Source organism: Triticum aestivum, chromosome 2A, assembly GCF_018294505.1.
Source record: "Triticum aestivum cultivar Chinese Spring chromosome 2A, IWGSC CS RefSeq v2.1, whole genome shotgun sequence".
NCBI classification, from domain to species: Eukaryota; Viridiplantae; Streptophyta; class Magnoliopsida; order Poales; family Poaceae; genus Triticum; species Triticum aestivum.
The window spans coordinates 103,020,539-103,092,627 of record NC_057797.1 but is presented as its reverse complement, the minus strand read 5'-3'; the positions used below and the strand labels follow the sequence as shown (position 1 = coordinate 103,092,627).

Here is a 72,089-nt window from a genome sequence, read left to right as displayed (position 1 = left end):
CAAAAGAATTCACCCAAAACTTGAAAACTTCACAACACAAAACTCAAAATAGAAAACTCGTGAGCTCCGTTAGCGAAAGAAAACAAAAGACCACTTCAAGGTACTGTAATGAACTCATTATTTATTATATAGATGTTAAACCTACTGTATTCCAACTTCTCTATGGATTATAAACTAATTTACTAGCCATAGATTCATCAAAATAAGCAAACAACACACGAAAAACAGAATCTGTCAAAAACAGAACAGTCTGTAGTAATCTGTAGCTAGCGCAAGATCTGGAACCCCAAAAATTCTAAAATAAATTGATGGACGTGAGGAATTTATATATTAATCATATTCAAAAAGAATTAACTAAATATCACTCTTCAAATAAAAATTACAGCAGTTCTCGTGAGAGCTAAAGTTTCTGTTTTTTACAGCAAGTTCAACAAGACTTTCCCCAAGTCTTCCCAACGGTTCTACTTGGAACCCACACTAATTAAACAAAAAAACACAACCAAAACATAGGCTAAATAATTTGTTTATTACTAATCAGGAGCAAAAAGCAAGGAATAAAAATAAAATTGGGTTGCCTCCCAACAAGCGCTATCGTTTAACACCCCTAGCTAGGCATAAAAGCGAGGATAGATCTAGGTATTGCCATTCTTGGTTTTACAGAGAAAAAGAGCAAAGTTGTTATCTATGGAATTAATATTTCTATTTTGAAAAAGTACATGTCCATTAATGGTAGAAGAAAGATTAAGAATGTTGCGGAAATTGGCAGCTAGGCTAGCTTTTATCTCTTTAATAGATTCATTTTGGTAAGAAAGCAAGAGATATGTGATTTCAGCTTTCTCATTAATGGGGTGCCCAAATATAGTTTTCATCCTCTCATAGGTATCTATGGGGTCCCCTTCAAGGAAACCTCCTTCGAAAATAGAATCTAAAACTTGTTTGAACGAAGCGGGTAGCCCAACATAAAAGCTTTTTAAGTAAACCTCAATTTGATATTGGGGTACATAGCTAGCCCGGATCCTTAACAGCCTATCCCAAGCATCTTTCAAAGATTCATCAAGTAAGTAACGAAAAATTCCAGAATCATCTTCATCAAAATTACTAAGGTTCTCATTGATAACTCCGGCAAGTTGTTCTATAGCATTCCTATTTATGAGTTTAGATAAGATAGCAGGATTGTCTAAAGCACTAGAACTTGGGAGAGAACCCCCAACTCTTTTTGGTTATGACATGGCGAGGGAAAAGAGGCAAATAGAGAGGAAGGACAGAGAGAGAGAGAGAGAGAGAGGGTGAATAAAACGTCAACGGTGAAGTAGGGGAGAGGAAAACGAGAGGCAAATGGCAAATAATGTAATGCGAGAGATAGGGATTGTGATGGGTACTTGGTATGTTGACTTTTGCGTAGACTCCCCGGCAACGGCGCCAGAAATCCTTCTTGCTATGTCTTGAGCTTGCGTTGGTTTTCCCCGAAGAGGAAGGGATGATGCAACAGAGTAGCGTAAGTATTTCCCTCGGTTTTTGAGAACCAAGGTATCAATCCATTAGGAGGCCACGCTCAAGTCCCTCGTACCTGCACAAAGCGATAGCTACTCGCAACCAACGTGATTAGGGGTTGTCAATCCCTTCACGGTCACTTACGAGAGTGAGATCTGATAGATATAATATTTTTGGTATTTTTGGTATAAAGATGCAAAGTAAAAAGTAAAAGCAAAGTAAAAAATCAAAGCAAGATTAAAGTGATGGAGATTGATATGATGAGAATAGACCCGGGGCCATAGGTTTCACTAGTGGCTTCTCTCAAGAGCATAAGTATTCTACGGTGGGTGAACAAATTACTGTTGAGCAATTGACAGAATTGAGCATAGTGTAGGATCGAAAGTATGTCTAGAGGGGGGTGATTAGACTACTTGACCAAATAAAAGCTTAACCTTTTCCCAATTTTAGTTCTTGGCAGATTTTAGCTATCTTAGGAAAAGTCAAGCAATCATCACATAATTCAAGCAAGCATGCAAAGAGTATATTGGCAGCGGAAAGTAAAGCATGCAACTTGCAAGAATGTAAAGGGAAGGGTTTGGAGAATTCAAACGCAATTGGAGACACGGATGTTTTTCCCGTGGTTCGGATAGGTGGTGCTATCCTACATCCACGTTGATGGAGACTTCAACCCAAAAAGGGTAACGGTTGCGAGAGTCCACACAGGGATCCACCCACAAAGGGTAATGGTTGCGCGAGTCCACACAGGGCTCCACCCACGAAGGGTCCACGAAGAAGCAACCACCCACAAAGGGTCCACAAAGAAGCAACCTTGTCTATCCCACCATGGTCATCGCCCACACAGGACTTGCCTCACTAGCGGTAGATCTTCATGAAGTAGGCGATCTCCTTGCCCTTACAAACTCCTTGGTTCAACTCCACAATCTTGTCGGAGGCTCCCAAGTGACACCTAGCCAATCTAGGAGACACCACTCTCCAAGAAGTAACAAATGGTGTGTAGGTAATGAACTCCTTGCTCTTGTGCTTCAAATGATAGTCTCCCCAACACTCAACTCTCTCTCATAGGATTTGGATTTGGTGGAAAGAAGATTTGAGTGGAAAGCAACTTGGGAAGGCTAGAGATCAAGATTCATATGGTAGGAATGGAATATCTTGGTCTCAACACATGAGTAGGTGGTTCTCTCGCAGAACATACGAGTTGGAATGGTGTATGTGTTCTAATGGCTCTCTCTTCGAATGAAGAGGAGGTGGAGGGGTATATATAGCCTCCACACAAAATCCAACCATTACACACAGTTTTTCAATCTCGGTGGGACCGAATCAACAAACTCGGTCGGACCAAAAATGTAAACCTAGTGACCGTTAGAGATTTTCGGTGGGACTGACATGCAACTCGGTAGGACCGATATGGTTAGGGTTTGGGCATAACGTAATCTCGGTGAGACCGATTACACAAACTCAGTGAGACCGAATTTGGTAATTAGCTAACTAGAGAGTTGGTCAGGCAAACTCGGTGGGACCGATTTGCTCTTTCAGTGAGACCGAAAAGTTACAAAGGGGAAACACTGAATTTACATTGCAATCTCGGTGGGACCGATTCGCTCTTTCGGTGAGAGCGAAAAGTTACGAAAGCGAAACAGAGAGTTTGTAATCCCATCTCGGTGAGACCGAGATCCCTATTGGTAGAACCGAATTGCTAGGGTTTGGCAGTGGCTAATGACAAGTGAAACTCGGTGGCGCCGGATAGGAAGAATCGGTAGGACCGAGTTTGGCTTAGGGTTTAGGTCATATGTGGATATGGGAAAGTAGTTGAGGGTTTTTGGAGCATATCACTAAGCACATGAAGCAAGAGGCTCATTAAGCAACACATCATCCCTTCTTGATAGTATTGGCTTTTCCTAAAGACTCAATGTGATCTTGGATCACTAAAATATAAAATGAAGAGTCTTGAGCTTTTGAGCTTGAGCCAATCCTTTTTCCTTAGCATTTTGAGGGTTCCACTTTCACATCCATGCCATGCCAATCATTGAGCTTTCCTAAAATAATCATCTTGGAATAGCATTAGCTCAATGAGCTATATGTTGTTATGAATTACCAAAACCACCTAGGGATAGTTGCACTTTCAATCTCCCCCTTTTTGGTAATTGATGACAACATATAGATCAAAGCTTCGACAAATGATAATAAGCATGAAATATATCGTCGCTTTGAGAAGTATGTGATAAGTAAGAGCTCCCCCTAAATTTGTGCATATTTAAAATTTGCTTTGGACTGCAAATGCACAAGGAGTTAGAGTCATGGGTTACTCTTCCATGTCACATACATCTTGGTGGAGCGCTTAAAATGATAAGAATGAAATACATGCACTCATCACCAAGAATAGTGAAAGATCACATAAGATAGATAAGAATAGCATTAAGCAAGCATTAAGTGTAGCTTATGATCAAACACATGATCATCAATGTCTCACAAATAATGACGTAGTATCTCAAGCACTCAAAAGCAAACAAGTTTGAAAAACCACCAAATAAAGCAAGAGAGAAAAGCAACACTCTCTCTCTCTCGAAGCCTATGATCTATACATTTTTTCTCCCCCTTTGGCAACAAGTTACCAAAAAGTTCCTAGAAAATGCATAGTACTAGATCGACGCTCAGGCTAGATCTTCTGGTGGTGGTGGAGTCCGGATCACTCCAAGGACGAAGGCTTCTATAGACGCTAAAGTAGACGCTGGAGTTGGAGCTGAAGTAGATGCTGGAGATGGTGGAACTGAGGCTGTAGCTGGTGCTGAGGTGGTGGCTCTTGTGTCAGCAACTGGCACGGCAGACGACCTCGAACCTCGTGGCACCCTGGCAAAGGCATGAGTGGTAGTCCTGCCTCTCCTCTCCTGCATATCATCTTGGAGCTGCTCCACTGCAGTCTGAATCTCCGTTACCTTGACATCCAAGTCACAGAACTTTTGTTCCATGATTCTCTCTAGGCTTGCCTGGTTTTGAGTTAGGGTGGCTAGTCCTTGCTCAATCCGCAGGGTGGATGCAATCAGGTAACCAAGCTGCTCTTGTTTGGTCTTCAAGAAATACTCAGATGCCTCCTCTTGAGTTGGCATCTTGGCAGCTTTCTCCTTCCTTGCCTTCTCCTTCTTTGTGTATGCTTGGGCAGATGATGGCTCGTTCTCAGTCATGACAACTTGATTGTCCTCAAAGTCTGGATGGATGGGCAGGTGTTCCTTGTCCAATAAATATATGCCCGTGCGCATCTTGGAGTTAATGAGCTCCTGGATCTGAGGGGCATATCCGCAACTCCTCTTCTGATCTGCTGCAGTCCTTTTGATAGTTTCCACTATGAGGCTCATCACCTTAAACTTTTGAGGCACATCAAATACATGTAGCAAGTTGATAGCATGGCCTCTGATCATCTTGTGATCTCCAGACTTGGGCAAGAGAGTGTGCCTCAATATCCAATTGATTGTCGGCAGCCCTGACAGAAGATAGTGCACAGACCCAAATTTGAAGGTGTCAAGAGCTTCATTGGGAATTTCCTTGTACATGTTGGACATAGAGTTATGGTCCATCTTATTCTTGGCATATATGTCCAAGTCATCATCATGCTCCTCTGGGGCATTAATGATCTGTGCCCACTCAGCAACTGTGGATTGGTACCTTGTACCCTCAGACATCCATGTGATCCTCCCATCTGAATAAAAATGTGTTGTGGAGTAGAACTGCATTATAAGCTCCTCATTCCACTTTGTGAGCTTCTGCCCAACAAAGTCAGCTACTCCACAAGCTATGAAGCTGTCTTGCACTCCAGGATAGTGCTCCTCATTGTCCTTGATGTACTGCCAGTCAACCCATCTCATATCACAGACTATTGGCTTCTTATCAAGCAGTACTGTCTCATAGAAGTCCTGTCGTTCCTTAGTGTGGAACCTGTAGTCAACAGCAGTCCTCCTCCATGAAGCATACGGGTCTGCTTCTCTCCACTTCCTCAGCCCTGAATCTCTCCTGAGCTTCATGTCCTCAGCCACAGGATGCGCATCGTTGTGGTCTGGGATCTTGGACTTGAGCTTTCTCAGAACTTGCTCTTCATCCTCTTCTTCAGCAACAGTCTTAGGCACTGGGGCCTTGTTCTTCTCAGCTGCAGGAATGCTCCTTATATTCCTCTTTGGTTTTGGCTTGGAGGCAGCTTTGGGCTTAGATGCAGTAGCCCCTGATCTTATGGCATCACCCATCAGCTTGGGTGGCTTGGGTGCTGGTGCAGCTACCTCTTCTTCCTCTTACTCTTCCATGATGGAAGCCTTTCCTAGCACTCTGGCTACGGTCTTCTTGACCCTTTCCTTTCTTTTCTTTCCCTCAGCAGCAACTGGCTCTTTGGGTTCAGGCTTTTCAGTTGAGGCTCTTGTCTTTGACATGGGCTGCCTGCCTGCTGGCCTTTTGATTTTCAGCCCTGGCTTTGTGCCTTGAGCTGGCTCAACTCTCTTTGATGTGGCCTCTTCCTCTGCCACATAATCTTCATCTTTGGAATCAGAAGTTCTCTTCTTCCTCTGTCTGGTGGCAGCTTTTGGCAAGTTGCTAGGGGTGCTCCTGCTACCCTCATCTGAAGAGCTGGAGGGACTAGTGCCCTCACTCATGTGCACCTGCTGCTCTGACATGTTCTGGCTGTCGCTTTGATCAGACATGCTGCAAGCTCTGACTGCTGACCCTGTGAATAGGTTATAGATGAGGTAGAAAAGATGAGCATCACAAAATGCAGAGATTTTTGCAAGAGAATGATCCAAAAACTTAGTTTTAGTTTCCCACTGAAATCATCTCGGATCTACCGATTTTCAAACTCGGTGATACCGAAGCAGTTTTGGAACCTAAACTAGTGAACTCGGTAGGACCGAGTCACAGTTTGGTGGCACCGAGACTGCTAGGGTTTCACAGAGTTCCAAAATCGGTCACACCGATAAGTAATTCTCGGTCAGACCGAGTCTCACTTGTGCAATGGCATAAGCCAAATCGGTGGGACCGAGTTTTTCAACTCGGTGGGTCCGAGATGGTTTCGGCGGAAACCTAACCCTAAAATTTTCGAATCAAAGCTAATCTACGGGCGTATTGACTAGATGGGAGTGTTTCAATCGTGGCAAGAATCATGAAGAACACAATGTGCTAGGAATCGGATGGGGAATAGCACTGCGATCGAGTCCATACCCTAGTTCGGCGGAGACTCGCTACGGCGGCAACGGCGGGGCAGAATTCCCATTGATGGCGACGGAGACCAGCGACTAGAGGCGGCTGGCAACGAGAAGACGATCCGGAGACCACGTTGGCAGAGCAGGCTATCGCGCGGGTGAAGGGGTTCAGAGAAATTGCCCGTGACTATATATAGCCCGACCCTGTCGGTGTGACCGAGTGGAACAACTCGGTGACACCAAGATTCATAACTGCGTGCAGTTACTGAAACTCGGTGTGACCGAAATGTTCAAATCGGTTGCACCGAGATCGAAAACCTAGATCAACTTAATGATCTTGGTAGGACCGAAAGTGGGGGATCGGTCAGACCGAGAATCATAAAGAGGTTTTGGAAGTTTAAGTCTATGACGAATCGGGGACTCCGAGCGCTCCTCACACAGAGTGGTTCGAATCTGACTTGATCAAATTTTGTGATGCAGCATGAATAGAGTTTGAGACGAGAAAATCATAGATAGCTAGAGGAGGTACTTAGGCATTCTTGTCCATCCACTTGGCAAAAAGAAAATAAAACCAAACAATCAAAACAACAAGTGGATGTCCTCGAATGAGTAAAATATGCAACCAGCATGCTCACACAATAAGATGGCAAATCAAATATGTGAAAATGCATGCACAACCAATTCTAGCATCTATCAAGCAATTTGCGATGACAAGGTCATCTATATATGAGTATATTGACTTAGGAGTCAAGTGAGAGCACTTGATCATAGGTCATACTCATCGTTTAAGCTCAAGTGGGGTTACCACTTTTACATAAAGCATTGTTGTGTTCACATCTTTAGAGTTGCTTTAGCTCAAGTCTTAGAGTAAAGCTCCCCCTAGATGTGATATCCCCCCTAAGAGGGATGAACTAACCTTGGGTTTTGTCGATGATGACTTCATGTAGATGTTGAAGATGTGGATGCTCAATGTTGATGTAGATCACTTGGAGCTATCCATTTGAGTGAATTGCACTTTCAATACCTACATGGGTTAGTCCCACAAGGAACAAACAAGGATATCCATAGACATAGAGTGATGCACACAAAATATGATGTCCACGAAAACTTTTAGGTTACCTTGTCCCTTTTCTTACCAACAAGAGGGTTTGTGACTCCTTGAACTAGTGCAAGATGTGGAAGTTGATTGCACTTGTTCTTGCCAAAATGATAAGAGTGAAGTATGTTGGCGGAGTCACCCTCAAGAACTCTCTAGTTCTTCTTCTTTTGGATCCACACCATCTTGATGGGAATCCTTGGAGTTGTAGTCGTACTTGATGAAGTGGAACTTGAAGTAGTCTTGGGAATCCACTTTACTAAGGTCTTAGGAGCTTCTTCAAATGCGTCAATTTCCTCTTGAAGCTTGTCCTTGCCTTTTTCCTTGTAGTCTTGTGGTGGAAGATCATCTTGAGCTTGTGTCCCCTTGAAAGAAGTATCATACTTCTCTTGTTGAGAAACAAACTTTGTCTTGGGGTATTGATCTTCTTCCCACTCAACTCCATTTGCATTGAACTTTCGTTCAAAACCAACACCTTGATTCTTCCGGTGCATTCCTTGCTTGCGCACAATTTCCTTGAATTGCTTACTCCCGGCAAGGCTTTTGTACACTCCTTTCTCTATAATTCCCTTCAATAAACTATTTTCTTGCTCAAGTGTAACTTGGCTAAGAGAATTATTAGTGGAATCAAGAGAACTACTAGAAGCAACAATATTGGATTTAGCATGATCATTGTTACTGCTAGAGGAAGAATCTTTCTTGTTCTTGTTACTAGACTTGACTTGAGGCATGTAAGTGGATAAGAGTAAACGCTTGGCAATGTAAGAAGAGCTTTTCTTGCGGAGATAATCATTGATTGCTTTTAAGAACTCATGCTCTTGCTCAAGATTGAGCTTTTCAAAGCGTAATTTCTCATGAGCTCTTAAAAGTTCTCGATGATCTTCGAAGATAGTTTCATGAGCTAACTTAAGAGTGTTTAGTTCTTTAGTTAGAGCCTCAATCTTCTCCTTATCATTGTCATTCGTTTTATCTTGATTAGCATGTTTAATTGACGTTTCATCATAGTATTCATCACTAGAGTTGTCAACAAGCAAATCATCACCTAACAAGTCATCTTCATCACTATTGAAATCAACATACTCGGGGTGTGTTACCTTAGGACCTTTGGCCATGAAGCATCTTCCAATTCCTTCATTTGGTGAGTCAAATATGTCGTAGGAGTTGGTTGACACAAGTGCTAGACCGGCAACGCCTTCATCTTGAGTATCTTCGGAGTCGGAGTGATATCTTCTCTCGGAGTGGCTGTCGGAGTCGGAGCCGGATACCCATTCACCAACATGAGCTTGATGTCTTCGTCTTGTGTAGCTCCTTGATGATTTTTCCTTCCTTTCTGAATCCTTGCTTCTCCGTGAGTATCTTCGTTCATAACGATCATCTCTACTCCTCCTCTCTCTTGGTGGTGATTCTTTGCTTCTTATTTTTGGAGAATCTTCTCTTCTCTTGTAGGGAGCCATACACTCATTGGAATAGTGTCCGGGTCTTCCACAACTGTAGCAGTTTCGCTCTCGACTAGAAGATCTTTTGTCATTGTAGGACCTTGACTTGAAGCTTCTATCTTTGCTTCTACTCTTGTAGAACTTGTTGAAGTTCTTCACCATTAAGCTCAATTCTTCATTGAAGTCTTGTTTCTCACTTGATGATGTAGGGGCTTCACATGAGGCTTTATAGGCACCACTTGATTTGTTGTGAAGTTCCTCTTTATCCTTAAGTGACATCTCATGAGCAACAATTCTTCCAATCACCTCCGTTGGCTTGAGATCTTTGTAATTGGGCATCATTTGGATCAATGTGCACACGGTATCATATTTTCCATCCAAGGCTCAATCTGTCGGTCATCTCTTCACTTCCTAAGCCGGCAATCTCATTTGTGATGAGAGCAAGCCTAGAGTACATTTCAGCGACACCTTCACCATCCTTCATCTTGAACTTGTCAAGTTGTCTTTGAAGCACATCCAACTTGGATTCCTTGACGGAGTCGGTACCTTCGTGCATATCAATCAAAGTGTCCCAAATTTCCTTCGCATTCTCAAGACGGCTGATTTTGTTGAATTCTTCGGGGCACAATCCGTTGAAGAGAATATCACAAGCTTGAGCATTGTATTGCAACATCTTCAACTCATCCGCGGTAGCTTCACAGTTTGGTTCTCTCCCATCAAAGAAGTCACCTTGCAAACCAACACACACAATAGCCCAAACGGCGGGGTTATGTCCAAGAATATGCATTTTCATTTTATGCTTCCAACTAGCAAAATTAGTACCATCAAAGTAGGGACCTCTACGGTGGTAATTTCCCTCGCTAGACGCCATACTCTCCTAGGTTGTGAAACCAAGGCTATGACCACCAAAGCTATGGAGATCAAAGAAAATGGAGACCAAAGCTCTGATACCACTTGTAGGATCGAAAGTATGTCTAGAGGGGGCGATTAGACTACTTGACCAAATAAAAGCTTAACCTTTTCCCAATTTTAGTTCTTGGCAGATTTTAGCTATCTTAGGACAAGTCAAGCAATCATCACATAATTCAAGCAAGCATGCAAAGAGTATATTGGCAGTGGAAGTAAAGCATGCAACTTGCAAAAATGTAAAGGGAAGGGTTTGGAGAATTCAAACGCAATTGGAGACACGGATGTTTTTCCCGTGGTTCGGATAGGTGGTGCTATCCTACATCCACGTTGGTGGAGACTTCAACCCACAAAGGGTAACGGTTGCGAGAGTCCACACGGGGCTCCACCCACAAAGGGTAATGGTTGCGCGAGTCCACACAGGGCTCCACCCATGAAGGGTCCACGAAGAAGCAACCACCCACAAAGGGTCCACAAAGAAGCAACCTTGTTTATCCCACCATGGCCATCGCCCACACAGGACTTGCCTCACTAGCGGTAGATCTTCACGAAGTAGGCGATCTCCTTGCCCTTACAAACTCCTTGGTTCAACTCCACAATCTTGTCGGAGGCTCCCAAGTGACACCTAGCCAATCTAGGAGACACCACTCTCCAAGAAGTAACAAATGGTGTGTAGGTAATGAACTCCTTGCTCTTGTGCTTCAAATGATAGTCTCCCCAACACTCAACTCTCTCTCATAGGATTTGGATTTGGTGGAAAGAAGATTTGAGTGGAAAGCAACTTGGGAAGGCTAGAGATCAAGATTCATATGGTAGGAATGGAATATCATGGTCTCAACACATGAGTAGGTGGTTCTCTCTCAGAACATACGAGTTGGAATGGTGTATGTGTTCTGATGGCTCTCTCTTCGAATGAAGAGGAGGTGGAGGGGTATATATAGCCTCCACACAAAATCCAACCGTTACACACAATTTTCCAATCTCGTGGGACCGAATCAACAAACTCGATCGGACCGAAAATGTAAACCTAGTGACCGTTAGAGATTTTCGGTGGGACTGACATGCAACTCGGTAGGACCGATATGGTTAGGGTTTGGGCATAACGTAATCTCGGTGAGACCGATTACACAAACTCGGTGAGACCGAATTTGGTAATTAGCTAACCAGAGAGTTGGTCAGGCAAACTCGATGGGACTGATTTGCTCTTTCGGTGAGACCGAAAAGTTACGAAAGGGAAACAGAGAGTTTGCAATCCCATCTCGGTGAGACCGAGATCCCTATCGGTAGAACCGAATTGCTAGGGTTTGGCAGTGGCTAATGACAAGTGAAACTCGGTGGCGCCGGATAGGAAGAATTGGTAGGACCGAGTTTGGCTTAGGGTTTAGGTCATATGTGGATATGGGAAAGTAGTTGAGGGTTTTTGGAGCATATCACTAAGCACATGAAGCAAGAGGCTCATTAAGCAACACCTCATCCCTCCTTGATAGTATTGGCTTTTCCTAAAGACTCAATGTGATCTTGGATCACTAAAATATAAAATGAAGAGTCTTGAGCTTTTGAGCTTGAGCCAATCCTTTTTCCTTAGCATTTTGAGGGTTCCACTTTCACATCCATGCCATGCCAATCATTGAGCTTTCCTGAAATAATCATCTTGGAATAGCATTAGCTCAATGAGCTATATGTTGTTATGAATTACCAAAACCACCTAGGGATAGTTGCACTTTCACATAGTTATGAGAATATCTAGGCATGATCATGTATATAGGCATCACGTCCGTGACAAGTAGACCAAAACGATTCTGCATCTACTACTATTACTCCACTCATCGACCACTATCCAGCATGCATCTAGAGTATTAAGTTAAAAATAGAGTAACGCCTTAACCAAGATGACATGATGTAGAGAGATACATTCATGCAATATGAAATAAACCCCATCTTGTTATCCTCGAGGCAACGATGCAATACGTGACTTGTTGCCCCTTCTGTCACTGGGAAAGGACACCGCAAGATTGAACCCAAAGCTAAGCACTTCTCCCATGGCAAGAACTACCAATCTAGTTGGCCAAACCAAACGTATAATTCGAAGAGACTTGCAAAGATAACCAATCATACATAAAAGAATTCAGAGAATATTCAAATATTATTCATAGATAGACTTGATCATAAACCCACAATTCATCGGTCTCAACAAACACACAAAGAAGATTACATCGAATAGATCTCCACAAGAGAGGGGGAGAACTTTGTATTGAGATCCAAAAAGAGAGAAGAAGCCATCTAGCTACTAACTATGGACCCGAAGGTCTGAGGTAAACTACTCACACTTCATCGGAGAGGCTATGATGATGTAGAAGCCCTCCATGATGATGGTCCTCTTCCGGCGGAGCTCCGGAACAGGCCCCAAGATGGGATCTCGTGGATACAGAAAGTTGCGGTGGTGGAATTAGGTTTTTGGCTCCTGTTCTGATTGTTTGGGAGTACGTGTGTATATATAGGAGGGAGGAGTACGCCGGAGGAGCACCGAGGGGCCCATGAGGCAGGGGGGGCGCCCTAGGGGTGGCGCCCCCACCCTCGTGACCGCCTCTTTTGTTCCTTGGAGCAGGGTCCAAGTCTCCTGGATCAAGTTCGGTGAGAAAATCACGTTCCCAAAGGTTTTATTCCGTTTGGACTCCGTTTGATATTCCGTTTCTTCGAAACACTGAAATAGGCAAAAAACAGCAATTCTGGGCTGGGCCTCCGGTTAATAGGTTAGTCCCAAAAATAATATAAAAGTGGAAAATAAAGCCTAATATAGTCCAAAACAGTAGATAATATAGCATGGAGCAATCAAAAATTATAGATACGTTGGAGACGTATCAGTCCTTGCCTCGTGTCTCTCATACGGTCAGACCCACGTGTAAACTCTCGCCCCTCTTTTCATCGATCTCACAACGGCACACTCCTCCCCCTATCTAGCTAGTAGTTGGGCCTCTCGCACCACCTCCTAGCTCCATTCTCTCTATCTATCCGTCTCGCTGGACCTTATTTGCCTCTAACAAATGGACGTACACCGACCGATCTCTCGCTATACATATAGCTAGCTAGGTCCTTATAACTCGTTTTTACCCACACGTCAATCGATCTACCTCATTAGTTGTGTCTCTCCCTTCCTCCGACAAACAACAATTGATCTACCGATCTAGTTAGGTTTTCTTACCAAACACATGGTTCCCCTTCATCATCCATGGATGCGTCCCGACAGATCTATCACGCACAGGCACACACAGAAACACATCCCCACTCTTATTGATAACATTGTAGTTCCACCCTCAGTTTGTCTAGTAGGCCTCTCCCGCCATCTTTGAGAAGCAACTCCATCACCCATCCAGCACTCTACCCCTCTCCCTCCCTCTCCCTCCCTCTCTCTATCCTCTCTCTCTCTCTCTTTCTCTCTCTCTCTCTCTGTCTGTCCCATCACATTTCCCGTCCTTCAGTTATGTATGGATGTTGACTGATCTCCCTCAAGACATAGCTGGGTCTCTCCTTCTCAACACATATATGATTCATTGTACCTCTATAGTTAGGCCTCTGCCTACCCCTCCCCCCACCCCCGTCCCCCCCCCCACACACACACACCGATACATCGAGCGCTCTAGTCATGTCTCCCTGCCACACACAAACTTGACATGTGCCCTCTAACGTTCTAGTAGGCCAGTCGCCCTATATCTTTGACTTGCACACACACACAATTTCGATGGCTCTCTTCATCGATCTCGCACCCACCCACTTGATCCTCTCTTTGACTCTATCGATAGCTATGACCCCTCCCTCTCTTCTCGTGGATTGCCCGACCCTCTATGTATGATATGGATAGGCCTCCATTTCACACACATTGCATGCAAAATTTTGTTTGAAATGTCATCGACACATATTCCCACAAATAATTCACGAAATCAACCCCCCCACCCCACCCCCACCCCAAAACAAAAAACACTCATGAACGCGGTTTGTATCTCTCACACACACCCACGTAGGTGGGGGACGTGCAGGAAGAGAAGAGGTGCATGCACGGCGCACGTACTCCCATATCTTTCCCAACCACACCCGCGTGGGTACACGGTGGAGCTCATTTCTATACGAAAAAAGCAGCCCACGTGGTAATTTGGCACGTGTACTGGTTGTCCACTTGGTGGAGGGAGGATCGTCTACCACGGGTGAACAAACAAATTGCGACTTGACGTGTTATGTTAAAAAATGAGGCAAACCAAGTGGGGCCTACCTTAGAGGCAAGGCTCTATACACTGGAGTACTTTTGATGTGTCCCGTCAACTCGCAGAACGAGGAGAAGCTTGCTTAGTATGCCGTCTCCCCCGTTCCTAAATATAAGTCTTTGTAGAGATTTCACCATGAACCACATGCGGATGTATATAGATGCATTTTAAGTGTAGATTCATTCATTTTGTTCCGTATGTAGTGGAATCTCTACAAAGACTTATCTACTAGTAATAGCTAGCCCCCACTACTAGGAATTCTCTATCCTCTCCTTGAGCCACATCATCAAAATTGATGTAGTCATTAGATGAAGTAAATCAGTCCATAATAGCCATCTGATCTAGACGTTGAGAGGCTCTGCACTAAGCCACATGCAAGCATGCAGAAATACCGTGGCACATGCATGTGAGTGGGTTTTAAATCACATCAACATGTCTGCATGCAAGCATGCACCGGTAGCTGATACGTCTCCAAGGTATCTATAATTTTTGATTGTTCCATGCTATTATATTATCAACCTTGGATGTTTTATATGCATTTATATGCTATTTTATATGATTTTTGGGACTAACCTATTAACCCAGAGCCCAGTGCCAGTTTCTGTTTTTTCCTTGTTTTAGAATATCGCAGAAAAGGAAAAATCAAACGGAGTCCAATTGACCTGAAACTTCACGGAACTTATTTTTGGAAGGAAAGAAGCCCAGAAGACTTGAAGTGCGCGTAAGGGAAGCTTTGAAGAGGCCACAAGGTAGGGGGGCGCGCCCTCCACCCTCGTGGGCCCCTCATGGCCCCCCTGGCATACTTATTCCGCCTATATATCTCCATATACCCTAAAACATCCGAGAGCACAATAGATCGGGAGTTCCGCTGCCAGAAACCTCTGTAGCCACCGAAAGCCAATCTAGACCCGTTTCGGCACCCTGCCGGAGGGGGAATCCCTCTCCGGTGGCCATCTTCATCATCCCGGTGCTCTCCATGACGAGGAGGGAGTAGTTCTCCCTCGGGGCTGAGGGTATGTACCAGTAGCTATGTGTTTGATCTCTCTCTCTCTCTCTCGTGTTCTTGAGGTGATACGATCTTGATGTATCGCGAGCTTTGCTATTATAGTTGGATCTTATGTTTCTCCTCCCCCTCTACTCTCTTGTAATGAATTGAGTTTCCCCTTTCAAGTTATCTTATCGGATTGAGTCTTTAAAGATTTTGAGAACACTTGATGTATGTCTTCCCATGCGTATCTGTGGTGACAATGGGATACCACGTGATTCACTTGATGTATGTTTTGGTGATCAACTTGCGGGTTCCGCCCATGAACCTATGCATAGGGGTTGGCACACGTTTTCGTCGTGATTCTCCGGTAGAACTTTGGGGCACTCTTTGAGGTCCTTTGTGTTGGTTGAATAGATGAATCCGAGATTGTGTGATGCACATCGTATAATCATACCCACAGATACTTGAGGTGACATTGGAGTATCTAGTTGACATTACGGTTTTGGTTGATTTGTGTCTTAAGGTGTTATTCTAGTACGAACTCTAGGGCTGTTTGTGACACTTATAGGAATAGCCCAACGGATTGATTGGAAAGAATAACTTTGAGGTGGTTTCGTACCCTACCATAATCTCTTCGTTCGTTCTCCGCTATTAGTGACTTTGGAGTGACTCTTTGTTGCATGTTGAGGGATAGTTATGTGATCCAATTATGTTAGTATGGTTGAGGGAACTTGCACTAGCAAAAGTATGAACCCTAGGCCTTGTTTCAACGCATTGCAATACCGTTTACGCTCACTTTTATCATTAGTTACCTTGCTGTTATTATAATTTCAGATTACAAAACCTTTATCTACTATACATATACCACTTGTATCACCATCTCTTCGCCGAACTAGTGCACCTATACAATTTACCATTGTATTGGGTGTGTTGGGGACACAGGAGACTCTTTGTTATTTGGTTGTAGGGTTGCTTGAGAGAGACCATCTTCATCCTACGCCTCCTACGGATTGATAAACCTTAGGTCATCCACTTGAGGGAAATTTTCTACTGTCCTACAAGCCTCTGCACTTGGAGGCCCAACAACGTCTACAAGAAGAAGGTTGTGTAATAGACATGAGTAGCATGCATGCAAGAAGAAGGTTGTGTAGTAGACATCAAGCTCTTTTCTGGCGCCGTTGCCGGGGAGGTGAGTGCTTGAAGGTATATCTTTAGAGCTTGCAATTGAATCTTTTTGTTTCTTGTTTTAGCACTAGTTTAGTTTATAAAAGAAAACTAAAAAATGGAATTGAGTTTGTCTCATACGCTTCACCTTTTTATATCTTTCGTGAGTATGATGGAAAGGATAATTGTGCTCAAGTGCTAGAAGAAGAAATCTATAAAATGTTTGGCACTAAATATTTGAATGATGAGCATTATTGCAATGTTGTTAGTATGAATTCCTTGAATATCCATGATGCTAATGATTTTCAAAGCCACAAGCTTGGGGAAGCTATGTTTGATGAAGATGATATTTTTGTCCCCCAAGTTTTGATGAGCAAATTTATTATGATGAAAGCATGCCTCCTATCTATGATGATTATTGTGATGACACGTATGCTTTAAAGAATAATGATAACCATGAAACTTGTCATCTTGATCTTAATTTTCAATCACATGATAGTTATTTTGTTGAGTTTGCTCCCACTATTATTCATGGGAAGAATTTTGCTTGTGTGGAGAGTAGTAAATTTTCTATGCTTGTAGATCATGAAAAGAATGCTTTAGGTGCTGGTTATATTGTTGAATTCATTCATGATGCTACTGAAAATTATTATGAGGGAGGAATATATGCTTGTAGGAATTGTAATAATATCATGTTTCCTCTCTATGTGCTTAAAATTTTGAAGTTATGCTTGTTTTACCTTCCTATGCAAGTTGATTGTTGTTCCCATAAGTTGTTTGCTCACAAAACCCCTATGCATAGGAAGAGGGTTAGACTTAAATGTGCTAGTCATATTATTCAAGATGCTCTCTTTATGTTACAATTCTTATCTTTTATGTGAGCATCGTTGAAATCATCATGCCTAGCTAGGGGCGTTAAACGATAGCGCTTGTTGGGAGGCAACCCAACTTTACTTTTGTTCCTTGATTTTTGCTCCTGTTTAGTAATAAATAATTCATCTAGACTCTGTTTAGATGTGGTTTTATGCTTTTAATTAGTGTTTGTGCCAAGTATAACCTTTGGGAAGACTTGGGGAAAGTCTTGTTGATCATGCTGTAAAAAAAACAGAAACTTTAGCGCTCACGAGAATTGCTGCCATTTTTATTTGGAGAGTGATATTTAGTTAATTCTTTTTTAATATGATTAATAGATAAATTCCTCACGTCCATCAATTTATTTGAGAATTTTATGAGTTCCAGAAGTATACGTTTGATCCAGATTACTACAGACTGTTCTGCTTTTGACAGATTCTGTTTTCATGTGTTGTTTGCTTATTTTGATGAATCTATGAGTAGTATCGGAGGGTATGAACCATAGATAAGTTGGAATACAGTAGATATTACACCAATATGAATTTAGAATGAGTTCACAACAGTACCTAAGTGGTGATTTATTTTCTTATACTAACGAGCTTACGAGTTTTCTGTTAAGTTTTGTGTTGTGAAGTTTTCAAGTTTTGGGTAAGGATTCGATGGACTATGGAATAAGGAGTGGCAAGAGCCTAAGATTGGGGATGACCAAGGAACCCCAAGGTAATATTCAAGGATAGCCAAGAGCCTAAGCTTGGGGATGCCCCGAAAGGCATCCCCTCTTTCGTCTTCGTTCATCGGTAACTTTACTTGGAGCTATATTTTTATTTACCACATGATATGTGTTTTGCTTGGAGCGTCAATTTATTTTGTTAGGATTTGCTTGCTGTTATTTATAACATTGTTTTGCATCTTTTATTTTAATAAAAGTGGCATTGATAGCCTTTACTATGCCTATTTTACAAGTCTTCATGTTGCTGTTTGAAAACAGAAAGTTTACCGATGTTGCAATAATTCCCTAGAAAAGTCAGAATGTGATAAAATGTCGAAACATTTTGCATATTAAGATATGATAAATTTACTACATTGGGAATTTTCTTTCATAATTTTTGGAGCTAGGGAAGTATGGATGTTGCTGCATTCTTTACAGACTGTCCTGTTTAGGCAGATTGTTGTTATGTTTGCATTGTTTGCATATGTTTGCTTCTTTAATCATTCTATTTGAGGATAGGACTATTAAATATGCATAGGCATTTAGTATGCAATGTTGAATAATAATTTTATAGATTTGCTACAGTAGAGTATGATAAGGTTTTTGCAATGGTTTATACTAACTTATCTCACGAGTCCTTGTTGAGTTTTGTGTGGGTGAAGCTTTTGAGATTTAGGGAGACCGTGATATGAGAGGAATTAAGGAGACACAAAAGCTCAAGCTTGGGGATGCCCAAGGCACCCCAAGTTAATATTTCAAGAAGTCTCAAGCATCTAATCTTGGGGATGCTTGGTTGGCATCCCACCTTTCTTCTTCAACAACTATCGGTTAGTATCGGTTGATCCTAAGTTTTTGCTTCTTCACATGATGTTTGATATTATTAGATGTTATTTTATTTATTTTTGCTTTCTGTTTGAATAAAATACCAAGATCTGAAATTATTAAATGTTAGAGAGTCTTCATATAGTTGCATAATTATTCGACTACTCATTGGTCTTGACTTATATCTTTCGGAGTAGTTTGCCGTTTGCTCTAGTGCTTCACTTATATCTTTTTAGAGCACGGTGGTGGTTTTATTTTGAAGAAATAGATGAACTCTCATGCTTCGCTTATATTATTTTGAGAGTCCTCTAGAACAGCATGGTAGTTTGCTTTGGTTATGAAACTAGTCCTAATATGATGGGCATCCAAGAGGGATATAATAAAAACTTTCATATAAAGTGCATTGAATACTATGAGAAGTTTGATACTTGATGATTGTTTTGAGATATGAAGATGGTGATATTAGAGTCATGCTAGTTGAGCAGTTGTGAATTTGATAAACTTGTGTTGAAGTTTGTGATTCCTGTAGCATGCACGTATGGTGAACCGTTATGTGATGAAGTCGGAGCATGATTTATTTATTGATTGTCTTCCTTATGAGTGGCGGTCGGGGATGAGCGATGGTCTTTTCCTACCAATCTATCCCCCTAGGAGCATGCGCGTAGTACTTTGTTTCGATAACTAATAGATTTTTGCAATAAGTATATGAGTTCTTTATGACTAATGTTGAGTCCATGGATTATACGCACTCTCACCCTTCCATCATTGCTAGCCTCTCTAATACCGCGCACCTTTCGGCGGTATCATAAACCCACCATATACCTTCCTCAAAACAGCCACCATATCTACCTATTATGGCATTTCCATAGCCATTCCGAGATATATTGCCATGCAACTTTCCACCGTTCTGTTTACTATGACACGCTCCATCATTGTCATATTGCTTTGCATGATCATTTAGTTGACATCGTATTTGTGGCAAAGCCACCGTTCATAATTCTTTCATACATGTCACTCATGAGTCATTGCACATCCCGGTACACCGCCGGAGGCATTCATATAGAGTCATATCTTGTTCTAAGTATCGAGTTGTAATTCTTGAGTTGTAAGTAAATAAAAGTGTGATGATCATCATTATTAGAGCATTGTCCCAGTGAGGAAAGGATGATGGAGACTATGATTCCCCCCAAGTCGGGATGAGACTCAGGACGAAAAAAAAGAGGCCAAAGAAGCCCAAATTAAAAAAGAGGCCATAAAAAAAGAGAAGGCCCGGATAAAAAAATAAAATATAAAAATATATAAAAATATATAAAAAATGAGAGAAAAAGAGAGAAGGGGCAATGCTACTATCCTTTTACCACACTTGTGCTTCAAAGTAGCACCATGATCTTCATGATAGAGAGTCTCCTATGTTGTCACTTTCATATACTAGTGGGAATCTTTCATTATAGAACTTGGCTTGTATATTCCAATGATGGGCTTCCTCAAAATGCCCTAGGTCTTCATGAGCAAGCAAGTTGGATGCACACCCACTAGTTTCTTTTGTTGAGCTTTCATACATTTATAGCTCTAGTGCATCCGTTGCATGGCAATCCCTACTCACTCACATTGATATCTATTGATGTGCATCTCCATAGCCCGTTGATATGCCTAGTTGGTGTGAGACTATCTTCTCCCTTTTTGACTTCTCCACAACCACCATTCTATTCCACCTATAGTGCTATATCCATGGCTCACGCTCATGTATTGCGTGAAGATTGAAAAAGTTTGAGAACATCAAAAGTATGAAACAATTGCTTGGCTTGTCATCGGGGTTGTGCATGATTTAAATATTTTGTGTGGTGAAGATGGAGCATAGCCAGACTATATGATTTTGTAGGGATAGCTTTCTTTGGCCATGTTATTTTGAGAAGACATGATTGCTTTGTTAGTATGCTTGAAGTATTATTATTTTTATGTCAATAATAAACTTTTGTCTTGAATCTTATGGATCTGAATATTCTTGCCACAATAAAGAGAACTACATGGATAAATATGTTAGGTAGCATTCCACATCAAAAATTCTGTTTTTATCATTTACCTACTCGAGGACGAGCGGGAATTAAGCTTGGGGATGCTGATACGTCTCCAACGTATCTATAATTTTTGATTGTTCCATGCTATTATATTATCAACCTTTGATATTTTATATGATTTTTGGGACTAACCTATTAACCCAGAGCCGAGTGCCAGTTTCTGTTTTTTCCTTATTTTAGAATATCGCAGAAAAGGAAAATCAAACGGAGTCCAATTGACCTGAAACTTCACGGAACTTATTTTTGGAAGGAAAGAAGCCCAGAAGACTTGAAGTGCACATAAGGGAAGCTTCGAGGAGGCCACGAGGTAGGGGGTACGCCCACCCCCCTGGGCGTGCCTCCACCCTCGTGGGCCCCTCGTGGTCCCCCTAACATACTTCTTTTGCCTATATATCTCCATATACCCTAAAAACATCCGAGAGCACAATAGATCGGGAGTTCCGCCGCCAGAAGCCTCCGTAGCCACAAAAGCCAATCTAGACCCGTTCCAGCACCCTGCCGGAGGGGGAATCCCTCTTCGGTGGCCATCTTCATCATCCTTGTGCTCTCCATGACAAGGAGGGAGTAGTTCTCCCTCGGCGCTGAGGGTATGTACCAGTAGCTATGTGTTTGATCTCTCTCTCTCTCTCTCTCTCTCGTGTTCTTGAGGTGATACGATCTTGATGTATCGCGAGCTTTGCTATTATAGTTGGATCTTATGTTTCTCCTCCCCCTCTACTCTCTTGTAATGAATTGAGTTTCCCCTTTCAAGTTATCTTATCGGACTGAGTCTTTAAAGATTTGAGAACACTTGATGTATGTCTTCCCATGCGTATCTGTGGTGACAATGGGATACCACGTGATTCACTTGATGTATGTTTTGGTGATCAACTTGCGGGTTCCGCCCATGAACCTATGCATAGGGGTTGGCACACGTTTTCGTCGTGATTCTCCGGTAGAACTTTGGGGCACTCTTTGAGGTCCTTTGTGTTGGTTGAATAGATGAATCTGAGATTGTGTGATGCATATCGTATAATCATACCCACGGATACTTGAGGTGACATTGGAGTATCTAGGTGACATTAGGGTTTTGGTTGATTTGTGTCTTAAGGTGTTATTCTAGTACGAACTCTAGGGCTGTTTGTGACACTTATAGGAATAGCCCAATGGATTGATTGGAAAGAATAACTTTGAGGTGGTTTCGTACCCTACCATAATGTCTTCGTTCGTTCTCCACTATTAGTGACTTTGGAGTGACTCTTTGTTGCATGTTGAGGGATAGTTATGTGATCCAATTATGTTAGTATTGTTGAGGGAACTTGCACTGGCAAAAGTATGAACCCTAGGCCTTGTTTCAATGCATTGCAATACCGTTTACGCTCACTTTTATCATTAGTTACCTTGCTGTTTTTATAATTTCAGATTACAAAAACCTTTATCTACTATCCATATACCACTTGTATCACCATCTCTTCGCCGAACTAGTGCACCATACAATTTACCATTGTATTGGGTGTGTTGGGGACACAAGAGACTCTTTGTTATTTGGTTGTAGGGTTGCTTGAAAGAGACCATCTTCATCCTACGCCTCCTACGGATTGATAAACCTTAGGTCATCCACTTGAGGGAAATTTGCTACTGTCCTACAAACCTCTGCACTTGGAGGCCCAACAACGTCTACAAGAAGAAAGATGTGTAGTAGACATCAGTAGCATGCATGCAAGTGAGCTTTTAAGTCCCATTAACATGTCAAAAAGAAAAATATAATCCCATTATGCAATAGGAGTTGTCTGATCTTTTTTCCTTACGTGGGATGATCTAAATGATGATGGGACTTTATTTAGTTTGGCTACCACATTTGTCATGCGGCTATAGAGTTTTTTTTAGTTCTATGAAATCGATAATTTTGCGCAGAGAGATATATCGCTGTTCCGCGGCAACACGCGGGGACTCATCTAGTAATATTTAGGAACGGGGGGAGTACTATGTAAAGAGTTAGGTGTCGCACGATGATAGTGTGAGGTGGGCCATGTAATCACTGAGCCTGCGTGTTTTCACTGCTCTTGCATGCCTCCGCTGTAAGAATGGAGAAAATTGTAGTCTAGTAGTAGTACCTCCTTTCGCCGAAAGCGTGGGACATCCAGCAGTCCTACCACCTCAGTAATAAAGACCAATGAGCCGTCAAATCACATAGACCCAGCAGTAAGTTGGACGGACGAAGCAACCATAACTCTTGCGCTAGTGAGAGGTCGCGTCCGCTCTGCCCGGGCATGAATACGGCACCGATTCTTTGGAGCGGTGCTGACCGTTTCGAGCGGGAAGCGTGCGCGGGCAATGGAGGGGTTTTGGGTGGGCCAGGCTGGTCAGGAGCGGGCATGGCAGCTGTCCGCATGTCCCTACCGGACACGCCCGGAAACGAGAGGATGCACTGACTCTCGCAGCTAAAATCGTACACTACACAACATCTCTCTGTAGGAGTAGGTCGATCTGTCGCTCTCTCTAACACACACATGCTGTTAAACACACACACACACACACACACACACACGCACCTTGGTCCCGTTGCACCTTCTAACGTGACTTATTACACCTAGACGGAGGGAGTAGTAAGTATACGAGATATGGTGGCACACTGACTTAAGTCGAATACAAGTGCCCAAAATTTGTGTGCATGTTATAATAAGGATTCACTTAAAATAGTACATGAGCGAACAAAGGGATCAATTGGATAGTGTTCCTGAGCAGTAGCGAGATGTGTGAGGTAAGAAACACCGTTGGCGCTTTTAATTTTTCTTATTAATTTGTTTGTTTCACCCTCTGACTGGTGGGACCCAACGTACTACGTGGAGAGAGGTAAGGTGACTAAGGCTGCAATATTTCTGCACCATTGTGGATAGTCTTACCACCAAAGCCACATGACACGATTATGATTGAAATCGCAATGACTCCCACACACACACACACAAAAACACAGCATGCTTGTCACACGAATGCAGGAATGTATAAAAGGTTATTTCCCTCTCGTTGAACATAACGGGAGGGTTGTGTAGCTGGTTAGCCTGTTCACTCATCAAACTTGAGGTCTCGGGTTCGATAACTACACTTGAGCATAATTTGTGCCAGGAGGATTCTTTGACTGGTCAAAATGTTTTCTAGGGTTTGCACGCTTCACACTCCCTCTCCAGTATATATATACACGCTGGAGCCTCAGCGCTTGTAGTTGCTCTCTTCACACTCTCTCGCCCTCTCCCGCTGGAGCCTCAGCGCTTGTAGTTGCTCTTTTCACACTCTCTCGCCCTCTCCAGATCTAAACAAGACTTTGTTAGCCTCTCTCTCCCCTCACTGCTGCTCAAAGAGCCGGCAGGATCCGTCTGCTGGGAAGGGAAGGAGGCTTAACGTTGTCGCCATCGGCGAGGGACTACCGGCGCAGCTGTTCACTTTCCACCCAGCAGCGGCGCGGGAGGGCCTCCGACCCCTTCTTCTTCGCCGCCGTCCCGTCGCCCACCGAACCATGCCCCAAGAACCTTAAGGTATAATTTATTTACTCCACATGCATTGCTCTAGCTGCATGTATACCATGAATCTAGGACGTGGTTCAAAGAGGAAAGGAGTGGGGGAAAGTAGTGGGAAAAGTTGTATATAGCATGAATCTAGGATGTGGTTCAAGGAGGAAATGAAGGGGGAAAGTTGTATAGCATGAATCTAGGACGTGGTTCAAAGAGGAAAGGAATGGGGGGAAGTAGTGGGGAAAGTTGTATCGCATAAATCTAGGACGTGGTTCAAAGAGGAAAGGAAGGGGCGAAAGTACTAGTTCAAAAAGGAAAGGAAGGGACAAGGTTGTAGAGTTTGAGCAGGACTAGATTTGCTGCGCTCACATAGGGAAAGGTGTCTAAAGATAACAAAACTGGGACCAACACAAATATGCTCCTTGGTTATTTGTTCTTTGTTGCAACAGACTATGCATGACCACAGTACATCGGTAGATGCACATGGTGCTGGTGCGTCCACTGTCCCGTGCAACTCATTAGTTGTTGTTAATCTAAGGCCCTGTTTGGTTAAAAACTCCCTAGTCCCTACCTGCTTGGTTCCAGGGACTAAACATGGACTGGAGGTTATTAATGATATGCTAAAAGACCATGTTACCCCTAGTAATGAACTAATAGAGACAAGGTGCGATGCGTGGCAGGGGCAACTGTTGGAAAAAGTCCCAAAAAGACTCCCTCGGGGTCTTCTTTCTTTAGTCCCAAATGCCCACTTTTAGTCCCTAAAAGTCCCTCCTGTTTGGTTTAGATGGGACTGACACGGAGTTTTTTTAGTCCCTACACCAAATTGTCCCTGTAAACAAACACCCTCTAATAATGCCGCTGGAAAATTGATGCAATGCCACAGTTAAAAGCAAATTACATGTTTAACGAATTTTCTTGTTAATATGATGATCTCTATGTTAATATTAATCAATGCCACCATTTGAGAAATGCTACTGTCTTGCTTTCTTTCCCATTTAGATAAGGTAGATGCTTCTTTTTGTTGGCTTCTGTGTCATCCACCGTTATTGACCACTAATTGTTTCCTTTGCACCTCTGTGTAAACAGGGTTATCTACTTCACCTCGTTGCCATTGTGACCTTTTGTTGCGCTACACAAACACTTTTGCCGCGCGATGGAGTAGGCCCTGTGCCATCCATCGTTCCGAGCAACATGGGGAAAGTCTGACGTTGACTCCTATAATGGACGTCGTCGACGGACCCTGGCACCAGCGGCGGCGGCAAGACTTCGATTGATTGATTGACCACTTCTTCGACATGCACGAACACTCGATACAGGTACATCCCTAACATGGTCCGCGGCAGCCTTGGTGGCGACGAATAGTACAACCACTGTTCCTGCACCGGTATCTCAACACCAATCACCTTCGGTATGGTGCTGTTTTAAGAGTGTTTTGTGCAGTTCAACCAAAATGTCACACTGGCAACGTTGCTTGATTGCTTGATCTTAGTGGAACTGCACAAAAGGAGATCTTAATTCCTATCCGTTAAGGCGAATTTGGTTCAGATCTTCTTCTTGTGAGTTGTTTGAATTCCGCATCATGAGAGGTCAGTACTAGCCTTCTTTCACATGATTCTGCAGTGTGCTTTCATATGTTGTGCTACTTGTATGATAATGTTGCTTGATTTTAGTGAACTGCACAAATGGAGACAAGACTTCCAATCTGTATGTGCACCGTAATATCCCATTGAGGTAAGATAAGGATATTTCACAACTGCTGGCCTGTATTTTGCCACTTTCATTAGAAAATTAAGTTTAGTACTATACTTGTGCTCCCTAATTGACATGCCAAATCTTACATTGAAGGCGAAGCTTGTCTGTTATTGAACCAAGTGATGAAGAGGAAGAACAAGCGGAAGAAAAACAAAAATCAACTCCCGGTGCTGTAATGAAGCACTGGAACTGTGATGACACAAGTAATGATATAGTTTTGCATCTTAATTTATTGCTATGGCTGGAACGAGCAATTGTTTTGCCACTGATTTGATGCCACTCTTAATGTAATATGTAATTATCTCTACTGCAAACAGGGATCTTCTTTGAAGATACCATATATTTTAGTGGAACTGCACAAGAAGATGTTGGAAACATTAAACTAATCGAGGAGTATATAGTAAGCATGGCCACCACTGTAGATAGCAACAGATGGTTCCGGAGAAGTGCTTCATCTGTATGCTCTACACAATAAGCCTCCTGACAAAGGTTGGTACTCGCCCACTGATTTCATCCATATGATTGAGCTTTGTCATCTCTATTGGTGTTGTGCTACTGTTTAGATACTTTCATGAAAAAGTGGTATTGTCCTTGAGAAGTGCTTCATCTGTGATGTTTTAAATATTTCCTTTCCTTTTTTCGAGCAAACAGGGATGCTAGCATTTAGTAGTCCTCTTGTCTTTGCACAACAGGATCATCTTCCTCTGAAGAAGAATATGGAGTACGTGAAGTGACTAGTTCTGATTATGCCAGGATGAAGAAGCCCTGTCTATCTTCTCATCAGAAGGAGCAGTTGAAGGATGGTTACATTACTCCCCACAAGACCAAACTAATTTCAGCTCAGAAGGACTAACAAATCTCCATTTTTTTGCTGTGATGCGCGAGTACAATGTTGTTCTAGGATTCTTTCTGGTGAGTTCCATTTTTCTAAAAGTGTGCTCTACATGGACCATGTATGTGTCTGTTGAAACTGTCAATTCATAGTACAGTTTGCTTTATACTAATCACTTTTTTGTATTTGTGCAAATAGGGGTGCTCATCTTGATTTCAATGGGAACTGCACAAAATGTTCATGAATACATCGAATCATTCATTTCCACTACAAGAAAGGAGGTGCCAATAAGTTCAAGGCGTTGCAACATATAAGGGCGAAATCATACAAGCTACGCGCAAATTTGGTTGATTTTGGTGGAACTGCACAAAAAGAACAGCTAGTTTATTTAGCACGAGGTGCCATGTCAATGTCCGAACTGATGGCAAACCCTGCCCATTTCATAATCGTAGGCATTTGATATTTTGGAATGGGACAACCTTGTCAAATTTTGCTCATTGATTTTAGCAAGACATGCATTTGATATTTTTGAATGGGACGCCCTTTGCTGTCAGCAGCGTCGATCAATTTTTTCTTTATTCTTTAGTTGTGAAGTAAATATTGCCTCTGATATGTGAGTCGCTGAGATGCATAATCATCGATTGTTTTGAATGTTCTCTATGAATTGCCAGGCTTGTGTGTTTGATTGCAATGTACAGAAATGCTAAAAAGTTGCTCAAACTCTTTATACTCCTTCTGTTCCTTTTTTACTTTGCACATTGTGAAAGTGCATACTTTTTTGTATAAGATTGGTCAAAGTAGAGATACTTTGACTGCAGAAAAACTTGTATGCAGACTAGAAAGGACCGGAGGGAGTACATGTGAAACTGCTGCAAACGAGGTGATCACCCTGGGAATAATGCTAGTACGTATTGTTTTGCATGTTCATCCAATGTCAGTGATACAGGAATTCGAACTAATCGAAATAAATTCATTCATACACGGTCGGATTTCATATAAACATGCCGGATTTCATTACATTTCATACATTCTTCAACTAAAAAGGGGTGCGCTGGAGGTATAATTAATTAACCGAAGCTACCCACCTGTGTCGCGCTGAGCCGAACAGAAGCTTCAGTGACTTAACTGCAGGTGCAGTTGCGTAACTGACATGTGGCCTGTTGGGCCCACATGTCAGTCAGCCAACTGCACCATCAGTTAAGTAGAAGCACCGTTCTTCTCCAGCGCAGCTCTCCGACTCCACGTCGCCGCCAAGAAGCTAACCGACCGTCAATGGTCAACCCGCCTAGCTTGGCTTCAATCGGAGGGTAGCAGCGGTGGCCTTACTTGGACCCGAGCGGCGGGGACCTACCGTGTTCTACTCTTCCTTGTTTTCTGTGTGGCGCGGCCTCGTTGGCAGCGGGGCGGGGCCTCGGCGATGTCCTCTGTCTCGTTGCCGGCGGGCGGCGCCTCAGCGGAGCAATGGAAATCCTCCCCCACGTTGCCGGCAGGGTGGGGCCTCGGCTGAGCCGGCGATGTCCTCTACCTCGTTGTTGGCAGGGCGGGGCCTCGGCAGAGCCGGCGGTGTCCTCTGCCTCGTTATTGGCGCCGCGGGGCCTCGGCAGAGCAGGGCCTCGTCGATGCCAGTGGAGCGGGGACTCATCGGAGCCGGCGATGTCCTCTGCCTCGTTGTTGGTGCCGCGGGGCCTCGGCAGAGCAGGGCCTCGTCGATGCCAGCGGAGCGGGGACTCCTCGGAGCCGGCATTGTCCTCTGCCTCGTCCTCGGTCTCGCCAAACAGCGCCTCGCCCGCTTCATCACCCTCTTTGCTAGCCTCTTTGTAGGCGGCCGCAATCTCCGCCACCTGCATGCGATACCGCTAGCGCTCGAAGCGGCCCTTGCAGGCGGAGCGGTACGAGTCGAGCAGTGCCTCCTGCTCCGCCCGCTCCGCGGCGATCTGCTCCTCCGCCTGCAGGTGCTCCTGTAGGAGATGGTGGTTGTAGGCGGCGTCGGCCTGCGCCTCCCGGAACTGCTCCTCACGCATCTGCCTCACCCTGTCCATATATTGGGCACGGGCCTCACCGATGGTCATGGTGCAATGCACCGACGAGGATGGCGCGGATGAGGGGGTTGGCGCCGGATCGTCGACTATCATATTCTCCATTGGGACGTCGTCGTCCTCCGGCTGCCTGCCGGCCAGCCAGTCGGCAGCAATGGCTGCCATCTCCTTGTGGTCCGTCATCCGCCCGTCCCAAAGAGCACTGGAGCGCGAGGAAGCCATGGTGGGCAGTAGTGGTGTGGACAGGAGAAAGGGAATTAATGTGGATGACTGCGGCTATGGCCGGTGCAGCAGTTTATATAGCAATGGTGGGCGGGCGGAGGGACGGACGTGTGGCGCCGGAGTTGCCGCCTCGGCAACCGCGTATCATTAATGTGGGCGGCAGATGGACGGACGGATGGCACTTGTGTCGTTTGAAGGCGGAGCAATCACCTGCACCGGGAAGCGGGGCGGGCGACGCTGACTGTTTCGGGCGGAAAGCGCGCGCGGGCGAGAAGATGACTTTACTTGGAAAGGATGACAATGGGGACCCACCAGGTTCATAGCCTCACGTACGCAAGTGCCTTCTTATTATATATATATATATATATATATATATCCCTAATATATATATATATATAATAATAATATAATAATAATAAAGCACAGATTGAGTCTCCGGATTCACCGTTACGGTGTTTTTGAAAAAAAAATCCCTATTGTTTCATATACTCAACCCGCGCTCCAACTTAAGTGGCTAACCAGCGAAAACGTTTCGTTCTTCCAAAAACGACCATGTAGTTTATGGTATTTGGCCCGTGCTCCTCTTTTAGGTGCCCAGAGCACACCCGAGCTGGGGCTCTCCTCGATCCGTCCGGGTACGGCGCCGGTGGCGGCGGCCGGTCTTCTTCTCCGGCCATCTGCCGCTCCCCTTCCCTTCCCCTTCCGCCCCTAAATTTCTCCGGCATCAACCCAGCCTCCTCAATCTCTAGCCCATATCCATGGAGTTCTAGACTTGGATTTCAAAGGGATTCGGCGCCTCGGGAGGATGAACGCCATGGCGGCTACACACACGCGGCGTCAGCGGATTGAAGGATGCGGCAGCAAATCGGCGTGAGCATCCATCTTCTGCTCTCTAAATCTCTCTCTCTCTCTCTCTCTCCAACCTCCTCTATCCTCTTGCATCACAAACAGGCGGCGACTCTATCCGGCCGAGTGTGGCGTATGTGGTGCCTGTGTTGTGCTCCCGGTGGCCTAGCGTGTGTGCGTGCGGCTGGATATGCGTCTGTGTTCATGTGTGTGGCGCTCTACAGGCAGAGAAAGTGGGTGGTTGCAGGCAGAGGAAGTTGCTAGCTATTGGCAGAGGAGTATTAAGATTAGCATGGCACGCTTAGGATACTTCCCTTGATTTCTATAAGAAAAAATTGATAGTTTCCTTGATTTGTTTTGTTCTAGATTAGTAGTAAAGCAGTGCACTGATATTTGGTTTGTGGTGCAGGAGCTTGAAGATATCAGGGGCAGCAGGCTTTACTGCAATATATTCGTCTATGATTTTCTCCCCAAATCTGAAATTATTCGCCACCTAAAGTTTAATCCCCTTGAGAAAATGAGAGTATTTATGTACTATGCTCTATGGATGTTGACAATTTTGATTGCAGGAGCTGGCAAAGTAAGTGCAGTGCTTACCGTTGCATATAGATATTTAGGGCTACATCAAACTTCAGTCAGTAGAACATGATGACCAGGCAGGGAGGTTCATGCAGCATTGGAAGTGAGGATGTTTGGTGTAGAATCGGTGCCGCCTCCGCTCTACCCTGCCCCTCTGCATTGTCCTCGACAGCAATACGGGCGACCTCGCTGCTTGCCTTGCTTGCAACCACTTCATCCCCAACCTGTTGGACGAGAGCATTGTAGACCGGGCAGACAAACAATGAGGTGTAGCAGCACAACCTTGCCTCTTTCCCTTACTCTCATTCACAAGCGAGCCAAAGACACCCCAAGTGGTGGCATGATGGCCCATCGTGTATGAATGTGCTTCCAGACAAGCTTGCCGCGGCTCAGACCAGACTTGCTTGGCATACATGGCTGCAATGCATACATGTGGCGGGAAACAGGCAGGGAAGCTTGGGACTGGATATGCAATTATGCCTTTGTAAGTATTACTGATGCAATTTGTTTTTGAAAGATCCCTAAGTCATTTACCGTTTTGCTCCTGAGAATTGTTTACTATTGTTAATTGTATCAATGGTCAATTAACGACATAGACCAAGATACCATTGAACACCTTTGATAGATCGACTGAAATATGAACACTCTTGGCCCGAAGTTACAGCATAGCACCAATTAATTGTTAACCTCTTGGTTTTAATGATAATTGTTCTACCATGCATTTTTCTTCTGCTAGCATTGCATCAACAATGTCAGTTGTAATTATATATATAACTTAGAAATTCAGTGTGATATATTCTGCAGGATGTGTCTAAATCACTCTATTTTTCCATGACATTAACAATTGTTCTTTGACTATTTAAGTGAACGCTCTCTGAAATTTAATTCTCAGTTAAGTCTGGCCTTCTTTGGGTAATTTATATAGCAGGATATGCAAGAATTGGACGCAGATCCACTATTTCCCCCCTCTGTATTTACTGCAATGCATATTTACCTGGCCCTGTGTCACGGGCCCGCACTGCTGCCTTAAGCTCCATGAGATACTTGCCGAGGCAGTGTTTGACCTGCGCCGACAAGCTCGGCCAGGACGTCCTCAAGTCCAACCTTGAGTTTGACACCGACGATTTCGTCCAGCCCGACCACAGTCACTAACCTATTTCTCCTCCTCCCAGAACCTCACCTACTCTTTCAATATTTTTTATGAACTCTGATTCAGTTTGTCCACTATTTGGATATATGTACGCCACTTATAAAATGTAGTTCCTAGAGCATGATATTGTTCCAAGGATCTATGTACTGTAGCAAGATCCTTGAAACTGTTGTGCTCAATGTGTAAAGAGAAGACAAAGCTGTTGATTCCGAGTTATACATGACGTACAGATTAAATGATGGTCTGCATGTTTGGTTTTCCCTCTAAATTTTTTAGACATCGTTACAAGGATATCACTTTATTTTTTATAGGAAAAACGTGCATCTCCGCATCAGAATTCTTTTATGGTACGTTCTTCGTAAAGATATGCCTCATGGTGAGTTCTGAACATTACTTTTAGCAGTTCACCATACTGTTTGCATCTTTGTCCCAGTGAAGTTTCTCATATGCGAGGCATTGATGATGTAATGTGCAAAGAGCAAGATGTTGATTTCTGAATTATATATTTACATGCTGTATAGGTTAATGTTGATCATTGTTTTCCCGTATGGGTTTTCCTCTGAATTTCATGAAGTCGTCGTATTGAGGTTATCACGTTATCTTTTTTATAGGAACAAATTGTCATCTCCGCATCACAATTATTTTGTGCCATGTTCTTTGTTTAGATATTCCTAAATGCTTACCTGATCCAGTTCTGAACCTTACTTCGACAACCTGTTTTTAGCACTTCATCGTATTGTTTGCATCTTTGTTCCAGTGAAGTATACCATATGCAGTTGAGGCTATCGTGCTGAAGGGTAGGAAGATGGAGGAGCGGATTCTTTTAGCAAGCTGGCACCCTGTTGGTTTGTGAGTAATCTTCTGTATATATTATTTATATGACTGTTGTTGTGGTGCTGACGACGACAACGAAGTGTGCAGATGTTTGGTATGGAGAGAAATTCAGAAGGACAGGGAGAACTCATCTCTTCAGAACTAAAGTACACCTCTGAATCTATTTGTGAGCAATTCTTATGCACTCAAATGGCCTATATACATGTCTGATTTATGCCAATGCAGTTGACCAAACGAGAAACTCAATGATAAGTAATTCTTTAATCAAACATCTAACTATAATTATGCTTAAGATATTCTAGCTTTCTACATGGTTAAAATTATTATTCTGTTACCTCATTATACACTATCCTATAATTTTAAATGGCTAGAAATTTCAGTCTTCTTCTGGCTAATTGTTTTATAAAGTCAAGTGTTAAAGTCACTCTGACACGGATACGGTATATCCATTGATAGTTTATTAGGCGAGGCGTCGTATTTTTCTTTTGTTTCTTCGGTCTATTTTGTAATGAAAGTTACTCTCAAACTGATGATTCCATGTTTTGGATGACAATCAATCATAAGCATATATATGTTCCAAATCTTCAGCCTTCCTTGGTTGACAAATACATTTATTGCACATGTATGTTGTTTAATAAAAGGAGGATTAAGATTGATGAAGTTTTTGGTTGGGACGAATCTTATCATCACTTAGCTATAAGTGAGTTTCTTTCGCTGCAATAGCACATGTCCATGCGTTAGATACATATGGACATATATTTGTTTTCTTCCGTAGCAACGCACGGGCATATTTGCCAGTATGTATATATATATATATATATATATATATATATATATATATATATATATATATAACTATAATTTATTTTGCTTCCTCCTGGTTTCCTGACATCACGGTCCCACAGCATTGTCAACCTATGTAGTACTCCCTCTTTTCCGGTTTATAGGGTTTATCTCAAAATTTTAGTTTTTCCATTTTATAAGGCTCAATTTGGTTGTTCCCCATCACATGTTCAGACTTCAAGGTGCATTAAATTATTGCATGCAAGTATTAAGAGAAAACTGACCAATGCATGCACTTTATGCATGCATGCATTGCAATTAATGCATTCGTAAACATAATTTTTTGAGGAAAACAAGAGCATTAATTGGGTGCTTTTGCAAACTACAAAAAATATTCCACTATTCATCATCTACCTTGGTTGGTGAGATTTTTGAATTGAGCCTTATAAATCGGAAAGGAGGGAGTAGTCAATAAACGAGAGAATTGCACAAGAAGCAGCTGTCAGCTGGGACCAAACAACTCGAGCAGTATTTGTGTTTTTGAGGTGTAAGCACTGCAGAGTTGTTCAATGTTTAGCCCAGATATTAATTTTTCTCCTTTGAACAACAACGAAAACATCGCTGCAGGTATTAACTGGGCGGGCTGTGGCCCATCTAGCCCAGGCCAGATATCCAGCCCAGATATTATTTTTTTTCAAGCTGAAAATGGCTAGCCCAGCTATACTTTTTTTTAGGAATACCCAGGCAAGGTCAAGTTGTTATTCTCCGCCCCGTTGGGCTGCAAATCTTTCCTAGGAGGGATGCATTAGGCTTAACAAGAAAATGGGTTTTAAGAAATAATAAATGAGATGTAATTATAAAAACTGGGCAGTAACTATAAAAAAATGCACCAAACACGTGATTACTTTATAAAATATTATTTTTGGATATTGAAAATTTTAATTTCATTAATTGTTGCGAGCGCAATGTTTCGTTGGATTTTTACGTAATATAAATTTATATTGAAATTGTATTTAATCTGACTAGAAATTTCGGGATAAAAATATTTCGGATCCCATCAAAATGTGGGAAATTTTATTGAATTTTGTTTTGAACGGTTGGTTGAAATGGGCTGTACTTTTAACAAACTGTAAATGGGCCGTAGTAAATTTTATTATAATTTAAAAGTGGGCTACACATAATTACAAATCTCAAATGGGCTATAAGTTCTCTGCCACACACTTCTGGCCTTACTAAGTTGACGCGTCCCCTAAAAAAACAGAGTTGACGCGTGTGCAAGGCTTTGTCAACTTATAGTCAACACACGGTTCTAGCGGCAGTGGCCGTTGGATGTCCATCCAACGGATGCCGTGCTTCTTCTTCAATCTCGGATATTCTAACTTCACCAGCCGAAAAAATGATTCCTCCCCCTGACATCTGGGGCGCACCATTTCGGAAGCTGACATGTGGGCCTACTAAGTTGACGTACCAAGGGCTTTGTCAACTTAGTCAATATAAACAATTCTAAGTGCAGTGACCGTACGATGTCCATCCAACGGCCGTCGTGCTTCTTCAACCTCTGGTCTTCTTACTCCAGCCGCCCAAAGCAGCGCCGGTCGTGCCGCCTGCTCCTGCCTCCCGTGGCCGGCTGTGCTGCCGCGGAGGCCTCACCGCCCCCTACTACTCCCACCGCTGGCCAGGCCATCCCTCCACTCACCCATACCCCCTGTTATTCTGCGGCAACGGCAGCGCAGCCGAACCAGTGAACCCTCGTACTCCTCTTCGTGTGTGCATCCACTGTCGCGTCTTCCCCGGCTCTGCGTCGTCCCCTTCCTAGGCCTCGCCGTCGTCCACCGCCCTGGTGCTCTCGGCGCGGCGTGGTCATGGTCAAGGAACGACTTCCATTGGACGTGGACTATACATGGAGCGGTTGACAGCTGTGTCCACGGCAGCCGCAAGGAAGTGCCTCCTTATTACGCGCAAAATAATTATTCCTCCACCTGACAACGGGGACCCACCGGATGGGCCATCGTATTTCGTGAAAAAAATGATTCGCCCCTGACTGCTGGGACCCACGAGCTACATCTTCGCACGCAAGGAAGTGCGTCCGAAAAAAATGATTCGCCCCCTGACTGCTGGGACCCACCAGCTACATCTTCGCACGCAAGGAAGTGCGTCTGGAAAAAAAAAGATTCGCCCCCCGACTGCTGGGACCCACCAGCTACACCTTCGCACACAAGGAAGTGCGTCCGGGCAAAAAAATGATTCGCCCCCTGACTGCTGGGACCCAGCAGCTACACCTTCACACGCAAGGAAGTGCGTCCGGGCAAAAAAACAAAACGATTCGCCTCCCTGACTGTTGGGACCCACCAGCTATATCTTCGCAGGCAAGGAAGTGCCTGACAGTCGGGACCCACCTGGTCGAAGCGTACGAAGCGTTGTCATTCTGGTCGCGAACGTGTACGTACATACTGGTCGATGTAGAGGCGCGCACGTGTCATAGTAGAGGCGCGCACGTAGCATGTACACGTATGTACAGCGACCAGGGTGCAAGAAAGAAAATACGGCCACGTATGTGTACATACGGGCAGGGTCTCGAATGCCTACTCGCGCATACATACGGCCAGGGCTCGTGTACATGGCTGGGTCGGAACGGAGAAACAGCGTCGTCGTCGTGTTCATGGGGAGGCAACGGAATGCGTCGTGTTCATGGGGAGGCAACGGAATGCGTCGTGTTCATGGGGAGGCAACGGAATGCTCGTGTTCATCGGGAGGCAACGGAATGCGCCGTATTCATCGGGAGGTAATGCAACGCGTGGGAGCCAACCGGCTGGGTCGGAACAGAATGCGTGGTCGTGTTCATTGGGAGGGCTCGGACGGAATAGGCGATGGAAATGAGGCCTGGCGTACCGCAGAACGGAGGAAACGGACCTCGTACGGTCGAAATGGGAGTCCTGTTGATCAGGAGGAGTGTGGCGTACCGCAAAACGGAGGAAACGGACCTCCTACGGTCGAAACAGGGGTCCTATTGATCGGGAGGGGTGTGGCGTACCGCAAAACGGACGAAACAGACCTCCTACGGTCGAAACGGGGGCCCTGTTCATCGGGAGGGGTGTGGCGTACTGCAAAACGTGACTCCACGGGATACTGTTCATCTCCACCGTCGACCTCCTCCAGCCTCCACGGGCTACCGTCGACCTCCTACAGCCTCCACGGGCTCCTGTTCATCCAGCCTCCACCGCACGCTACTCCACCGGCTACTGTTCAACCACCCCTCCATCGTCTACTGTTCATCCAGCCCTCCACACCACGGGGTCCTGTTCAACCACCCCTCCACGGGCACCCCTCCACCGTCTACTGTTCATCCAGCCCTCCACACCACGGGGTCCTGTTCATCCAGAGGCAATGCCACCGCTCACTGTTCATCCACCCCCCCGCAACGCTCACTGTTCATCCAATCGATCAGCTTCAGTTAGCAGCAGTAGCGAAGGAATCGCTCGACCGGGTTCAGTTAACAGCCATCGATCGATCGCCCGGGTTCAGTAACGCGTAGCATGCAGTGCAATCGCTCGGGTTCAGTTAGAGCCCAACGCCTCGCTCGGGTTCAGTTAGAGCCAACGCCTCGCACACACGCGCGTACGTGTACGAGAGAACGCGCATCGCTCGGCCCCCGACCTCCCACCGTAATCGGGAACTCCCCGAAATTTTCCTCGCCCTCGCTTCTACCACAGTTTTTTCCGTCATGGACGACCCAAAGAATGTCATGCAGCTGCATCTCCGGCCCGCCTAGGACGAAAAGCCCATTTTCTGTCATGATTTTTTGTCATAGAAGTAGGAGCCCACCACATCTATGATGATACCGGGTTTTGTCACAATTATCGTCATAGAAGTGTCATATATATGACAGAAAAAAATTCGTTCGGCCCAAAATGTCATGGATGTGTCTTTTTTTGTAGTGTTAATTGTAATTTCTCCCGAATTGGAAAGTAGTTCATCACAGAAATCAGTTCTAGTGATTCCAACGCCAATTAGTGAGGAAGCTAATGATGATGATCATGAAACTTTAGATCAAGTTACTACTGAACCTCGTAGGACAACTAGAGTATGGTCCGCACCAGAGTGGTACGGTAATCCTTTTTGAAAATCATGTTACTAGACCATGACGAACCTACGAACTATGAGGAAGTGATGATGAGCCCAGATTCCGCAAAATGGCTTGAGGCCATGAAATCTGAGATGGGATCCATGTATGAGAACAAGGTGTGGACTTTGGTTGACTTGCCCAATGATCGGCAAGCAATTGAGAATAAATGGATCTTCAAGAGGAAGACAGACGCTGATAGTAGAATTACTATATACAAAGCTCGAATTGTCGCAAAAGGTTTTCGACAAGTTCAAGATGTTGACTACGATGAGATTTTCTCACATGTAGCGATGCTTAAGTCTGTCCGGATCATGTTATGTCAGGACCCCGACTCAATGCCACATCGATCTAGCATGTAACACCTCATATCACTTTGCGGCCTCACGCACGGTATTCCCACGGGTGTCGCCTTACCTTTGCCCGGGACCGTTTGCGTCTTTTGGCACACATATATGGTAGTGTCGCTAGCATCCATATGATAAGGAGCCCGGGCTGACATGGCTAGTCGTAAACCCAAAGTGGCACAGACTTACAGGGACAGGCATCCATGACCCAGCATCGAACGTGTCGGTCATCAGCGAGTGAATCCAGGCTGTAGCACTGGGCTAGTAGGACTCCGGTGAACCGGGCTGTAGCGGGCTAACAGGACTCCGGTATTCATCGCGTGACATTTCCCCGAAGGGACAGACACAGGAACAAAGAAGGACACATGCGGGCCAGCCTAAGTGTTCCGGAGCAGTAGCAAGCTACCCTGGCTCGGTGGAAACACTAGGAGACATTTCCCGGTAAGAGAGGCTACTAAGAGTAAACAACTAGATAGTCAGATCCCACACATACCAAGCATTTCAATAACATACACACAATATGCTCGATATGTGTAAATACAACATGGCATCACAACATGACTCTATAACTCAAGTAATTTATTCAATAGGCTCCGAGGAGCGAGATATTACAAACAGGGGTCTCATGACCCATCATTCAGAGCATACATATCAAAACACAAGTGGAAGCTATCATGTCTGAGTACAGACATCTATAAATTAAAAAGGCTGAGAAGCCTGACTATCTACCAATTCCTGCTGAGGCACAAGATCGTAGCTGAGGTAACAAGCTAAACGTCGAAGTCCACGCGAAACTATTAGTGAGACCGAAGTCTCTCTGCAAAAACATAAAATAGGCAAACGTGAGTACAAATGTACCCAGCAAGACTTACGTCAGAACTAACTACATATGCATCATTATCAACAAAAGGGATGGTGGGGTTTAACTGCAGCAAGCCAGCTTTGACTCGGTGGCTATCCTGAACTACGACTGCAATGTAACTCTTTTGAGGTGGCGCACACGAGTCCACATATTCACCATATCAATACACCACTATGGATCCGCTCCCGTCTCCCTACGAGAACGCCATCCATAGCACTCACGCTTATCTTGCGTATTTTAGAGTATCCACTTTCACTTGTCTATGAACTGATATAAGCAACCCAGAAGTCCTTTACCGCGGACACGGCTATTCGAATAGATGATGTTAACCCTGCAGGGGTGTACTTCTTCATACATGTTTCCACCACTTAGCGTCTGCACACGACATGTGCTCGGCAGACTTCAAGCGAAAGCCGACGTGGGTGTAGACCACGACCTACCTAAACACTCAAGTCTCTAGTCCAGGTTTATCGCCTATTCAGGTTCCATCCATGAGGAGATCCGGCCGGAGTTTCGCTCACAGCCCCAAACGATGTGAACAGGGTTCCGTGACACCAAATGGGCGCCCGGTATACCCGGCCACGTGCCTACCGCATCACAGCCCACCCCTACGGTCAGCGCTGTCCACGGCCTCCAGCATACTACAAACACCAGAAACTACTTGCAACTCCTGGACAGAGGACTAGGGTGAATAAGAAGTCGAGCGGGGTCATATTTCAGGGCCCAATGCATGGTAGTAGCTGAATCATGGATCACAAACACAGAACTCAGTTCCTAAGGACGGCTTCAATGAGACAACCCACCATGTACTCCTACATGGCCTCTCACCGACACCTTTACCAAATCGTGTTCACACACTTAGCTCACACACAGTAGGACATGTTCACACACCTCTGATTCATCTCCGATGAATCAGACCTGACTCAACTCTAAGCAGTAGTAGGCATGACAAACAAGCATGAATGAGTAGGCACAACAGGGCTCAAACAACTCCTACTCATGCTAGTGGGTTTCATCTATTTATTGTGGCAATGACAGGTCATGCAAAGGATAAAGGGGTTCAGCTACCGCAGCAAGTAACAGATGAATCAGTGTTGTCCTAATGCAGTAAAAGAGAGCAGGAGCGAGAGAGTAGGATTGTATCGGAATGAACAAGGGGGTTTTGCTTGCCTGGCACTTCTGAAGATAGCATTGAGTCTTCATCAGTGTCAACGATCACATCATCGGTATCACGTCTATCGAGAGGGGGCAAATACCGGCAACACAGAAGGGAACACAATCAATGCAATGCACAATATGATGCATGATCATGACATGGCAAAATGAATGTGTTTTGGGCTAATGCATCTAGCAACAGATTAAATGGGTTGGTTTGAATACAAGATTCAAATTCAAACTCCATATGTGATTATTTAAATGCCATTTAATTGAATTGTCCTAAACAGCAGCTATAAGTTGTTCTAACATGCATGAAAATGGTACAGATGGATTCCTTGAATTTTTCTGATAATTTTTCATATATAAATTATTTAATTTGGAGTTACGGTTAATTTTCTATGATTTATTGAAGTTTTAGCTATTTTCTGAAATTTCCTGAATAATAATAAATCCAAAAAATACTTATTGCGTCAGCATTGCGTCACTATGACGTCAGCAGGTCAACAGACGCTGCTGCTGGTCAAACCTGACCAGTGGGGTCCACTGGTCAGTGACTGGGGCTGGTTAGTGCCGCTGACGTGTGGGCCCGGTCAACGGCCACGTCAGCACGGTCAAAACTGACGCGTGGGGCCACTGCAATTAGACTAAACTAAACAGAAAAATATACTAATCCTAATTAGGCGCAGGGGCCCACATGGCAGTGGCTCATAGGGGGATTAGCCCCTAACTAAGTGGCCACATCGGCCCGCCAGAGTTTGGCCGGCGGCGACCACAGAGCACGGCGGGGCACGCCGGACTTGCGCTAGGGGCATCGGATTCGCGCGCTGAGGGCACCAGGGCATAGCCCCCGCTCTTACGCATCCGGAGAGCCAAATGGGAGGGGCTGGGGTGGATCAAGCTCGCCGGAGTCAAGCTCGTGGCGGCGGCCGGCGTTCGGGTCTCAGCGGTTTCGGCACTAGGGTGCACGGGAGGGGAAACGGGTGGTGGACTTGGCCTTCTGGGGAGCTCCTGAGCACGGGCCTGAGGTCGGACGCGAGCTACGCTAGCTAGAGCGACGGCAGCGACATGGCTGGCGGCGGTGGGGTTTCGGCCTTGGTAGATAACCTAGCTACGGCGCGCGAACGACGAAACAGAGAGGGGGAAACGGACGGAGAGCTCACGTAGACCCTGTAGAGGTGGACGACGAGCTTGAGGGAGGCCGGACGGGGACGGATTTGACGGCGGCGACCCGCGGTGGCCGAGGAGGGGAACGGCGAAGCTGGCAGCATCCAGGGCTTCCGGCGCCTTCCGTCTTGGTGAGGAGGAAGAGGGGGACGGGGCGGAGCTTCTTGGCGCTTAGGCGAGGCGTGGGGTGGCCGGTGGCTACGGTGGTTCTCGTCGGCGGCGGCGGGCGCGTTCGGTGAGAGAGGGAGAGATCCAGGGAAGGGGGCGAGAGCGCGGGAGAGTGAGGGAGAGAGGCAGGGAGGTGCGTGGTGCTCGGGCGAGGCGTCCAGAGCGTCGAGGAAGGAGAGCGGCAAGCAAGAGGTGGCCGGGGCTCTCGGGCGCGCGCCACGCCTCGGTCCTTCTGGCGAGGAGGAAGACGACAGGGGGGGAGGCGGTAGTGGGCTGGGCCGGAACAGAAGCTGGGCCGGCTCTGCTGCAGGTGAGCGCCAGGTAAGTGACTGGGCTTCTCTTTTTTTTATATTTCCTGTTCTGTTTTCTATTTAATTGCCACTGAATTCAAATTCAAACAAATTTGAAAACAGTGCCAAAACTCCCCTGGAAAATTTTATGTCACTTAAGGTCTACTCCTCATAAACATAAAATATCTCAGGGCATTTGAAAATATATTCATTATATATTATGAATATAACTCCAAATTCAAATAAAATATTGATTTAAAATCAAAGCCCAAATAATTCCTTAGAAATGTCCCAAAATTTTGGTTTGATTTATAACTCTTGCCAAAATTGTCAGAGCTATTTCTAGGGCATTTTGGATTACTGATTGCAATTTTAGGGTTTCTTGCCCCTTTATTAAAATGATTTCCGAGGCTTTCAATTTCCTCATTTCAACTTTCGGAATATAGACATGATGCACACATGAAGCTAGCCTAGAGCATTACCAGAAGCTAGGGATGTGACAACTCACCCCCACTAAACAAGAATCTCGACCCGAGATTCAAGTGTAGGGTAAGACAAAGGGGAAACGCAAACTAGTATAATCTTCACGATCCAGGGTGTATTCCATAAGAGCGTTGATTTGATCACCATCATTGTCTCGAAGTCTTGCCTTGAGAACTCTAACTAACATGACAACGAGAGGAAAGGAAAGACCCTAAAAGAATCGTTCTTCTTGAAGGTCGAACAACTCAGGATTAACTCACGGAATGAGACATAGCAACATCTCTTGAGCTGAGAGGCGAAGCACACATCCATAGGAATGGAGTGAAGCAGATGACAAAGGTTTACTAGGTAGACAACAATTTCACGCTTAAGAAGGTGGTAATCGATTGTCAACATAGCGAGGAGTTGAGTTGCCATGAACCACAACGAGGCACCTTAGGGATGGTGACTCGTAGATATATCCCCTTAAGTGGCAAAAAGAATTACCTTTGATTCAGAGATCATTGAAACTCTTTATACCAGCCTAAGGCAATTCCCGAGCGATCGTTTGGAGGGGGTCGGTAGAATGGCATACTCGGACTTGGATGATGTGGATTACCTTGTTGAAGACAACGTCATAGATGATTTTGTTTATCATCGGAAATGGATGAGACCCATGGTAGGACCACTTTTGAAAATGATCCCGATCAGTAATTACTGAGAAGGGTAATCCAGAGTAGGGTGGCACGATGGCGGTGCAAGCCGGGAACAAAATGCAAATGCTGGGAATGATTTTGGTAACTGGGGAAGAACCCAACAATAGAGAGTGGATTCACTGTTGGAGTGGTTATAGCATAACCGAAGAGACTAGGAGCAATCCTAGTTAGTGCCGGCGATAATACCTAGCGCTTGTGCGTGCTCTCAAGAACTTGAGCATTTCCACAATCATCAAGGTTTTATCAACAACCGCGTCAAGGGTGCTGACAACACAACATACTACCATGATGAATAGCGATGGACGATGCAGATGCAAAGGAAGATAACACTTTCTCAGATTTCACCTTAGCGAGGCCAAGGGGACGAAATCTGGATGATCGACCGAGAGACATTTAGCACTCCGCTTCTAATGTTCTCCTTGATGTGCTAGTGTAACCCATTCATAGATATGGTTTGATATCTAGATCATCAAGTAAAAAGGTCGGACTTCGGGAACACAAAAATCATAGGGCACAACTAGGGAGTAAATCCTATGAAGTCCTTATGGGGAGGTGGCCAACTTCTTCAATCAAGATACTACAATAATAGGTCTTTCGGCTGGGTGGTGCTGGCCACAACATCCACTTTACCAGTTATCGAGGAACCAATATTATAGTTCTTGGGGAAATGTTCCAACCGTCATATCTGCCTGAGATTCAGATCTGGTTGGTGTCAGGATATTCCAGACTCATCGAGTCTAGGAAGAAAAATGAAAGTTTGCAACACAAATCGACGAGATAACGTTGCGAGATTCTCGGGAAATGAACTACGATAGCAAACTCCAAAACATGAGCTGGTTCTGCTACACACGTGTGAACACGATGTCCTAAACAAGCATGACCACGTGGTAGTCTTACAATAAAACACTACCGAGTTCAGGTTGGGAACCATCAACGAGGGTATCGAAGTCCTTACATAAGTCCAGATTAGCTCTTATGAAGGAACTCCTTCTCCTTGAACAAATCAATCAGTGGCTTGGTGTGCTAGGGATACATATAGATTGAAGGTTGCAAGTCTTCAAACCACAGAATTCTTCGCACGTGTGCATGACTGATTTGGAATGATTCCAAAGAAAGCAACATTGACTTTCTCGAATCCACGGCGGCAACTTGCATCAGATGCACATGAATTAAAGGAAGTCACTACCTTCATCCAAACATATGCTTCATGAACGAAACACGAAGAAATGCTTACACAAGTTTCCAACACTAGGTTGATGTTCAACATGACTCATGGGAGAGACAAAATGCTGCTGATGGGCTCAACAACAACTCATCGAGATTTCCATGTAAATGGAATTCCATGGTTAGGTGAACACGGTGATAGCATTGGTCAGACCCAAAAGATATAATGGTGTATGCTCGAGGGATCAACCACGAGTAAGACAACATTACGAGCATCGTTGGTACTGATTTGACTTGACGATGGCCCACACGCAAATCAAAGGATTGATAAGACAATAGGTCCAACAACTGATCACAGGGACCAATCGATGAAGATATCATCTTTCTTCAACACACACTACACAAGAATATCCCTTTGGAACGAACTAAGTTAGGCAAGCTTTTATCTTCCAATTCTCCAAGTTGTTGTCTAGCTTAACCAACTAGCTCAGGGATATCCAACACAGATTCTTGGAGAAAGGGTGGTTCACAAGAAACCAAGTTGATCACAAGCTCAACATAACAGTCAGGAAACAACCCAGTAACACTTCCAAGAAGATCTTCGGAAAATCACGAACCACCGGTATGTTACTAAGCTCGAGAACAATCTTGCTTTCCAGGGCAAGACGATATGATCAAATAAGCAAGGATTGGCACTATCCTAACTCACTGATCGGAGAGTGCACCAGAAATAAGGACTAGGTAGCACGAACAGTCTTAGAATGATGATTCAAGAACCAACACGCTAAGAATGAAATTATTGTCCTTTAACTACCAAGCAACGAGGTTGCTAGGAGTATTGATTTCACACATCACGATTCACTTGTCGACATTCCGGTTACAATAACACAGGAACCGAGGAATGAACAATGATGGCAAGAAGTATCACTGTACCAAGAGTTCATAGGGTGGTGTGCAATTCCTATATCATTCCCGATATAAAGATGTAATACTCCAAGGTAGAGCAGAACAAAAGCTGAATTAGCAATTTGATCTGCGAAGCACAACTTCTTTGACCCAATCCTGGAAATGGACAAGGTACTGGAGTTTGTTTCTCCTAGTCATTCTGGAATAGAATGGCTTGACGGACCACAAGAGTAATAGGCATCGATGAATGAACGCATGCATACTCTTGACTATCAAATGATAGACGAGGGTCAGAAGACAACTAAGAGGGACAACTCAAAGAACATATAATTTTCTGAGTTGTGGATGCATAGATTAGTATGTCGAACCAAGTTCCACATGTTTCTTCCGGATAACCCATGCAGAGAGGTAGGACTGGCCGAGTCACAATATAGCATGGAGAACTCATCGAGAGCACTCTTGTTATGATCTTTTGATCCAACAAACTACTGCCATAAGTGGTTCATAGTATTTGGAAGAAGGATGTACCACGAACCTCGAGGACTATCGCAAAGGTTACTAATATCCTAAAGGAACTAGCAAACCCTATCAACATGAAGTAAGTAGAGTGAATCTTGGGTTCAAAACCCAGGAATAGAATACCTACTACTAAGTAGCACCACGGGATGCTTTCGAGAATGATGGCCAGAATCTTCACACTGGGAACACAAAACATTGCTAGATTACTAGGTGACTCCCTAAAACACCTAGGGTCATAATAATAATTCCAACATAAATGTCAAGGCAATAGAATACCTCAACTCAACAATTAGTGTGATTGAGCTGGCATAAAGGAACATCGAAACCAGAGGGAAAGGATTTTGCAAATGCATCAGACTGTTTAGAAACCTGGGTTGACTCGGACAGCATAACGGCTGTAAATGCTCAGAAAAGATTTGAGACATTCACAAAAATGGTGGCATAACCACTCAGAAGCACAATATCAAGGTCTCGAGATCAATAATTAACATACGGAAGTCGTAGGAACTGAACTCAAGCTTAAATCCAACAATTCTATAAGTCTACGGATTAGCAACACGTGATCCTGATAGAAAGAAGAGAAAGTCTAGTTTCTTAACCCGCAGGAAAGATAAGATGACTCAGATCAGAAGGGCATAAGGTATAAGGAGTAAAAAGAGCCTTACGTTCCATCCCACAATCAATTCCCTTATATAACTAAAGAATTTCTAGACTCAACTTCGACCAGTTTGGCTTGGTAAACCTACAGGCAGTCAAGCTCTGATACCAACGCTGTCAGGACCCCGACTCAATGCCACATCGATCTAGCATGTAACACCTCATATCACTTTGCGGCCTCACGCACGGTATTCCCACGGGTGTTGCCTTACCTTTGCCCGGGACCGTTTGCGTCTTTTGGCACACGTATATGGTAGTGTCGCTAGCATCCATATGATAAGGAGCCCGGGCTGACATGGCTAGTCGTAAACCCAAAGTGGCACAGACTTACAGGGACAGGCATCCATGACCCAGCATCGAACGTGTCGGTCATCAGCGAGTGAATCCAGGCTGTAGCACTGGGCTAGCAGGACTCCGGTGAACCGGGCTGTAGCGGGCTAACAGGACTCCGGTATTCATCGCGTGACATTTCCCCGAAGGGACAGACACAGGAACGAAGAAGGACACATGCCGGCCAGCCTAAGTGTTCCGGAGTAGTAGCAAGCTACCCTGGCTCGGTGGAAACACTAGGAGACATTTCCCGGTAAGAGAGGCTACTAAGAATAAACAACTAGATAGTCAGATCCCACACATACCAAGCATTTCAATAACATACACACAATATGCTCGATATGTGTAAATACAACATGGCATCACAACATGACTCTATAACTCAAGTAATTTATTCAATAGGCTCCGAGGAGCGAGATATTACAAACATGGGTCTCATGACCCAACATTCAGAGCATACAATCAAAACACAAGCGGAAGCTATCATGTCTGAGTACAGACATCTATAAATGAAAAAGGCTGAGAAGCCTGACTATCTACCAAATCCCGCTGAGGCACAAGATCGTAGCTGAGGTAACAAGCTAAACGTCGAAGTCCACGCGAAACTACTAGTGAGACCGAAGTCTCTCTGCAAAAACATAAAATAGGCAAACGTGAGTACAAATGTACCCAGCAAGACTTACATCAGAACTAACTGCATATGCATCATTATCAACAAAGGGGATGGTGGGGTTTAACTGCAGCAAGCCAGCTTTGACTCGGTGGCTATCCTGAACTACGACTGCAATGTAACTCTTTTGAGGTGGCGCACACGAGTCCACATATTCACCATATCAATACACCACTATGGATCCGCTCCCGTCTCCCTACGAGAACGCCATTCATAGCACTCACGCTTATCTTGCGTATTTTAGAGTATCCACTTTCACTTGTCTATGAACTGATATAAGCAACCCAGAAGTCCTTTATCGCGGACACGGCTATTCGAATAGATGATGTTAACCCTGCAGGGGTGTACTTCTTCATACATGTTTCCACCACTTAGCGTCTGCACATGACATGTGCTCGGCAGACTTCAAGCGAAAGCCGACGTGGGTGTAGACCACGACCTACCTAAACACTCAAGTCTCTAGTCCAGGTTTATCGCCTATTCGGGTTCCATCCATGAGGAGATCCGGCCGGAGTTTCGCTCACAGCCCCAAACGATGTGAACAGGGTTCCGTGACACCAAATGGGCGCCCGGTATACCCGGCCACGTGCCTACCGCATCACAGCCCACCCCTCCGGTCAGCGCTGTCCACGGCCTCCAGCATACTACAAACACCAGAAACTACTTGCAACTCCTGGATAGAGGACTAGGGTGAATAAGAAGTCGAGCGGGGTCATATTTCAGGGCCCAATGCATGGTAGTAGCTGAATCATGGATCACAAACACAGAACTCAGTTCCTAAGGACGGCTTCAATGAGACAACCCACCATGTACTCCTACATGGCCTCTCACCGACACCTTTTACCAAATCGTGTTCACACACTTAGCTCACACACAGTAGGACATGTTCACACACCTCTGATTCATCCCCGATGAATCAGACCTGACTCAACTCTAAGCAGTAGCAGGCATGACAAACAAGCATGAATGAGTAGGCACAACAGGGCTCAAACAACTCCTACTCATGCTAGTGGGTTTCATCTATTTACTGTGGCAATGGCAGGTCATGCAAAGGATAAAGGGGTTCAGCTACCGCATCAAGTAACAGATGAATCGGTGTTGTCCTAATGCAGTAAAAGGGAGCAGGAGCGAGAGAGTAGGATTGTATCGGAATGAACAAGGGGTTTTTTCTTGCCTGGCACTTCTGAAGATAGCATTGAGTCTTCATCAGTGTCAACGATCACATCATCGGTTCACGTCTATCGAGAGGGGGCAAATACCGGCAACACAGAAGGGAACACAATCAATGCAATGCACAATATGATGCATGATCATGACATGGCAAAATGAATGTGTTTTGGGCTAATGCATCTAGCAACAAGTTAAATGGGGTTGGTTTGAATACAAGATTCAAATTCAAACTCCATATGTGATTATTTAAATGCCATTTAATTGAATTGTCCTAAACAGCAGCTATAAGTTGTTCTAACATGCATGAAAATGGTACAGATGGATTCCTTGAATTTTTCTAATAATTTTTCATATATAAATTATTTAATTTGGAGTTACGGTTAATTTTCTATGATTTATTGAAGTTTTAGCTATTTTCTGAAATTTCCTGAATAATAATAAATCCAGAAAATACTTATTGCGTCAGCATTGCGTCACTATGACGTCAGCAGGTCAACAGACGCTGCTGCTGGTCAAACCTGACCAGTGGGGTCCACTGGTCAGTGACTGGGGCTGGTTAGTGCCGCTGACGTGTGGGCCCGGTCAACGGCCACGTCAGCACGGTCAAAACTGACGCGTGGGGCCACTGCAATTAGACTAAACTAAACAGAAAAATAAACTAATCCTAATTAGGCGCAGGGGCCCACATGGCAGTGGCTCATAGGGGGATTAGCCCCTAACTAAGTGGCCACATCGGCCCGCCGGAGTTTGGCCGGCGGCGACCACAGAGCACGGCGGGGCACGCCGGACTTGCGCTAGGGGCATTGGATTCGCGCGCTGAGGGCACCTGGGCATAGCCCCCGCTCTTGCGCATCCGGAGAGCCAAATGGGAGGGGCTGGGGTGGATCAAGCTCGCCGGAGTCGAGCTCGTGGCGGTGGCCGGCGTTCGGGTCTCAGCGGTTTCGGCACTAGGGTGCACGGGAGGGGAAACGAGTGGTGGACTTGGCCTTCTGGGGAGCTCCTGAGCACGGGCCTGAGGTCGGACGCGAGCTACGCTAGCTAGAGCGACGGCAGCGGCATGGCCGGCGGCGGTGGGGTTTCGGCCTTGGTAGATAACCTAGCTACGGCGCGCGAACGACGAAACAGAGAGGGGGAAACGGACGGAGAGCTCACGTAGACCCTGTAGAGGTGGACGGCGAGCTTGAGGGAGGCCGGACGGGGACGGATTTGACGGCGGCGACCCGCGGTGGCCGAGGAGGGGAACGGCGAAGCTGGCAGCATCCAGGGCTTCCGGCGCCTTCCGTCTTGGTGAGGAGGAAGAGGGGGACGGGGCGGAGCTTCTTGGCGCTTAGGCGAGGCGTGGGGTGGCCGGTGGCTACGGTGGTTCTCGTTGGCGGCGGTGGGCGCGTTCAGTGAGAGAGGGAGAGATCCAGGGAAGGGGGCGAGAGCGCGGGAGAGTGAGGGAGAGAGGTAGGGAGGTGTGTGGCGCTCGGGGGAGGCGTCCAGAGCGTCGAGGAAGGAGAGCGGCAAGCAGGAGGTGGCCGGGGCTCTCGGGCGCGCGCCACGCCTCGGTCCTTCTGGCGAGGAGGAAGACGACAGGGGGGGAGGCGGTAGTGGGCTGGGCCGGAACAGAAGCTGGGCCGGCTCTGCTGCAGGTGAGCGCCAGGTAAGTGACTGGGCTTCTCTCTTTTTTTTTTATATTTCCTGTGCTGTTTTCTATTTAATTGCCACTGAATTCAAATTCAAACAAATTTGAAAACAGTGCCAAAACTCCCCTGGAAAATTTTATGTCACTTAAGGTCTACTCCTCATAAACATAAAATATCTCAGGGCATTTGAAAATATATTCATTATATATTATGAATATAACTCCAAATTCAAATAAAATATTGATTTAAAATCAAAGCCCAAATAATTCCTTAGAAATGTCCCAAAATTTTGGTTTGATTTATAACTCTTGCCAAAATTGTCAGAGCTATTTCTAGGGCATTTTGGATTAACTGATTGCAATTTTAGGGTTTCTTGCCCCTTTATTAAAATGATTTCCGAGGCTTTCAATTTCCTCATTTCAACTTTCGGAATATAGACATGATGCACACATGAAGCTAGCCTAGAGCATTACCAGAAGCTAGGGATGTGACATGTTAGCAATTGCCACATTTTACGAAATCTGGCAAATGGATGTCAAAATTGCATTCCTTAAGGGATTTCTTAAAGAAGAGTTGTATATGATGCAACAAGAGGGTTTTGTCAATCCTAAAGGTGATAACAAAGTATGCAAGCCCCAGCGATCCATCTATGGACTGGTGCAAGCATCTCGAAGTTGGAATATATACTTTGATAAAGTGATCAAAGCATATGGTTGTATACACACTTGCGGTGAAGCCTGTATTTACAAGAAAGTGAGTGGGAGCACTACAGCCTTTCTGATAAGTATATGTGAATGACATATTGTTGATCAGAAATGATGTAGAATTTTTCTGGAAAGCATAAAGGAGTGTTTGAAAGGTGTTTTTCAAAGAAATACCTCGATTAAGCTACTTGCATATTGAGCATCAAGATCTATAGAGATAGATCAAGACGCTTGATATATTTTCAATAAGTACATACCTTGACAAGATTTTGAAGTAGTTCAAAAATGGAACAGTCAAAGAAGGAGTTCTTGCCTATGTTGCAAGGTATGAACTTGAGTAAATACTCAAAACCCAACCACGGCAGAAAATATAAAGAGAATGAGAAGTCATTTCCTATGCCTCAGTCATAGGTTCTATAAAGTATGGTATGCTATGTACCAGACCAATTGTGTACCTCACCAAGAGTTTGGCAAGAGGGTACAATAGTGATCCAGGAGTGGATCACTAGACATGGGCCAAAATTATCCTTAGTGGAATAAGGATATGTTTCTCGGTTATGGAGGTGACAAAAGTTCATCATAAAGAGTTAGGTTGATACAAGTTTTGACACCGATCTGGATGACTACGAGTCTCAATCTGGATACATATTGAAAGTGGGAGCAATTAGCTGGAGTAGCTCCGTGCAGAGTATTTTAGACATAGAAGTTTGCAAAATACATACGGATCTGAATGTTGCAGACCTGTAGACTAAACTTCTCTCACAAGCAAAACATGATCACTCTTTGGGTGTTAATCACATAGCGATGTGAACTAGATTATTGACTCTAGTAATCCTTTTGGGTATTAGTCACATGGAGATGTGAACTAATCACATAAAGATGTGAACTATTGGTGTTAAATCACATGACGATGTGAACTAGATTATTGACTCTAGTGCAAGTGGGAGAATGAAGGAAATATGCCCTAGAGGCAATAATAAAGTTGTTATTTATATTTCCTTATATCATGATAAATATTTATTATTCATGCTAGAATTGTATTAACCGGAAACTTAGTGCATGTGTGAGTACATAGACAAACAGAGTGTCCATAGTATGCCTCTACTTGACTAGCTCGTTAATCAAAGATGGTTAAGTTTCCTAGCCATGGACATGTGTTGTCATTTGATGAACGGGATCACATCATTAGAGAATGATGTGATGGAAAAGACCCATCTATTAGCTTAGCATAATGATTGTTTAGTTTATTCATATTGCTTTTTTCATGAATTATACAAGTTCCTATGACTATGAGATTATGCAACTCTCAAATACTGGAGGAACACTTAGTCTGCTATCAAATGTCACAACATAACTGGGTGATTATAAAGATGCTCTACAGGTGTCTCCAATGGTGTTTGTTGGGTTGGCAGAGATCGATATTAGGATTCGTCACTCCGTGTATCAGAGAGGTATATCTGGGCCCTCTCGGTAATGCACATCACTATAAGCCTTGCAAGCAATGTGACTAATGAGTTAGTTGCGGGGTGATGCATTACGGAACGAGTAAAGAGACTTGCCGGTAACGAGATTGAACTATGTATGAGGATAACGACGATCGAATCTCGGGCAAGTAACATAGCGATGACAAAGGGAACAACGTATGTTGTTATGCGGTTTGACCGATAAAGATCTTCGTAGAATATGTAGGAGCCAATATGAGCATCCAGGTTCTGCTATTGGTTATTGACCGGAGATGTGTCTTGGTCATGTCTACATAGTTCTCAAACCCGTAGGGTCCGCACGCTTAACGTTCGATGATGATTGGTATTATGAGTTATGTGATTTGATGTACCGAAGGTTGTTCGGAGTCCTGGATGAGATCACGGACATGACGAGGAGTCTCGAAATGGTTGAGACGTAAAGATCGATATATTGGAAGGATATATTCGGACATCGGAAAGGTTCCGAGTGATTCAGATATTTTCCGGAATACTGGGGAGTTACGGGAATTCTCCAGGAGAAGTAATGGGCCTTATTGGGCTTTAGTGGAGAGAGGGGAGAAGGGCCAAGAGGTGGCGCCCGCCTCCCCCTTCCCAAACCGAATTGGACAAGGGGTGGGGGCACGACCCCCCTTTCCTTCTCCCTCTCCCTCTCTTTCCTTCTCTCCTACTCCGAATAGGAAAGAGGAGGGGAATCCTACTTGGACTGGGGAGTCCTAGTAGGATTCCCCACACCTGGCGCGCCCCCTTAGAGCCGGCCACCTCTTCCCTCCCGTCCTTTATATACGTGGCCAGGGGGCACCCCATAGACACACAAGTTGATCTCTTAGCTGTGTGCGGTGCCCCCCTCCACAGATTTCCACCTCAGTCATATCGTTGTAGTGCTTAGGCGAAGCCCTGCATCGGTAATTTCATCATCACCGTCATCACGCCGTCGTGCTGACGAAGCTATCCCCCAACACTTAGCTGGATCTAGAGTTCGTGGGACGTCACCGAGCTGAACGTGTGCAGATCGCGAGGGTGCCGTACCTTCGGTGCTAGGATCGGTCGGATCGTGAAGACGTACGACTACATCAACTGTGTTGTCATAATGCTTCCGCTTACGGTCTACGAGGATACGTGGACAACACTCTCACCTCTCGTTGCTATGCATCACCTAGATAGATCTTGCGTGCATAGGAATTTTTTTGAAATGATTGTGTTCCCCAACACCTTTAAATGGGAGGAAGTTTACTTGGGCTAACAACCAGCCTAAACCCACATATGAAAAACTAGATAGAATCCTAATCTGCCCAGATTGGGAGGATCATTATCCCCTGACTGAGGTGTATGCACTTGAGAGAGAACTGTCAGATCATACTCCCCTGATCCTTGATACAGGGGAAAACACATATACACCACCTATTTTTAGATTTGAAAACTCCTGGATGATGAGGGAGGGTTTCAAAGATTTTGTCATTAGAACCTGGACTGCACACTACCATGGTGATACTATGGAACAGTGGCAGAGAAGAATGAGAGTGTTTAGACAAAAAGTAAGAGGGTGGATTCTTAATTCTGATGCTTGGTATGGGAAAATTAAAAAGGAGATTTTAATGAAATTAGATGCAATAAACAAAAATGCTGAGGTTATGGGCCTCTCTGCTCTGGACAGAGAAGAGCAAAAAGACTTAAGGGCCCAATTACACAGACTGTTAGAACAAGAAGAAATGAAATGGCTACAGAGATATAAAGACAAAGAAATTAAAGATGGAGATTGTAATACAAAATACTATCATGCTAAGGTGAATGGTAGAAGGAGAAAACACAGAATTCTATCTTTAAAACAAGAGGAAGGAGTGGTTGAGGGACAAGAAAATCTTATTAGATACATTACTGATTTTTACAAAAAAAATGTTTGGTCAACCAGACACATCCTCAATCCAACTGAATGATTTGGGGGGGGCAATCAATTACTAGGGAACAGGCTGATGAACTAATTAAACCTTTTTCAATGGAAGAACTTCAGGAAGTGGTTTTTGGGATGGAAAAAATAGAAGTCCTAGCCCTGATGGATTACCAGTGGACTTCTATCAACATTTTTGGGATACTGTCAAATGGGATTTGATGAAACTTCTGAATGAATTCCATGAAGGTAAGTTGGATATATCTAGGATCAATTATGGGATTATCACTTTGGTCCCAAAAAATGAGGATGCTAAGCAAATCCAAAAGTTCAGACATGTATGTTTATTAAGTGTTAGCTTTAAGATTGTCACTAAAGTATTGATGAATAGGCTGGGTAGGATCATAAAACCTATTATCTTACCTACTCAAACTGCTTTCATCAAAGGGAGATACATCATGGAGGGAATTGTGATCCTCCATGAAGCTCTTAATTCTATACACTGTTAAAAACAAAGTGCTATGATGTTCAAAGTAGATTTTGAGAAGGCATATGACAAAATAAAGTGGCCATTTGTTTACAAAATGCTTAAAATGAAACAATTCCCTGATAAATGGTGTGATCTGGTCATGCACACTATGATAGGAGGGCAGGTGGGGATTAAGGTGAATGATAGGATTGGCCCTTACTTCAAAACTTATAAAGGGTTGAGGCAGGGGGATTCTATGTCACCATTACTGTTTGACATAGCTGCGGATGCCTTGGCTATAATCTTAGATAAAGTCAAACATGCAGGTTATGTCAAAGGGGTGCTGACTGAACTTGGGGACAATGGGGTGAACATGCTGCAATATGCATATGATACCATTTTCCTTCTTGATGATAACGAGGAGAGTGCTAAAAATCTTAAACTCATTCATATCTTTTGAGCAAATGTCTGGACTAACTATTAATTTCCACAAAAGTGAGGTGTAACTATTTGGGGAGTCCAAAGACAAAGGAGAAATATATCAAGAAATTTTTACCTGTAACAAAGGGGAGATTCCATTCAAATATTTGGGACTGCCTGTTACCAATGTGAGATTAGGAAATAAATTTTGGAAGAGCATGAATGAAAAAATAAAAAAGAGATGTGCTTGCTGGCAAGGAAGGTTATTAAATATAGTTGGGAGAGTAACTCTAGTCCAGGCCTGCCTGACAAATATGCCTATGTATAAGATGTCCATCTATCCCCTGCCAGTAGGGATTAGGAAGAAAGCAGATTTCTTCAGAGCTAGATTAGTCTGGCAGGAGAGTGAGGATAAAAAGAAATACCATCTAGTCAACTGGAAAACATGTTGCTTGCCAAAGGAATTGGGTGGCTTAGGTATATTGAATCTTGAGTATATGAATAAAGCCTTGCCAGAAAAATGGCTATGGAAGCTAGAGACAGAAGATGGGATGTGGGCCAAAATCCTTTTAAATAAATATGTTAAAGGAAAATATATCTCTGGAAATTAGAAGAAGCCTGGTTATTCCCAGTTTTGGGGAGCCCTGATGTGGATCAATGACATTTATTATAAAAATGTTAAGAAAAATTAGGAGATGGAATAAATACTAGGTTATGGGAAGACTGGTGGGTAGGATCAAAACCATTAAAAGAGGCCTATCCAAGCCTGTATTTCATCAGTCTAAACCATGACATTTCAGTGGCCCGGTCCATTGACATGAGATGGGAGGGTTTTGAGTTTAGAAGAAATTTATCTAAAGACAAAAGAGCTCTACGGGAGAGTTTGAAAACCAGATGTGAAGAAGTGAGAATGTATGAGGGCAAAGATCAGCCGATGTGGACGCTGACAGCCAACAGACAATTCTCTATGAGGTCGTTATATCAATAGTTAGTAAAAACAGATGTAGGCTTCCCACACAAATTCCTTTGGAAGGTGAAAATCCCAGCGAAAATTAAGATGTTTCTATGGATGATTGCCAGAAAAAGTATACTAACCAGAGATAATCTTGTAAAAAGAGGGTGGAAAGGGGATCAAATATGTGTGTTCTGTGGCCAAAATGAAAATATAGATCATCTTTTTTTCTCTTGCTCCACTGCAAGGCTACTCTGGAGCTTGATAAAGTGCTCATTCAATTTAAAAACAACCCCATATGGGGTTGGTGATTGTCTGGGCACCTGGATTAGGAAATTCAAAAAAGAGGATAAAAATTAGTGCTAGTTGGAATGTCTGCAATTCTCTGGGCTATTTGGAAATGTCGAAATGATATAATTTTTCAAGATAAATTGGTCAATGATCCCATGAAGTTGGTAAAACGAACTTGTAATTGGATTGTGGATTGGGCTATTTTGCAGAGAAAAAAACCAGGACAAAACCTACTGATGATGGGGGCAAGGCTAATCGGGCGAGTAGCAAGTGAGATCTATAGAGCTTCGCAGGGATGGAGAGCTGGAGTTCCTCGCCTGACGAACTGAAGATTTCGTTTCCTGATGTTAGCTTGATTTTACTCTCTTGCGTAGTCCGCTGGAGGTTACGCCCTCTCTGTCAAATGGGTCGCCTATGACCCCGAAGAACTTAAGCTTGATCGTTGCCTTTTGAGATGGTTTCCTTGGATATTGGTAGTTTTAAGTAGGTTGCACGTCTGTAGTGAACTGATACTGGTGATGGTTTCGTTAATGAAATCGGAGCCCCCCTCTTTTGCTCAAAAAAACTGGCAGCACCTTCTTCCCTGTGAATTCTCGCGAGAAGCAGCACCTTCTTCCCTGTGAATTCTCGCGAGAAGGCGCCATGGTTCCTACACCCACCGGTATAGGTGAGCCAGCAGCCGCTCTCTCTCTCTCTCTCTCTCTCTCTCGCTCTGTGTGTGTGTGCCGTGCAGCCATGGTTGTCGGGGGAAATCTGGAGTCGTGAGGGTAAGGAACAAAACCTAGATCGGGGCCGTTGCCTCGTTCGGCATGGAGATTGTGAAGAGGTTCTGGCGAGGCGATTACCGCGCTCGTGGATTCGCGTTCCATCTCGCAGCGGCGTGTTCGGTTCATAGGTTAACCGCCGCCTCCTCACAACAGTGGCGAGTATAGGATCGTAGAACTAAGGGATCAACAATTTACATGCACAACGCATGCATAACATAACCTCGATACATATGTTTGAAAACTGTTTTGGAAGTGTTATAATTTGGTCTCTATATCATTAAGCTTGTAGTAATCCAGTGTTACATATATGGTATAAATTGTTTTGCATAGTTGTAGGGGGTGCCTCACAACCCCTAAAACCCCTCCCCCTCGGCCTCCGTCGAATCCAAAAAAGCTGGCACACATCCTCAGCTAGTCACATCAGATCCACCGTCTCGCAATACGCTTACTTATGTTTTGGTTTATCTGCAGAACTTTCTTACAAAATCCCAAACATAGTCAAGCTGCTTTTCGAGACACCCTCTGGCTTCGCACTTTTCTCTTTTGATAAGAGATACCTCGACAAACATATTGAGGTACTACCCGATTATTTGTTCTTTCTTCGGTGCTGAAATGTGTCAAGCATCGTCTAATTAACCTTTTCTGTTTTTCTTCAGGACATCTGGGTATACTTCGTGGGTGAATATTGGCATCAAAATGTTTGTAACCCCATCATTTTCCTCTTCCTTACTAAGACTTGTCAGTAGTAATGCTTGTAGAGTTCACCACATGGCTTCCACATTGCTTCCATGGGGGGGCCTTATTATCCATTAGATTTTACTTCACACTAAAGTGACAAACATTGAGAAACGTATCCTGCAAGTGTGGCGAGCTATTGGGGATTGTGGAACCTATTAGGGTTACTAAATGACATGATACTATTGTTAAGAATGCCACCATCTTTTTTTCCTAAAAATACCGAACAATAAGCGCTACGTAACGCATGAACAGGTTCAGAGTTCTACTGAATAGATTTGAATAAAACAAAATTTGAGCAAGGCTATGTATTTCTGGCTGACACAATACTATTGAATTACCACGCAACCTGTCACAACTGAGGCACATTTCATAATATTAGTATTTGACAAGCTTTGTGTTTTTGTCTCTAACATGCTTGCCTTTGTTCCTCAGATCATCTGGCTGCATGAATTCCAAAAGTTTGAGGACAAGTCGGACGCCATTGACCTTACAAATGGAAAATAGGCAAAGACATGAACATGCTGATCATGAACTACTACTACTCTGATGACAAACTAATTGTTGGAAGCCTTGCATATAAAGAAATAATTGAAGAATCACTGGTTTGTGTAACTTTGTAAGCTCCCTATTGTGTATGCATGTGCAGCAGTACAATTCACCACTTTCTTTTTCAGGGGCTAACATGTGTGTACAATGATGACGCTGTGACGGAGGTGATGTGGGGTGTGCAGAATATCATGCACACTTTAGTGCCTCAAGAACAATATGAGATTAGTAAGGAGGACCTGATCCTGAGCCACAGGCTGAATATGATCTTAAATCTACATGACATTGTAGTCAAGAAAGATATGGTGAGTTATTAGTGCTTGTCCTTCTATTGTCTGATACACAATGTTTTCTACTTTATTGCTGCTATCTCATCATATAATGTTCCTTTCTGGTTCCATTCTGCACTCACAACACTATATTGCCAGTGACAAAATGTTTTTGTAGAAACATTGTTATCATAAGCTGACTTTTGAGACTCTGAATTTGTTTGATTCATCTTCCAGAATATGCATGTTTCTTTTTTTCATGTTTCTTTCAGCGATTAAGCAATGCTCATTTTTGTCCAGATTAATGAGTGTATTATTGAGAAGGCCAGCAAGGTGCATCATATCGACATGCGCGAAGAAGAACATTTAGTTTTCTTGCACGAACGCTTGCTGAGGATTTCAGGACGTTTTCCAAAGTCGACATCGAGGAGTGGAGCTTATTCAAACTTGCGACAGCGTTGAAGTTGATGTTCGATCCTCATGGAGGGCTTAAAGCTGGTGATGCAGATGAGGTGAATTATAATTCCATCTGCAAAAGCTTCGGTTATGTCTGATATTCTGGAAAGTTGTCATTTAGCTATGGTCTGAAGTACATGTTTGTTTTCTTCAGATGTTCACGCGCGCTGAGCTTACAATGATGTCGCGTGATGTGCCTCGATACCATGGGATGATAAGTAAGAACATTGTCTTGGCAATCTACAATGATGTTGTTACTCTCCAAGAGGACAAGGTGAAGTTGCTTACTAGTAGAAAAAGGGTCAAATGTTCAGCTCATTAGCCCCGGTTTATATTTAAGCCGACACTAATGTGACCATTAGTGCCGGTTCCAACAGCTAGGCGGGCCGCTCTCATTAGTACCGGTTCATGCCGAACCTTTAGCACCGGTTCGTGCCACGAACCGGTACTAAAGAGAGTGGTGGCGGGATGTTGTCAGTCTGTGGCCCCTCCAGCACCTTTAGTATCGGTTGGTGGCACGAACCGGTACTAAAGGTCGTCCTATGTAAACCCTTCGTCCACCCGCGAGCGAGCGAGCTCTGTTTTCCCCCTTTCCCCTCTCCTCTTTGTTCTTCCCCTCTATACCTCGAGCTCATCACATATTTTTCCCAAAATTTGTCAAGATTTGATGGCCCCCATCCATTCAAGTGATCACAAAGGTAAGCAACTTTGTCCTTTCATCTCTCATTGCTAGATTAGCTCTTGCAATGCTTTATATAGTGATTAATTTGTGGGTTTTAGTAATTTGGGAGGAATTAATGTGGTAGTTTATTTGATTTATATGAAATTTTGAGCTCAAAATAACTCTTAGTTTGCATATGTAGGTGTGGTTTACTTGGTGCCTTCCCGTCTCCGTCCTAACCACCATCGATCGTCCGCACCGTCCTGTCGCCGGCACCACCTTGTGGGGTGAGCCTCTTGTTTCTTATCTTTTTTATATAAAAAAAATCATGTTTGTGTGATTTAGATATATAGTTACTTGTATAATTATCTTACCCGTACATTGTTTGTTATTCATAGTGCCATGGTTTTGGTATCTTTCCCCGTCGGCCCTCGTCCGGGTTATGATTTGGATGTGGCATATTTTCTTTTATAACTATTTGTTGCATTTCGTGTTTATGACTAATTGTGCCCATCAAGTTGACATAGATATTTTTACCTAGGAGGTATGTGAACCGGAAATTCCAACCGACCCTATTGTCGAGAGGTTAAATTTAGTTGAAAGAGAAAACGAGTATTTGAAAGAAAAATTGAAAAGAATTGAGGGGGAGAAGATGGAATTGGAGTTGCATGTTGCCGATGTTGTTGATGATCACAAGATCAAGATGGAGAAAAAGCGCTTGCAGATTAGAAAGATTAGAAACTATGCCATTGATAGTGAGGCTTGGTATCATTATGCTGTTGGATCAATTGTTACCTTAGTTGCGATCTTGATCACATTTTTTGTTGCATTTAAATGCTTTAGCTAGAGAGTTATTTGTATGTTTGTTTTATGAGAATAAGTGTTGTATGAGCTTGTATTAATTTGGTCTTTTCGGTGCTATGTAATGAAGATGAGCCGGCAATGGATGTATGATAACCGATGCTCTCCCCATTTCGTTGATGGTGTGCATACTTTTTTGCTTGTGGCTGAGGCAAACAAGCGGGCGGATGGTTTTATGCCTTGTCCATGTGCTGGCTGTAAGAATGGTCAGAATTACTCTAAGTTAAAAACCATTCACGTCCACCTGTTTAAGTCCGGTTTCATTCCCCACTTTAATGTTTGGACCAAGCACGGAGAAAGAGGGGTTATGATGGAAGACAATGAAGAAGAAGAGGACGACGATAGCTATCCTGGACATGGGTTCCCTGAATACGATGATACAATAATGGGGGAAGAAGTTGAGCCAGCAATGCGGGAAGAATCTGAGCCAGCAATGCGGGAAGAAACTAAAGAAGAGGCATCAGATGAGCCAGCTGATGATCTAGGTCGGGCCATTGCTGATGCAGAGAGAACTGCACAAGTGAAAAGGAGAAGAAGAAGATGCAGCGCATGTTAGAGGATCACAAGAAATTTTTGTACCTGAATTTTGAAACTGACAATAAAAAGTTGGGCACCACACTGTAATTGCTGCAATGGAAAGCAGAGAATGGTGTATCTGACAATGGATTTGGAAAGTTGTTGGTAATGTTAAAGAAGATGCTTCCAAAGGACAATGAATTGCCTGAGAGTGCGTAAGAAGCAAAGAAGATTGTCTGCCCTCTAGGGTTAGAGGTGCAAAAGATACATGCATGCCCTAATGACTGCATCCTCTACCGCTGTGACGCCCCAAGACCGATGCTCTAGATGCTTTCCTTTTATCTTAGTTGTTGTCGTGTGTTTGCTATGTTTGTTGCATTATCATAATGTTTTGCATATTTCATTTCTATATGTTTATGCCATAATCATGATGAGTCCCATTGTCATATTATGCTTCTTGCATCATGTTCATCATCGGTTGTATTGCATTGCCATGCATATCTCTTGTCATATTGCATTTGGTTATTCATGTTGCCATGAGCATCATGTGCATTGCAACTCCTTCTCTTTGATCCTTTGTATTTTACTCATTGCTGAACTTCAACTTGGTTTCGCCCAAGTTTCCAAATCCCAAAATGCTACTTCCTTCATTCCCTGCTCTTCCTCTATTTGAGTTGCATTTCCACTTCTCCAATTCTTACCCAAACCCTCTTATTAATGCAAGTTTTATATGTCCATCCACCCTCTAAAATTTTGTCCCAACCAGAACTCATTGATAGGGTTTTCGAATTCAACATATTGAACTCAATTCATTATGTTTGGTTTTCTTACTTCTTCCATAAATGTTCATCTTGTGCCCATAAATCATATCTATTATGTAGGGCCATCCTATAAAAATTAAGCCCATTTGGGTTCGGTTTGGTTAGGTTATAAATTCATGCAAGTTTGGATTAAATTCGAACATGTTTAAATTTATAGTCTGTAAAATCCTCACACCACTTTTCTTTAATTGGTCATATTCCAAGGACTCTAGATCTATTTTTGTCTCTCCCTAATTCCACTGCATTTATGCACATTCCATTTATATCTTATAAATGGATAAGAGGAAACAACAGAGGAGGAGAGTTTCAGTCGAGGCCCAGCTTCTCTCAGCGGCGCCGCAGCCCACTTGGGCCTCCCTACCTCCCGCGCTGGCCCAAGGCCAAGGCCCAGTCGAACCCCTCACTTAACCCTAGCACGCCCGATCCCATCTCCCCTCTCCCATCGATCTCCCTTGCGCCGCCAGGAGACAGCGACCGCTGCTGCCTCGCTCGATCTCCCTTTCCCCTCTGTAACACCCATAATGCAGCTATATCTCCCACGTGTCGGGGCACGACTTAGAGGCATAGCCGCATGGTAGGTTTGTCGCAAGAGGGGTAATCTTCACACAATCCCATGTACAGAATAAGAAAGGGATAAAGAGTTGGCTTACAATCTCCACTTCACACAAATACAAGTTAACATACATCATCAAGAATACAATCAAGGTCCGACTATGGAACCAAAATAAAAGAAGACAACCCCTAATGCTAGATCCCCGATCGTCCCAACTGGGCTCCACTACTGATCAACTAGAAACGAAACAACACAACGAACAAGATCTTCATCGAGCTCCCACTTGAGCTCGGTTGCATCATCTGCAATGGTATCATTGGCACCTGCAACTGTTTGGAAGTACTTGTGAGTCACAAGGACACAACAATCTCACACCCGCGAGATCAAGACTATTTAAGCTTATGGGTAGGAAAGGGTAATGAGGTGGAGCTGCAGCAAGCACTAAGCATATATGGTGGCTAACATACGCAAATAAGAGCGAGAAGAGAAGCAATGCAACGGTCATGAACTAGAAGTGATCAAGAAGTGATCCTGAAACTACTTACGCACAAACATAACCCAAGAACCGTGTTCACTTCCTGGACTCCGCCGGAAAGAGACCATCACGGCTACACACGCGGTTGATCCATTTTAATTAAGTTGAGTGTCAGGTTCTCTACAACTGGATATTAACAAATTCTCATCTACCCATAACCGTGGGCACGGCTTTCAAAAGTTCAAAACCCTGCAGGGGTGTCCCAACTTAGCCCATCACAAGCTTTCACGGTCAACGAAGGATATTCCTTCTCCCAGGAAAACCCGATCAGACTCGGAATCCCGGTTACAAGACATTTCGACAATGGTAAAACAAGACCAGCAAAGTCGCACGAATGTGCCGACAAATCCCGATTGGAGTTGCACATATCTCGTTCTCAGGGCACACTGGATGGGCAAGACGTCGGGTTGGCATAGACCCTGGTTGCCCAGGGGGCGCCGGATATCACCCAGTTTGGACCAACACTTATAGAAGCACTGACCCTGGGGGGTTAAAATAAAGATGACCCTGGGGAGCGCGACTCCCAAGGGAAAAGTAGGTGGTGGTGAGGCAAATGGTAAAACCAAGGTTGGGCCTTGCTGGAGGAGTTTTATTCAAAGGGAACTGTCAAGGGGTCCCCATAACACCCAACCATGTAAGGAACGCAAAATCAAGGAACATAACACCGGTATGACGGAAACTAGGGCGGCAAGAGTGGAACAAAACACCAAGCATAAGGCCGAGCCTTCCACCCTTTACCAAGTATATAGATGTATTAATTAAATAAGAGATATTGTGATATCCCAACATATCCATGTTCCAACATGGAACAAACTTCATCTTCACCTGCAACTAACAACGCTATAAGAGGGGTTGAGCAAAAGCGGTAACATAGCCAAACAACGGTGTCCTAGGAAAGGTGGGTTAGAGGCTTGACATGGAAATATGGGAGGCATGATATAGCAAGTGGTAGGTATCGCGGCATAGCAGTAGAGCGAACAACTAGCAAGCAAAGATAGAAGTGATTTCTAGGGTATGGTCATCTTGCCTGAGATCCCGCAAGGAAGAACAAGTCCATGAAGAAGACAAACAGACGTAGTCGAATGAATCCTCACAAACGCGGCGTTATCGGAACTAACCCGAAGAAGCAACACCGAAAAGAAGCAAACAACATAGTAAACAACCACCACATAAACATGGCATGATGCACAACCAAGTATGATGCATGTCCGGTTTAATGAAGCATGGCATGGCAAAGTGCAACAAACAACACTGCAAATTAAGTGGAGCTCAATATGCAACAAGTTGCATATTGACGGAACACCACATGTCTTATTTAGTTCTCTCTCGTTTATGTACCCAACAATATTAAATGTTGTTAAACATGGCAAGAGGTGAAGCATAATGAAAATTACCTATCTAGGCAAGTTTAAATGAGGTCGGAACAACAAACAACAAGTCCGGAAACTCCTCATGTGCATAATTTAGGTTTGGTACTGTTCTGCCCTATACACAATTTTAGAGTCGCTAAACATGCAAGAAGATGCCACCATGTTAAACTAGGCATTTTTCTACCCCATTTACATATAAAGTTTGTTAAATTTGGAGCTACGGTTATTTAGTTATGAAATAAAGCATTTTAACAAGTTATTTAAGCAAAATTTAAACAAATAGTAGTTTAAACATTTTAAACATGGTTGAAAGTTGCATATTATGAAACTAGACACAATTTTAAGCATCTTTCATATTTAAATCATTTTAAACCGATGCACCAATTGTGAGTTATTAAATGCATGAACTAAAGGGGCTTTACTGTAAAACTGCACTCTTTGGGATAAATTGGAAATTCGCTGAAAGGAAAAAAACAACACTGGGCCGAATCTGAGACACGCCCAACAGTGCACAGGGGGATGGAAGGGGCTGCTCACATTGGGCTTGGCCCGGTTGGTGGAAGAGGCCTGCTAGCTGAGTGGAAGGACGAGGTGAGCGCTGGGCCTAGGTGAGGCCGAAGGAAAAAAGCGCTGCTGGGCCTTGGCGCTGCAGTCCAGCAATGACAAGTCAAGGCGAGCGCTGACGGGGAAGGAACGGGCGAGTGGGCACCTCGTCCTGTTCTCGTCGGGAAGGAGAGCAACGACAGGAACTTGACAACGGGCGGCGCGACGAGGAACTTGCGCGGGCGAGGGCGCACGGGAACTGGCTGGATCGTGGTGGATTCAGCGGATGGGCGGCGGAGCAGCGGAGATCCGGTCCAGAACGGGGCCGGACGCGAACTTGAACGGCGGCGCGGGACCATGGCGGCGGTGGTGGTCCTGCAGGGAGGCCTCGGGCTCCATGGCAGCGGGAGGAGGCGGCTTTGTCCTGATCTGGACGGCGGCGCGAGCAGAAGAGCAGCATCGGGTTCAGGTGCTGGCTGCAATCAGAAGAGCAACAGGCATGGCAGCGAGAAAAAGCAGGCAGCGCGGCATGGAACTTGGCGGTTAAACACGGCGGGGTGGCTCTCGGCGCGCACTCTGGCGAGGGGGCGCAAGCAAGGTGGGGTCGGCCTGATCTGGAGCTTGGACGGCATTACGGCGGATCCGGGCGTGGGGACGGAGGCATGGGCGCGCGGCGCCGAGGTGCTGCAGATGAGGACCGGCGTCGGGGATGGCATGCGGGAGCTCCGGCATCAAAGGAGAATGGGAGGACACCGGTGCTCGCTGGAGGCGTCCATTTCACGGGCGTGCTTCTTCCTACACAATGGGAATACCGGGAGGAATGAGAGGGATCAGGGGTGGAAGTGAGAGAAGGAAGGGAAGGAAGAGGAGCGACTTGGTCATGATCTCGATGGTTGGTAGGACGGCGCGACGGCTCCGGCAAGCCACGATTGCCGGCGACGACAGGTTGGGCGGAGGCGAGGGCACGGAGGAGCTCCACTCCTCTGGATTGAAGAGGGAGGAGGAGGCATTGGCTGAGGTGGAGTTGGATCGAGGGGAGGGGGCTGGTTGGCTCGGCGCTGAAAACAAGGAGAGTGGTGGCGGCGGGGATTGGACAGGGCAGGATCCCTAGAAATTAGGTCTTGGTCTGATTTGGATAGAGGTGGACTATTTATAAGGACAAAAAGGAGTAGGTTTGGACCCTCCGATCGAAATTGGACGGTCGAGAATAAATAGGTTAGGGAGTCCAAATAAGAAAACGGTGATGTTTTAGGGACATTTGGGGATGATCTGGACCCAACGGTGACGACTGCCCGGGTCGGGTTCAGGGAAGTTTCGGACACGCACGCGAGGGGGTTTGTGCACTGAGCAAAGAGGGGTTTTCGGACCGTGCGATCGCATCAGATGGCTCCGGATGCGAAGAGGGATAGGCATGGGCCTAGGTGGACTGTGGAGAGCGGGTTGGACTGAGAGAAGAGGGGAGAGATGCAGCCCGGCACTGTTTCCGGAGACCGAAAATGTCCGACGAAAAGACCGGCTATACTGCCGCTATAGTAATCCGTTGGGGCATCAAACGATCTCCGAATGCGATGAAATTTGACAGGCGGTCTATCTACACTATAATAAGACTGCACCAACTTTCAACCCATTCCGAGAACATTTTCTGGCCACTTATAAAATAATATTTCGGACATGCCGCGGGCGCGTGCAAGTGTGTCTAGGCTCAAAACGGACAACGGAAGGAACGGGGAGACCTGGACGGATGCATGTTTTAAAAACATGATGATGCAATGCGGATGATGACATGGCAAGTTGAGACACGCAAGCAAAAGACAAGGGAACAACAACGAACAACTGGGAGACACCTGGCGCGTCGGTCTCGGGGCGTCACAACACTCCACCACTACGAGAGGATCTCGTCCCGAGATCTAGGATGGCACCGGAGGGAAACGAAAGAGGAAGAGAAAAGGTAAAACTAAGTTGCTTCTTTGACAAACGAGTGAAACCACGAACCTTGAGAGGTTGAACAAATTGAAAGAAAGAAAGAACACAACAGAGTTGAACGAATTTGAGAGCACTCTGATAGAAAAGAGAATCAAGGAACATTACTAGAACCTTGTAGGTTGAAAGACATAAGAAAAGGGTTGAAATGGACAAGAACTACATGCAAGCACTTTGGTTGAGACGAGATGCACAAGGAACGATAAGGATCAATTACGACAACACTCCGGTTGGAAAAAGAAGGTAAAGAATAGGAGCTTTACAAGATGAGAGATACTTGATGAAATCAACAACACACTGCCTACGGAACGATTGAAAGAATGGCACAAGGGTAAGAAAGATTTCAGACAGCACTCCGGTTGAGAAGGGAGGCAAAAGTTGATAAGATGAGAGAACTTGAATGAAGGACACGACACTCCGGTTGAATGGATAGACAAAGGAAAGAGCATGATCTTTGACAAAACGAGATGATGGTTGAATATAGCAACAATACCATGCATCCGAAACAAATGCATGGAAAACTAGATGGTTGGAAAGAAAAGAACGGAGAAGAAGAATGAAAACTCTCACAAATAAAATTGAAAGAGCATGCTTACGAAGAAAAGGTTGAACGGAGTTGTTGGATTACCAACAATGAAAGCATAAGCTTGATGTGGGCTAATGGAAGACATCTCGAAACTGAGGTGAAATTCTGCCACCAACAAAAAGCAATAGATTGGAATGATAAGAACAAGGAGACGGGAAACTTATTTCACCGGGAGGATAAATGAAGAAATTGGGTCATTGATAAGCACCATAATAGCAACATTCCTTAGGGAAGGTTTTGGGTGAAATCAAATCCAAGACAACGCTCCCGGGGGACTGATCCATGAGCACCTATGGGACTGGCGGACTGAGTCCCTTTCGGTTCGGCGGGGGCGAGGGTCGCACGAAGAGCGGATCGAGGCGAAGCACACGAGCAGTTTACCCAGGTTCGGGCCGCACGGATGCGTAAAACCCTACTCCTGCTTTGTGGTTTGTATTGAGTTCTTGCTCGGGAGCGCGGAGTGCTACAGTACACCCCAGCAGCTAACGAGACCGAGCGTGAGTGTTCTCTCCCTCCTCCTCTACATTGCGCATGTGCCTCCTTTTATATGCTTAAGGGGTCACCGACAGGTGGCAACGTAGACAAGGGTAAAAATGGAAAGGTGTTGCGGTTGGTACAACTACCTGCTACAGTGTATCATACCTAACCCTGACGGCAGGGGACAAGGGCATTAAATGCCCATCTGCGTCGTCTAAATAGTGCAAAAGGGACCGTCAGGGACGCCACCGCTCGCCACGATGGCAATCTTGTCAGTGCCGCTTGACACCGCGCACCGCTGGCTGCACAGCCTCCCGCCATGTACGCCTGGAAGGGTCCTAGAGCGACACGTTGGTGGATGTGCTGGAGCGCAGGCACAGAGTGGTGGCTTGCCGCGGCAAGTGCCTTGCCGCGGTCGTTGTCTTGTCGCGTCCGGGAGCTTGTCGCTCACCGGGCCTTGCCAGGACGCGTGGCGCGTCGCGGCAAGTTCCTTGAGATGCCTTGGTTGGCCTTCCCGGCAAGCTCCTCTTGCTGGGGTCTTGTCTCCTTGGCTTGAATACTTTGTCCTTGAATGGCTCCAAAGGAACCACGGAGGACCTTGGCGGTCACCCGGCAAGCCTTGCCGCGGGATGCTGCGACTGCCTGTGCACAAGTTCGGTATACTAGGGTACCCCTACTCTAGTACACCGACAGGAGCCCCCGGGCCTGGGCCATACATGGTGCCGAGCGCTGTTGGGCCAGGCCCAAAACAGGGCACGGGCACGCGCGGCCTGGGTTACGCCGTATCTCTCCCCGTATCCGGCGGACATCTTCTTGGTCTCTGGCGAAGCTGCCATTGTCTTCTTACACTTGCCGGTGGAGCTCGATGGTGCGTCCTCGACGGCAGCGCAGCACTCCGAAGAGGTGCGCTTGCCGGAGTGGGCATCAGAACTCTTGCCGGACTTGGTCTTCTTCTTCGATCTTGCAGTACTGCTTGTTGGTGCTGTCCTGCTTGTCGGCGACCGCCACAGTCTGGCAGTTGGTGCATGCGGCAATCTCCTTGCCGGAGCTACCAGCTTTGGCTTTCTTGGCGCCACCTTCGTTGCCGGACTGCTAAATGACTAGCACATCTTTGCCTTTCTTCTTCCTGTTGTTCCGCTGCCGGTTTTTCTTCTTTTCTTGTCACTGCTGGTCATGTTATGAGAACAATCTGTTAGAGCCGCAACAAGCTACCTTGTAATATAACTCTATTCCGGGTAATGATTGCAACGTTACTCCCTTTACTTGATTCCTCCCTTTGTATGTTTTTGCCCTACGCTTTTAGGGAACTTGCCGGTGCAGGCACCTTAGCCGCGAGCGCTGAGTGCGGGACGTCAGCAGCCTGCTGGTGGTGCCGCTACCGACAAGAAACCTTGTCGCAACTAGTCGCAGCTCACTTAAGTTGTTGAGCGGACTCGAAACAAAGTAAGGGCGCAACTAGCTCCGAGTTGGTTCCTCCGCGCACAGGTTTTCCATACAAAGTGCGGTCGTTCAAGGGAGATAACTTAAAAATTTAAAAAATCTGATTGCTCAAACTTTGGCAACTTAGCTTTTCTGTTGTTTGCTTCCTGGTAAGGCGAAATTTTCTTGAACGACGCCTGGTCCATACCATTATCTTCTCCTTTCCCCCCCGGCAAACTTGTGGGCGAGGGAACCTTCCTTTCCTTGAGAAAAAAGAAAGAAGAGAAAATAAAGATATGGAGCCTTACGACTCATTATTGCTTACCGGGGAGTAGGTGTTGCACAAAGTGTCAGATCACATATGCAAAAAATAGAAAGCATGAAATTGACAAGATGTGCGGAGCATATGAGCTTTACTTATGCACGGGGTCTGCGCCCGGCTTTGTACAAAGGATTAGATGCAACAGCGGCAAGACTTGTACAAAAGGTGGTTGCCGGAACAGGTTCCGGCAACCGCGCCTTACGGGTAAAACTTACGAAGATGTTCAATGTTCCAGGAATTGCTCACCGGAATGCTATCTTCGGTCTCAAGGCGGACAGCGCCAGGCCTAGTGACTCGTTTCACCCGGTAAGGGCCTTCCCACTTCGGCGTCAACTTGTTGGAATTCTTGGCGGACTGAACACGCCGAAGAACAAGGTCGCCTTCCTCGAGACTTCTGGCGTTAACTTTGCGGCTATGGTAGCGGCGCAAAGCTTGCTGGTAGCGAGCAACTCGTACAGCAGCCTGAAGACGGTCTTCCTCAAGGAGTAGCGCGTCATCTTGTCGCAACTGCTCTTGCTCAAGCTCATCATAAGCGAGCACTCGAGGTGACCCGTATACGAGTTCCGTGGGGAGAACTGCCTCTGCTCCATAGACTAGAGCGAAAGGTGTCTGGCCAGTGGCTCGATTTGGCGTCGTCCTGATCGACCAAAGAACCACCGGCAGCTCCTCGATCTAGTTTCTTCCGCACTTGTGCAGCCTGTCGAAAGTCCTGGTCTTGAGCCCACGCAGTACTTCAGCATTTGCCCTCTCCGCTTGACCGTTTCTTCTCGGGTGAGCAACAGAAGCGAAGCAGACCTTGGCGCCAAGATCTTGGACATACTGCATGAAGGTGCGGCTCGTGAATTGCGTACCGTTGTCGGTGATTATCCTGTTAGGGATCCCAAAGCGGCAAACAATTGACCTGAAGAACTTGACTGCTGACTGTGCTGTCACCTTCCTCACTGCTTCCACTTCCGGCCACTTTGTGAACTTGTCGATTGCAACGTACAAGTACTCAAAGCCCCCGACTGCTCGGGGAAAGGGGCCGAGGATGTCGAGCCCCCAGACCGAAAATGGGCCAGGATAAAGGGATCATCTGGAGAGCTTGAGCTGGTTGGTGTATCTGCTTGGAATGGAACTGGCACGCTTCACACTTGGTTACTTGTGCAGTTGCATCCTGGAGGGCTGTCAGCCAAAAGAAACCTTGCCGGAATGCTTTGCCGGCAAGTGCTCTTGCGCCAATGTGGTGACCACATATGCCTCCATGTATCTCTGCCAACAGCTTTTGTCCGTCTTCCCGGTGAATACACTTCAATTTCACACCGTTGAGTCTTCTTATGTACAGTGTGTTGTCGACAAACTGGTACATACTTGACTGCCGGGCTACTCTTTCCGCTTCTTCTTGCTCTTCGGGAAGTTCTCCTGTCTGAAGGAAACGGACAATCTGCTGTGTCCATGCTGGAGCTCGTGGCTCGACAACAAGGACTAAAGGCAAATCTGCTGCTGCGGGAACATCCGCTTCTTCAGCGAGAACCTGCGGCTCTGCCGGAGCTTGAGGTTCCCCAACAAGCTTGCCGGAGCAAAACTTGTCGGGAGCTTCTGCTTCAACGGAACAAACCCTAGGGCTTGCCAGAGCGGATTGCTCCTCAGCGCAAGGCAAATCTGTTGCTGCGGGAATGTCCGCTTCTACGGCGAGAACCTGCGGCTCTGCCGGAGCTTGACGTTCCCCGGCAAGCTTGCCGGAGCAAAACTTGTCGGGAGCTTCTGCTTCAATGGAACAAACCCTAGGGCTTGCCGGAGCAGACTGCTCCTCAGCGCAAGGCAAATCTGTTGCTGCGGGAACGTCCGCTTCTACGGCGAGAACCTGCGGCTCTGCCGGAGCTTGACGTTCCCCGGCAAGCTTGCCGGAGCAAAACTTGTCGGGAGCTTCTGCTTCAACAGAACAAACCCTAGGGCTTGCCGGAGCAGACTGCTCCTCAGCGCTCTTGGCGTTGATCTTGGGGACCTTCTTGGCGGCGGCTTCGGGAAGTTCTGCCAGAAAATAGTCACCAGAAATCAACTTCCTCTTCTTGCTGTCGTTCGTGAAGAACTTGGCGCTGATCGCGACGAGCTCGTGGATCTGATGACGCGGTGGAGTCGCTGTCGAGGTGGATCCGGCGAGTCGGCGATCTTGGCCTTCGGGGCGGAGGGTGCACAGTGGCTGCACCCCCACCGGTCTTGTCGCCACCGGCTCGTGCCTGGATGACTTGCCGCGGCTGCGACGTACTCGGCTGCTGTTGAGTGTCGCCGTTGGCGAAGCCGATGAGACTCTGAATGGTGGCCCTCCAGTCGTCGATCTTGTCTGCCGTTGGAGGGTAGTCCAGGAGCAGTTGAGCTCGCGCCAAAGCTTCTGCTGTAGTGGCGGGTGGCGGTGGCGAACGGTGCGAGGAGCGGGATATGTTCGGACTTCTAACTATGTTAGAAGGAGCAGTATCCCGTCCAGGCGACCATGCCTCGCTCGTGCCAGCATGTTGGCGTGCATGCTGGTCTTGAGCACTCCGAGATCCACCAGCTCGATCTTGGTCCAGCAAACGCATGGTACCGTGATTACCATGACGCTGCCGGTCCCGCGCCTCCTGAGATGGGCGCGGTGCATGTACGGACGTCGCGGTCTTGGAGTGCGCCCGGTCGTTGTG

General features: G+C 45.2%; 1 long non-coding RNA gene across 7 annotated transcripts; it reads left to right on the top strand.

Annotated features, from left to right (window-relative positions):
• Nucleotides 1–29,833: 29,833 nt before the first annotated feature.
• Nucleotides 29,834–59,084, top strand: LOC123187814 (uncharacterized). 7 transcript variants are annotated; one of them, XR_006494139.1, is made up of 12 exons: nucleotides 29,834–30,160; nucleotides 30,546–30,982; nucleotides 31,089–31,199; nucleotides 32,177–32,241; nucleotides 32,623–32,714; nucleotides 32,787–32,845; nucleotides 57,254–57,357; nucleotides 57,439–57,480; nucleotides 57,953–58,122; nucleotides 58,195–58,371; nucleotides 58,636–58,847; nucleotides 58,946–59,084. It is a non-coding gene; the product is annotated as an uncharacterized lncRNA (long non-coding RNA). The 7 variants fall into 7 exon arrangements; XR_006494137.1 differs by adding an exon at nucleotides 56,225–56,682 and having other exon boundaries at nucleotides 30,546–31,199; XR_006494140.1 differs by adding an exon at nucleotides 56,225–56,682 and having other exon boundaries at nucleotides 30,546–31,199; nucleotides 32,780–32,845.
• The last annotated feature ends 13,005 nt before the right edge of the window (nucleotides 59,085–72,089 follow it).